General features: G+C 37.3%; 4 pseudogenes; all 4 read right to left on the bottom strand.

Annotated features, from left to right (window-relative positions):
- Nucleotides 1-10242: 10242 nt before the first annotated feature.
- Nucleotides 10243-16429, bottom strand: LOC143437166 (Ig heavy chain V region 23 pseudogene; annotated as a pseudogene).
- A 27587-nt stretch (nt 16430-44016) lies between these two features.
- On the bottom strand, nt 44017-49294 carry LOC143437165 (immunoglobulin heavy variable 1-84 pseudogene; annotated as a pseudogene).
- Nucleotides 49295-52391: 3097 nt separating this feature from the next.
- Nucleotides 52392-52853, bottom strand: LOC143437164 (Ig heavy chain V region 1-72 pseudogene; annotated as a pseudogene).
- A 12717-nt stretch (nt 52854-65570) lies between these two features.
- LOC143437163 (Ig heavy chain V region 108A pseudogene) lies at nt 65571-66028 on the bottom strand (annotated as a pseudogene).
- Between the last annotated feature and the right edge of the window lie 6061 nt (nt 66029-72089).

The following is a 72089-nucleotide window of genomic DNA, read 5'->3' as shown; positions in this document are numbered from 1 at the left end:
TCTAGAGAAAGAATTTGATGTCATTCAACCCCATTCTTTGTATCTTACTTTCTTTCTTTTCCCTGTTTTATAACGGTCTTTGATTTTGGTGTGAGAGGTTGGTATCATTAACTCATATGTAATTGATTACTTGGTCATTCTTCAGCAATCTGACCACTCATGAATGTCTGCATCAGTCTTTACACACAACACATGGGAGCCTCTGTGATCAAGGCTCAGACAGTCCACTGGGTATAAAAATAAAGATTTATAAGACAGTTAGACAAAATGACCTTTATCAATACAACTGAGGTCTACTGGAGCCTGTATCATCTCTAAACATGGGATTTAACCACACTTACCCAGGATGAAGTCTTTCCTATGAAAATTATTTCTTTTGCTTTTTTGCGGGGGGGTGAGTGAAAATTCACCAAAAGTAATAAATTAAATTATGTTTATCCCAGCAATAACCTCCCAAACATGTAGTCAAATGACTACACATCTTATTATAGAAACACTCGCACACTCATGTTTATTCACAGTATGGTATTCATGCTCTATCCAAAGTTTATACAGAAAGAACTCATCCCAGATTTCCAAAAATACCATAAATAAAAGTGACAAAGTTGTGCATATAGAAAAAGAAATATAAGTCAGTGGTTAAACCTGAAATATATAATCTATAAGTGTATGCATGAAACTGGAGGGAAAAATATACTTAATGATCATTCATGTCCTTAAGGCAAGTGCTTCATGTTCTTACTTATATATGTTACAAGATTTGGTTACTTTGTTTCTTGTACTTAACTGTAGAAGCTGAGAGACTAGTATTTGGCTACTAAGGTATGAGGATTTTTCAAAGATGATATAATGAAATAGACATAAAAATAGAGAGTAAAAGATTTTTAAAGTTGAGCAGATTATAAGAGCCATGATGGTTCATGACCCCAAGGAATGAGTGTCTTCCAGATACAATTAGACTGATGCACATATGAAGTCACAGAGACTGTGGCTGTAGGCACAGAGCCTGAACCAAGTCAGCTCACATTAAATTCCCATCCTGAGAGAAGAAAATGAACACAGGACCTCACCCTTAACCAAGATGTTCTGCAATTGACACTCACATGAAAAAATAGTTTTCTTCAGTAGAGTCTCACAGGTGATATTAAGCAAACTTAATCATTGAAGACATGCTTATCACTTGATAACCAACAAAAAATGAAGTCAATGTCATTTGTGCAGATAGTTTTTCCAATATCAACTTCTTGAGATCATTGTCTCACTTAAATTTGCCTATCTATCTGGACTGAAATTGGGTTTCACTGGTTTGTGTGTGTGTGTGTGTGTGTGTTTTATGTGTGTGAAAGACTGTGTTTGTGTGTATTTTGGTATTTATGTGTGAATGTGTGCATATATGTGTATATGTATGTGTGTATCTGTATGTGAATGACTGTGTATGTATATGTGTATATGTGTGTGTGCATGTCTGTGTGTGTGTCCTTTTTTTGTTTGGGGTTTTGTTTTTGTTGTTGTTTGCTTTTAATCCACCTTCAAAGTTCTTTCTTTTTTAGTTTTTCTTCTTTTTTTTTCTTTTTTCTTTTTCAGAAAGAAAAAAGTGTGTAGTTGGGTGAGTTGGAAGGTAGGAAGGATCTAATATAAGTTGTGGGTGGGGAAATCAATTATTAGAAAACATTGTATGATTTTATTCAAAAATAAAACGCACATAGAGACAAGTAAACAGACATCTGTGAAGTGTTTCACAAAGAATCTTTACACAGTTTGAACATGGAGATATCACATGTCATTCACAGCAGGGGCAGATCAGTTAATACCCTTAATAAAGGAAACCACAAAGGATACAACAAAGTGTCAACTCCACACTTACTTCATCTCTTTATGGGGATTCCTGGCTTCATTGTGCCCCCTGCTGGTCATGAGCTCCTATGCAGGTAGGTTTGTCATGGCTTACAATGAAGTTACACAGTCTAACTTTAGAAAGACTTATGTCTGTAATGTTATGTTACGTCTGTAACTTCACTGTTCAGAGCTCAGCAGAAGGGAGAAGTGAATGTAATTTAAATGGGGAAATCACACACACACACACACACACACACACACACACATACACTTTAAGTTGTGCCAGTATTACTGTAACATCCCTCTCACAGCCAGGTTCCTCCTTGGTGGCAGTTGGATCCAGCTCTTGAAGTTCCCGTTTCTCAAAAGATGATGACAGGAAATAACAGCATCTTTTCTGTCTTCATCATGTTATACCCGGGGCAGAGAATCTGTTTTCAGAGTGTAAATCACTTACCCTACATTGTATAATAGACAAAGTAAAAACATTTACACAATGATGGTCCACAAGACTGAGACTGTTGACATAAATAACTGAAATGCTGCAGCAGCTCAGGACCTGGCTGAACCTTAGAAGCTGAAATAGTTTTAAACTCAGTGCTTAAATAGGACTGCAGCTACAAGAGTGTATAATTAGCGACAATTCTGCTTAGAGAAAGTAAAAAGGACCAATCAGTTGAAAGGTCTGAATCTCAGAGATCTGCTATGAGAATCACTCCATAATTGCAGGGACTATCAGAGATTGAGCCAAAAACCAAAGAGCATACATGGGCTGAACCAAAGCCCCCAGGACATATGTAGCAGATGTGCAGCTCAGTCTTCATGTGGGTTCCCCAACAACTGGAGTGGGAGCTCTCCCTAGATCTCATGCCTGTTTGTGGAATGCATTCCCTTAACTGGACTCCCTTGCCTGGCATAATGGGAGAGGATGGCCCTAACCCTGCAGATACTTGATGTGCAGGGTTCAGTGATATCCAGTGTGGCCCACACTAGCTCAGTGGTGAAGGAGAAGTGAGGGAATGACTGTGTTTAGGGGGAACAATAGAGGGGATGAACTACGGGATATTAAGTGAATAAATAAACTGGTGGCTGAAAAGCACCCTTTGAATCTCCTAATTGTCATGTCCAATTAAAAATAAATCCTTCATTCTAACACAGGGTATCCCATATTACCTTTATAAACAGCCATTTTCCTATGTGCTGCATCTGTCTCCTCCCTATCCAGTTCCAATTCCAATTCCAGGACAAATCCTTCCTCTCTCTTGTTCCTTTCCACTTTTCCTTCATCCTTTATCTTCTGTCTTTGCCTCTTACTTCATGCCCTCTTTCCTCTGGGGAAATCAAGACTTCTTTGTCCTGAGAACTTGGGTTTGGACGTCCAGGAACCTTATAGACATAGCTTTATCATCACCAGTGTTGTCCTGTAACTGTCAGAGCAAATCCTGAGAATATTGAAGTGGCAAAGAATATCAGATACATATGGTTGTTGTTAACCCAAATCCATCACATCAGGAATCATGGCATTCATCCCCCTTTCTCAGAGAAACATGAATACAGGATCTATAACTGTCTGACAGACCAGAAACACAGATAATTTACCTCCAACACTGATTTCAGCTCTTCTGTACTCAGCTCTGGGGTTATGTTGAGAAGATTCCAGAATTGTGCCCATTCTTGTACCAGTGGTCATGCTGTCCTTCCAATACTGCAGTATCATAGCCACTGGTGTCTGCCTGCCATAAGATTTAGGGGTTTGCAAATCAAAAATGGGGAACCATGTTCTTGAACCTCAAGGAGGGGAGATAACTTATCACGTTTTTTGAAAACATGCCTAGCAATAAAACTTGAGTTCTATATTGTTCTAGAACACAGGGCACAAGCATCACAAATGGCAAGGGTTATAGATATGGTGTCTGCAGTAACAGTATTCACATAAGATATTCTCTGAAAAGTTTAATTAGAAAACTTTAAAATGAACAAGAACATCTCAGCTTAGCATCTAGTCCTTGTTGTGTGTTCTATGTTAAGTGTTGATCATTGAGTGATGGGACCAAGGAATTCAGGACTGTGCCCTCTGTCAGAGCTACAGGATCAGCTCTGGACTCATTTTTATGAGCAATTGATTATTTGCATGTCCTCTTCCTGTATGGTGTGCTCTTTGTTAGAAGCCTAGGAGATCTAAATACCTAGAGAAGATAAAAGAAAAACAACAGAGAAAAATGGGAAAGAATTATATCACTATTTATACTTTAATTTGCATATGGCATCTTTTATAACAGTTTCTTTTTGTTATTTTTTCATTTTCTTTTTAATTAAAAATAGATTGTTTGCTCATTTAATATACACTCTGATTATATTTTTCCTCCCCCTACTTTCTGCTCTTCGTCCTCACCTCTTCTCTTATCTGGATCCATATCCTTCCTGTCTTTCATAAGAATGGGTTCCTAGGAGGTAAAAATAAAACTGAGCAAAATAAATTTCAATTAGTTAAAATAAAAGCTATTACACTGAAGTTGGACAAGGTAAATCAATGAAGGGAAAAAAGTCCCAAGAGAAGGCCCAAGACATAGAGGCCCACTTGCTCAAATACTCAGGAGTCCCATAAAAGTTCTAAACTGGAAAGTATAATATGTACACAAAAGATTCTTGCTAAAGAAAACGTGAATCTTTTACTGAAGCGGACACAGGTTAAATGATGTTTTTATATAGCAAATACATGAAAGAATCTTTGATGAAGGAGTATCAATATACTATTATATATATACATAACCCACAGACAGTGGGAGACTAGCACTGAGCCTTGGTTTGGTTTGCTCCACCTCATTATTCTTAGCTGACAACAAGCATATATTGTTTCATTTGGAATAACAAAAAACCAGGATAGTGAGAACTATACTCAACAATAAAAGAACTTCAGGGGAATCACCATTCATGAACTCAAGCCGTATTACAGAGCAATAGTGATCAAAACAGCATGGTAGTAGTACAGAGACCGGCAGGAAGATCAATCTAATAGAATTGAAGACCCAGAAATGAACCCACACACCTGTGGTCAGTTGATCTTTGACAAAGGAGCTAAAACCATCCAGTAGAAAAAGGACAGCATTTTCAACAAATGGTGCTGGTTTGACTGGATGTCAGCATGTAGAAGAATGCAAATCAATCCATTCTTATCCCCTTGTACAAAGCCCAAGGCAACAAAGATCAAGAAGCTTGATATGAAACCAGACACATAGAAGCTAATAGAAGAAAAGGTGGGGAAGACACTCGAATACCTGGGAACAGGGGAAAAGTTCCTGAACAGATCACCAATGGCTTATGCTCTAAGATCAAGAATTGACAAATGGGACCTCATCAAATTGCAAAGCTTCAGTAAGGCAAAAGACATTGTCAATAGGACAAAATGGCAACAAACAGAATGGGAAAAGATCTTTACCAATCCTACATCTGATAGAGGGCTAATATCCAATATATACAAAGAACTCAAGATATTAGACTCCAGACAATCAAACTAACCCTATTAAAAATGGGTTACAGAGCTAAACAAAGTATTCTTAAGTGAGGAAACTTGAATGACCAATAAGCACCTAAAGAAATGCTCAACATCCTTAGTCATCAGGGAAATGCAAATCAAAACAACTCTGAGATACCACCTCACACCAGTCAGAATGGCTAAGATCAAAAACTAAGGTGATAGTAGATGCTGTCGAGGATGTGGAGAAAGAGGAACATTCTTCTATTGTTAGTGGAATTGAAAGCTGTTAGAGCCATTCTGGGAATCAGTCTGGCAGTTCCTCAGAGAATTGGACATAGCATTACCTGAGGATTGAGTTATACCACTCCTGGGCATATACCCAGGAGATGCTCCTACATATAACAAGGACATATGCTCCACTATGTTCATAGTAGCCTTTATAATAGCCAGGAGCTGAAAAGAACCCAGATGTCCTTCAACAGAAAAATGGATACATAAAATGTGATACATTTACAAAATGGAATATTACTCAGTTATTAAAAACAATGAATTTGAGAATTTTTTAGGTAAATGGATGGAACTAGAAATTATCATCCTGAGCGAGGTAACACAATCACAAAAGAACACACATGGTATGCACTCATTGAAAACTGGATGTTAGCCCAAAAGCTCACAATCCACAAGATACAACTCACAGACCACATGAAGATCAAGAAGAAAGACCAAAGTATGAGTGCTTCAGTTCTTCTTAGAAGTAAAAAAATACTCATGGGAGCAAATATGGAGACAAAGTGTAGGACAGAAACCAAAGAAGGGGTCATCTGGAGACTGTTCCACCAGGGTATCCATGCCATGTTCAGTCATCAAAGGTAGAATCTGATGTGGATGCCAGAAAGTGCATGCTGACAGGAGCCTGATATAGCTGTCTCCTTAGAGGTCTGCCAGAGCCTGAAATATACAGAGGCAGATGTTCACAGCTAACCATTGAACTGATCATGTGATTCCCAATGGAGGAGTAAGAGAGAAGACTATAGGAACTGAAAGTTTTGAGGCCCCATGGGGAAAGCAAAAATATCCAATAAAAAAAGAAAGATTCTCATACCTGCTGGTCATGTGATGTTCACTGAGATTGGCAACATAGTGTATGGTGGCTCATTCTCTATGGGAATATTCAAGTGAAGAGGAAATTGTAGTTGGACTGAGTCTGTCTTTGGCCCCTGCTGTTTTCTGGAGACATTGCTAAGTGGCAGGCAGTCTTGTACTAGCAGAGAGAGTACACCTGCCATTGTTTTTTTCCTACCAGAGCCTGTAGGGCACTTGGTGAGCAAACCAGGTGCAACAGCTAGAAACTGAGGTTAAGGCTACCAGGCAGGAAGTGTTCTTGGTGAGCCCAGGTAGGTTCCAGTGTTGAAAGCTTCAGGAGATTGCACTCTTCCCATTGAAGTACTACTTCTCTTATGAAGGAAGCTCTCTGACAATCCATGATAAGTTTATTTCTTCTGTATATGATCTTATATACATGTTGGGGTGGGTGGGTCTGACAGAAGATGCTTTTTATTGACTTTGTCTGAGATGTTAGGGATGCCTCATCTGCATATGGAGGTGTTTGGGGCACTGCCCTGTGTGGTTGACTGTTACAATCCTCTACTTGGGGTGCTGTGGTCATGAAACAGCAGCCTGGTCAAAAGGACATGATGGATTTCCTACCATTCTCTGGTGTATATGAAGTTCTGGGGCTTGCAAATCACTCACCCTTACAAAGTTTTCTGGCATGGTCTATGGCCCCACATCTACTACTTGTGTCTTTTATAAAGAAAAAGTGTCATCAATATAACTGTCTCCTATGTTGGGAACAGTTTGAAATTAAACCAAGATCTGAATAGTAGTGATATTTGCAATGCTACTAATCTGCTGATTTAGAAAATAAGATGAGATATGGTACAAAAAAAAAAAAAAAAAAAAACCAAACAAACACACAAAAAAAAAAAAAAAAAAAAAAAACAAGGCTTCAATGGCTAGTATGTGGCCAAGGAGTAGAAGAAGTCAAGCTACTGACGTGTTAGAGTACCAAGGGATAGTGGTGTTGGGAGTATAGCCTGCCCAGATGTTCTCCAGGAGCTCTTTGGGCATTTGTACATCATGTTCTACCAGGCCAGATTCATTGACATAGAAGCAACATTCCTGCCCCAGTAAAACACAATTGGCTCCAAATTCATCAGTTACTAAGTCCAGTGTCCTTTTGGATTTGTAGACCAACTCCTGCTAAGTAGGTTATCTGGCAACAAAAGGACTCAAGGCCGTCTACAGTGAAAGCCATTAACTGATCATGCTTGCTCTGAAAGTCTATGGCCACATGTTATTTTGGGGATTTCAAGGGGAGTCCTTCAAGGCAAAAAGGTGGGGAGGGCAAGTTGAGAGGAATGAATAAATTCCAGGTGAGGTCCAGAAATTGGGAATAGTTAATAGCAGCCATTGAATCCAGAAAATTATGCTAAATTTGCCTAAATTCATATGTAAGGGGCAGTGGTATGGTATTGGTGTGAGGACATCATTTCTTCACTTTCTTCAGTATTCTTGACATTGACAAGATCAATTTAATTATGTTACTCTCTTCTTACCTCTTATCCAAGTCACAAATATCACACTGTAGTTTTATATTAAAAATTTGATATAAAACTTTTACAATGCCCAGGGAAAGAATGATAAAAAAAAAAAAAAATGGAATGAAGGTCAGACAGTGCAAAATGCTCAGCTTCTCTTTCTCTTCATTACCTAAACTGGGGACTTCACATGAAACTACAGGACACCATGGGACCAGGTCACCAATACTTGCCCTGCATAGGTTCAGCCCTATAAATAGAACATCAAAAACTGTCCTTCCAAGTCAAAATCAGATGTTCCAGCTGAAGAATCCCTCCTGTCAATGGAAGAATTTACAGATAGATTTACATATGCTATTTATGGTAATGATTATAAGTGGCTGTTTGATACTGCATGTTTAAAACTTTATAACATTCTTTTAAATGAATATGCAATTAATGTTTCAATAATGTTCATAGGTTATGAATAGAATATGTATGTGTAATATTAATTAAAATAGAATAGTTACCTATAATAGTAATTATAATATAAATGTGTGCTTCAGAGTGACTATAAATGTATGTACTTGTACCACTAACTTGAGCATATTATCACCAGGATTCTTTGTCACTGGCGTTTTGATCTTAGCCATTCTGACATCTGTAAGATGAAATCTCAGAATCATTTTGATTTGCATTTTATTGTTGGGTAAGGAGGTTGAACATTGCTTTAAGTGCTTCTCTGCCATTAATGAATTCTTTCTTAAAAATTCTGTTTATACCTAAAAACCATTTTATATTATATTATTTGGTTTGTTGACATTTAGTTTGATGTATATTTATGTTTGAGTATGTATTTTGTATATCATCCTTCTGTCAAAAGAGGAGTTGGGGAGAATCCTTGACCATTCTCTAAGCTACTGTTTTCTTCTATAGATGGTGTACTTTGCCTTAGAGAACATTCTTAATTTCATTAAGTTCAATTCATTGATTGTGGCTCTTAGCACCTGTCCTATTGGTGTTCTCTTAGGGATGTTGTCTACTGTGCCCATGCATTCTCAGATATTCCCCATATTCTCTCTTGTAGGCTCAAGGTATCCAGATTCATATTGAGGTCTGTGATCTAGATAATCTTGAAAATTGTTCATGGGAACAGATGTGAATCAATTTACATTGTTCTATATATAAAGATTTAGTTAGACCAGCACAGTTTGTTGATGCTTTTGTTCTTCCATTGTGTATTTCTGACTTTTTTTTTAATCAAAAACTTGGTGTCCTTAAATATGTGAATTTGTGTCTGTATTTTTATTTGATTCTGTTTATTAACCTTTCTTGTTTTAGTCTACTACACTGATGGTTTTATTACTATAGCTCTGTAGGACACTTTGAAATAAGAGCTGCTGATACCTCCAGTTGTACCTTTCTTGTACAGGACAGTTTTAGCTGTCCAGCATTTTAAAGATTTTCTATACGAGGTTAAGTATTATCTTTTAAGTATTTGTAAAGAACTGTATTGATATTTTGATGTGTGTTACATTGACTCTGTTGATTGCTTTTGGGAGGATGTTCATCTATACTAAGTTAACCCTTCCAATCTAAGAGCATGGCAGATAAACAAATAATTCTGGTAACATATTTGTTGTGTAAATATCCCATATGCACTAGTGCTCATTTTTAAGTCTATTTTTTTTTAAAAAAAATTGTTCTAAGTATATCAGAAGCCAGGTCTGACTTGTTGATATCTTCTTAATTTGGAATGATATGGAACTGACTGCTGCCTGGAGACCATTTTCCAACTTCAATTGTGTTGAGATATTCCTATAATAAACTGCCTGGCTCAGACTCCTCAATGTCTGATCCAAGTTGACAAAGTCACTTTGTACCATGTTCACATTCTTATTTATTCCTATGCTTTGTTTACCGGTAGGACACCTGCAGGGACACCCTGAAGAAAAAAAATATTCTAGTAGAAACTGCTCTGTGCACTTTGAGATAAATATTGGAAAAGTTCATTCCTAAAAGTACACACACATACTCACACATAAACACACACACACACAGAGAGAGAGAGAGAGAGAGAGAGAGAGAGAGAGAGAGAATGAGAATGAGAGAGGCTAAAATCCAGATATTTTACTAATGTATTTTAATACAACTTAGAATTATGCATCCTAAACCAGTACTACTTTACTCATAGATGTTCTTTTATAAAATTGACAAAGGCACAATAGTTCTGTGACGAGGAGGCAATTAGTGGACATTCAAAACTACTACTTCTGAGCTAATTTAAAGGATAGTCTTTCTGTCATCTCAGTCTCAGGGTAACTATCTTCTCCTCCAGGATTTCTGACACACTCAGGATGTGGTTAAAACACTGTGTCTTGCACAATAATAGACCGCAGAGTCCTCAGATGTCAGGCTGCTGAGCTGCATGTAGGCTGTGCTGGAGGATTTGTCTGCAGTCAAGGTGGCCTTGCCTTTGAATTTATCATTGTAGCCAGTATTACCATTTCCAGGATAAATCGATCCAATCCATTCCAGGCCCTGTCGAGGACTCTGCTTTACCCAGCTTATAACATAGCTGGTGAAGTCATAGCCAGAAGCCTCGCAGGACAACTTCACTGAAGTCCCAGGCTTCACTAGCTCAGTTCCAGACTGCTGCAGCTGAACCTGGGATTGGACACCTGTGGAGACAAAGGCAGAATGGATGTCATTGTCACCTCACATCCTGTCTCCACTTCAGATTTAGAAATGTTGAGCACCTTACCAGCAGTTACTGACAGGAGAAAGAAAAACACACAACTCCATCCCATGGTTAGAGTCAGTGTGTTCAGAAAGAGGACACTAATCATATTTTGTTTCAGGACAGCCCTGTATTTACTGCCATAGACTCAGGCTATTTGCATATTCATGGGTAGCCAACATTTTACATAAGAACCTAGTCCAGCTGGAGAAGAACTGGAGGAGAAGGAATGAAAAGGCACATGGTCAGGCAGCAGGAGGCTCAGGTCCAAGTCATAATTCTCTCTGAGGAAATGCATTCCATATACTTTCCCTGAACTCTGAGCAGATGCTGTGGATGTAACACAAGGGACTAAGCTCTCAAAAGATTTTTGGCCTGAGTCTGTTGCTCCTCTTTGACACAATGTCATCAGATTGTCCTATGATCAGATTGTTGTTATGATGATGATTAAAATCATAGAAAATTCCAAAAATTTTTGAGAATTTACTACCTACTTTCAGATATATGAAATTAATATTTGCCTTTCCAACATCTTATATACTTCAAAATTCACTACAATGAATAAAGCAAATCTCCTGTCTGTATTCACAGAGTCATCACTAGTAAATATTTAATCTCCTGAAATATTTCCCGCCAAAAGTGAATATATTTTGCCCATCATTCATCCAAGGTGAAAGGCTTTCTGCTTGGTGTTGGCCCTCTAGGGCTCCTCTCCACCCATGCTTTAATTTTATTTTTAATATGTCATATTTTTAGGGAGGGTACACATGCAGAAAAGTGTATATATCAATCTCAGATTATGACTTACATAATTCAATTCCAAGAGATTTACCTAATATTTCTAAGCTTACTAGGAGACAGACATCTTTACCTGCTAAGACATCTTGAGGTCTCTGATGTTGTAGTTTTTACTGGTTTGATTTGTGTGTGTTGTGCTGGTGAATATAGCTACTGAGAGTTCATGTGTACAGTAAGAACAGGGTAATCTCTAGAGATAGAATTTGATGTCATTCAATTTCATCTCTGTATTTTACATCCTTTCTTTTCCCTGTTTTATACTGGTCTTTGATTTTGGAATGAGAGGTTGGTATCATTAACTCATATGTAATTGATTACTAGGTCAGTCATTCTCAGCAATCTGACCACTCATGAATGTCTGCATCAGTCTTTACACACAACACATGTGAGCCTCTGTGATCAAGGCTCAGATGGTCTACTGGGTATAAACATAAATATTTATAAGGCAGTTCGACAAAATGCCCTTTATCAATACAACTGAGATTTACTAGAGCCTGTATCTTCTCTAAATATGGGCTTTAACCACACTTACCCAGGATGAAGTCTTTGCTATGAAAATTCCCCAAAAATAATAAATAAAATTATTGTGTATCCCAGCCTATCCCTCCCAAACATGGAATCTAATGACTCTGCATCTTATTATAGCGACACTTGCACATCAATGTTTATTCACAGAAAGGTAGCATGTTTTATTCACAGCATATACAGGAAGAAATCATCCCAGATTTCCAAAAAAATAAATAAATAGTGACAAAGTTGTGCATATAAAAAACGAAATATAAGTCAGTGGTAAAACAGGAAATATGTAATATATAAGTGTATGCATGGAATTGAAGAAAATATACTAAATGGTCATCCATGTCCTTAAGGCAAGTACTTCATGTGCTTATTTATATATGCTGTAAGATTTGGTTACTTTGTTCATTGTATTTAATTGTAGAAACAGAGAGACTAGAATTGGGCCACTAAGGTATGAGGATTTTACAAAAAAATGATATAATGAAATCGACATAAAATAGAGAGTAAAAATTTTTAAATTGAGCAGAATATAAGAGCCAAGGTGGTTCCTGACCCCAAGGAATGAGTGTCTTTCAGACACAATTGGACTGATGCACATATGAATGCACAGAAACTGTGGCTGCTCACACAGAGCCTGAAACAAGTCAACCGACAGTAAATTCCAACATTGAGAGAGCAAAATGGACACAGTCCCTCACCCCTAACCAAGATGTTCTGCAATTGACACTCACATACAAAGGAAAAATTAGTTTTCTTCAGTGGAGTCTCACAGGAGATATTAAGCACAATTAATCGAGGAAGACCTGCTTAGCAGTTGATAGCCAACAGAGAAATGAAGTCAATGTTATTTTTGCAGATAATTTCTCCAATACCACCTTCTTGAGATCTTTATCTCTCTTAAATTTGCCTATCATAGAATTGTGGTTCTACTTCTCTCTCTCTCTCTCTCTCACTATCTCTCTCTCTCTCTCTCTCTCTCTCTCTTTCTCTCTCTGTGTGTGTGTGTGTGTGTGTGTATGTATGTGTATATGTGTGTGTACATTTGTGTGAGTGTGTGTGTGTATGTTTGGATGTATATGTATGTGTGTGTGTATGTGTGTGTGCATATGTGTGAATGTGTGTGTGTGTGTATGGATGGATGTATATGTATGTGTGTGTGTATGTGTGTGTGCATATGTGTGAATGTGTGTGTGTTTGTGTATGTGTCATTTTTTGTTTGGGGTTTTGTTTTTGTTGTTCACTTTTAATCCCCCTTCAAATTTCTTTCTTTTTTATTTATTTATTTTATTTTAATTTTTTTGCTTTTTTAGAAAAAAAAGTATGTATTTGGGTGAGGTAAAAGGTAGGAAGGATCTAATATAAGTTGTGACTAGGGAAATCAGTTATTATAATAATGTGTATGATTTTATTCAAAAATTTTAAAAACCACATAGAAACAAGTAAACAGACATCTGTGAAGTGTTTCACAAAGAATCTTTACACTGTTTGAGCATGGTGACATCACATGTCATTTACAGAAAGGGCAGATCAGTTAATACCCTTAAAAAAGGAAACCACAAAGGATACAGAGTCCCCTCCACACCTACTTCATATCTTTATGGGGATTCCTGGCCTCATTGTGCCCCCTGCTGGTCATTAGCTTCCATGCAGGTAGGTTTGTCATTGCTTACACTGAAGTGGCACAGTATGACTTTAGAAACACTTTATGAGTGATCTCCAAAAATTGCAAAGAACTTTATTGGACTTGATTTACTCTTTTACAATAGAAAAGACTGTGTACAGCTCTAGACTGGGTACAGCTCTTAAAGAAGAATGTTACTTTTACATAGACAAAATAGGGATGATTAAAGAGATCATGAAAAAGGTCAGAGAAGGTCTTGAGAAAAGACAGAGAGAGAAAGACAAAGATGAGAGCTGGTACAAGAATTGGTTTTCAACCTGTCCATGGTTGTCAATCTTACTTCCTTCCACCATGGGACCATTAATTGGGTTATTTTTGCTTATTTTTTGGGGGTCTCTGGGCCTTAAATAGCCTGACTAACTTTATGAAACAACAGATAATCTGATAACAAAATCTATTTAGATATATTATCATAAGTTAGCTATGGAGGACCACGAGACACAAGATGAGGTTGTTAATCTATCCAGGGTGTTCCCAAATACCACCTCCACCCAACCTAAAAGAAGGGACTTTCTTCCCTAAACCAAGCAGAGAGGGACCACCCAGAACCCCCTCTGAATTCTTGCTTAAGCTTTGAGGCTAAACACTGCAAGGGAATATAAATAAAAGTTAAAAATATGTTTCTGGGTTCCCTGAGAGACAAGCCTGACTGCATAGGGATTGATATCAAAAGTATCTCCTCTCCAAGAAAAAAGACATCAGGATGGGTATGGCCCTCATTCCTCATTAGACAATGACAGGAGGACTGGAGCCATTACACTTAAACGGTCCCCTTTAATTACTGGAGGTCAGGCCTCTATCCCCACCTTGGCAAGATTAGAATTGCCATGGCCCTTCTATACTTGGAGAAGGGAGGAGGTGTCAGGGGCAGCCCTGCTTATACACTGAAGGCCTGAAATCAGCCATAAGCCTAAAATCAGCAATATGCCTGACATACATGATTGCTAACACAAAGTCTTGTGTCTCTGTGGAAAAACACTGAACAAATGGCTATAAGATATTTTAAACAAGGAGCTTCTGTGGAAATTTACCAGCCTGTGTAGTCATAGTCCTTGTAAATAGGCAGCCTTGGTGGATAGTACCAACATAAGGACAAGAAAATCATAGGCAGAGTCAGAGTGACCTGTCCCCTGAACTTTTACCCAGCTGATACCCTGTTTGCAAAGATATCTGCACTCTCCCTGAACACCTATGCTCCTGTGTCATCTCCTTCCCCACATCCTGCATTTTTGTATTTATAACCCCTGTGTTAAAAAGTAAAAATTATGATTTGATAATAAAAAAGAAACACTTTATGACTGTAACTTTAGTGTTCACGAAGCTCAGCTGAAGAGAGCAGTGAATCTAGTTTAAATGAGGATAATGACATCAGAGGTTTTAACTTGTGCCAGTATTACTGTAACATCTCTCTCAAAGCCAGGTTCCTCCTTGGTGGCAGTTGGATCCAGCTCTTGCAGTTCCTATTTCTCAAAAGATAATGACAGGAGATAACAGGTTTTTTTCTGTCTTCATCAGGTTATACCCGGGGCAGAGAATCTGTTTTCAGGGTGTAAATCACTCACCCTACATTGTATAATAGGCAAAATAAAAAAGACTTACACAATGATGGTCCACACGACTGAGACTGCTGACATAAATAACTGAAATGCTGCAGCAGCTCAGAACCTGGCTGAGTCTTAGAAGCTGAAATAGTTTTGAACTCAGTGCTTAAATAGAACTGCAGTTACAAGAATGCATAATTAGTGACAATTCTGCTTAGAGAAAGTAAAAAGAACCAACCAGTTGAAAGGTCTAAATCTCAGAGATCTGTCCTGAGAATTATGCCATAATTGCAGGGACTGTCAGAGATTGAGCCCAAAACCAAAGAACATACATGGGCTGAATCAAACCCCAGGACATATGCAGCAGATGTGCAGCTCAGTCAAAATGTGGGTTGCCCAATAACTTTAGTGAGTGCTGTCCCTAGATATCTTGCCTATTTGTGGAATGTATTACCTTAACTGGACTCCCTTGTCTGGCCTAATGGGAGAGGATGGACCTAATTCTGCAGATACTTGATGTGCAGGGTTCAGTGATATCCAGTGTGACTCTCACCATCTCAGAGGTGAAGGAGAAGGGAGAGAGTGACTGTGATTAGGGTGAACAATAGAGGGGATGAAGCTATGGGATATTAAATGAATAAATAAATTAGGGGCTGAAAAGCCCCCTTTGAATCTCCTAATTGTCATGTCCAATTAAAAATAAATCCTTCATTCTAACACAGGATATTCAATATCACCTTTATAAAAAGCCATTTTCCTATGTGATGCATCTGTCTGCTCCCTATCCAGAAATGGACTTCCTTTGTCCAATTCCAGAGAAAATCCTTCCTCTCTCTTGTTCCCTCCCACTTTTCCTCATCCTTTATCTTCTGTCTTTGCCTCTTACTTCATGCCCTCTTTCCTCTGGGGAAATCAAGACTTCTTTGTCCTGAGAACTTGGGTTTGGATGTCCAGGGGCCCTAGAGGTATAGCTTTATAATCACCAGTGTTGTCCTGTAACTGTCAGAGCAAATTCTGAGAATATTGAAGTGGCAAAGAATATCAGATACATATGGTTGTTGTTAATCCAAATCCATCACATCAGGAATAATGGCATTCATCCCCTTTTCAGGGACACATGAATACAGAATCTATAACTATCTGAGAGACTTGAAACACAGATAATTTACCTCCAACACGGATTGCATCTCTTCTGTATTCAGCTCTGGGGTTATGTTGAGAAGATTCCTGAATTGTGCCCATTTTTGTATGAGTGGCCATGATGCTCTTCCAATGCTACAGTATTGTAGCCACAGGTGTCACCTGTCATAAGATTCAGGTGGCTGTGGATCAAAAAGAGGGAACCCTGCTTTTGAACCTCAAGGAGGGAAGGCAACTTATCATAGTTTTGATAACTCGCCTAGCAATAAAACTTAGTTCTATATTACTGTTCTAGGACACAGGGCACAAATGTCAGAAATGGCAAGGGTTATAGATATGGGATCTACAGTAACTGTACTCACATAAGATATTCTCTAAAAAGTTTAATTAGAAAACTTAAAGTAAACAATAAAATTTCACCTTAATGTCTAGTTCTTGTTATGTGTTCTACGTTAAGTGTTGATCATTGAGTAGTGGGAACAAAGAATTCAGGGATGAGCTCCTCTGTAAGAGCTACAGGATCAGCTCTAGACTCATTTTGATAAGCAATTGATTAGTTGCATGTCCTCCTCTTGCATGATGTTCTCTTTCTTGGAAGCATAGGAGATTTAACTGCCTAGAGAAGATAAAAGAAACAAAACAGAGAAAATGAGAAAGAATTATTTCACTATCTATACTTTAATGTGCATATGGCATCTTTTATAACAGATTCTTTTTGTTATTGTTTCATTTCCTTTTTAATTAAAAATAGATTGTTTGCTCATTTAATACATACTCTGATTATATTTACCCTCCCTCTACTTCCTCTTCCTCCCCACCTCTTCTCTTATCTGGATACACGACCTTCCTGTCTTTCATAAGAATGGGTTCCTAGGAGGTAAAAATAAAACTGAGCAAAATAAAATGCAATTAGTTAAAATAAAAGCCATTACACTGAAGTTGGACAAGGTAAATCAATAAAAGGAAAAGGGTTCCAAGAGAAGACCCATGAGTTAGAGGCCCACTTGCTCAAATACTCAGGAGTCCCATAAAAGTTCTAAACTGGAAAGTATAATACATACACAAAGGATTCTTGCTAAAGCAAACATGTGAAAGAATCTGTTTCTGAAGCAGACACAGGTGAAATGACGTTTTGATATAGCAAACACATGAAAGAACCTTTGATAAAGGAGTATCAATATAACTCCACAGACAATGGAAGACTAGCACTGAGCCTTGATTTGGTTTGTTCCACCTCATTATTCTTAGCTAACAACAAGCATATATTGTTTCACTTTACATAGTGTTGTTGAACTCAAGTTGTATTAATGCTGACATTGAGTGAAACTTGTCCAAGAACTGCTGGTTATGATCCTGCATCTAACTGCTTCAGCACCCTCAGGCTAGTTGTTGAGTATTCTGGTTTCTTTACATTTGACCTACAGTTGCCTGGTGTCTGCTGACTACAGGACTGGTCTGCAACTGCTGAGTTGTGTTTGGTGTTTGATATGGGACTGAACTTCTGCCAAAGACGATCAAGCTCGCCCCTAAAGAACTATTGCTGAACAGGTCCACTTCCCCCACATCCTAATAACTTTTCTCTACCATTACCTTTGTTGGGTGGTGGTCTAGTGGATAGGTTGGATATTTATTAAAAGTAGGTTGCAAAAAAATGTATTGAGGCTCTGTGCTCACAATTTCAGTCTTAGTGTGTTCATATAACCTTGGCTCAGTTGTGTTAAAGGGCTTCAAATCTTGGTGTTAGCCATGCCTTCCAGATCTTATACTCTTTCTGCTCCCTCTTTCTCAGGGTTCCCTGAGCTCTAAACAGTAGGATTTGATGAAGATAACCCATTGTGAACTGTATGTTCCTAAATTTATTTTTTGCTTTAATGTCTAGGTGTTTGTCTCCCCTCTTTTTTACATCCAAGTCAAGAAGGTTTTCTGATGATGCCTGAATCAATCAATAATCTACAGCTGTAGTAAAATATCATTAATATCATTATGACTCACTTTTTACTTACATTGTTTTCTTTACCAATAGTACTTGCTTTTGTCCTAAGTCTCTGAGCAAGGCCCCATTGCAGAAGACAAGACTCATACAACTCATTGAACATGAATTCAATTGTCTTTGGATACACCACAGGCTACCAAAAAAGAAACATAAACAGCAACCCACCATGAATTATTTAGAGATCTAGAATCTGTCCTGCCTGAAATATGTGGTAGGGTGATGGTCCCATAAAGCTTGCAGCAGTAACCAAAAAATATCTCATTTGACTTAAAACTTACTTACTCAGTGAGATGAAACCCATACCCAACACTCTTTATTATGTAATTATAATATAATATAAATGGTCTTATGTCACTTTGCTTTTGACCATATATATCCATCTGACTTATAAAAGCATTTAAATAAAACTTTAATAAGTTTAGAAGGATTAACAATCTTTTACAAATGTTGAATACAGATATTAAATTGAAGATATTGAAAAAGATGACACAACAATGCATTGATTATTACAGTATAACCGGTGCATGATATACAAGACTACAAAAATGTGCTCAAGGAATGTAAATTATTTGCAGCATTTTTATTCTGAAAATAAGTTCTAAAACGCTTGAAGATGTCTGTTTACAGTATTTTGAGTTTCTGGTAACATCTGTGTTTTATATAGAATTTTTATCCTCAAGCATGTTAGTACTTTTAAGTATTTTCAAATTTATATTTTATTATTCCAATATTTCTTGGTATTTCAAAGTAACATGTCTATTGGTACAAAACAGCAAAGAAATCTAGAGCCTCCACGAGTTAAACTCTGGTCATGAACAGATGTGATATTTATATAGCAAAGATATTGCCAAAATTCTTTTTATCACCCTATGTCTCAGCTCTCTCTCTCAGCTCTCTCTCTCTCTCTCTCTCTCTCTCTCTCTCTCTCTCTCTCTCTCTCTCTTTCTCTCTCTCTCTCTCTCTCTCTCTCTCTCCCTTCTCTTTCTTCCTCTCTGTCTCTCTCACTCTCAGAAAGAGTCACATAAAAATAATAATAAAATGAAAATGATGAAGAAAACAACTGGAATGGGTAGAAACAGAAAGAAAAAGCACCAAAGAGAAAACGCAAGAAACACAGTGCCAGGGGCCTTTCAGGGATGATTGGCTTCCCCAGTATGGAGAGAGAGAAGGAGTCTGTGGTGACTGAGTGGCCAGCAGTGGTGATAAGAAGTCAGGGAGGGGAGAGAGAGATCCAGTCACTATGATCAGGGGAATTTGTCACCTACTTACTACCTATCATGCCACGTTTGTGGCTTTGACTAGCAATCAGTCCATTTCTGCTGATTGGACTTATTAGAAACCAGCTTCTTAATTCATTCAAGTTTCATAGAACTAAGAAAGACTGATGATTATCCAACTGGTACACAATATATTTTGGATTTGTTATTGTTTATTCATTCAGGGATAAAATTTCAGTCACAATTAGAAAATACACACAGAAGAGAATATTATTAATGTTATTAGTACTATAACTCAAAATGTCACCGCCAAATGTAACATATTTAATATATGATAGCCTTCATTTACATTGGAAATGTTTGTTGTTTGAGGGCACACCAGACAAACAAAAAAATGTCTGAAGCACTCTTTTTAAGAATAGCAAATACTAATACCAAATTGATTTCAATATGTGTTTCAGCATCTACACTATTAAGTAGGAAAAGTTTATTTTAGCTAGTTTATCTTATTTAATGAGGTTTATTCTTTCAATGGTGTGCCCCATATGAACCTCTATTTTTAAAGTACATTCTCAGAGAACTCTCAGCCTATAACAAAAAAAGAGACCTTGAGTCTGTAACCTATTCTCCTGGCCAGTGGGAGATTGTCAATTGTCTCTGTTCACCCTGCACCAATTGAGTTAGCTCAATTGCACCAATATTGTTTGAGTTAGCTCAGGGGCAGATACCCCAAGACGTTTCCTAGATAAATAACCTCATCTAACTATGTGTTTATTTTTGAATTACCTAAAGCCATCTAGGAGAAGCTAATATCTAGCAGGTGATCTTTCTGATATGATTACCCCATGAACTGTAAATCATGTGGATTTGCACCTTTAGATAATGTCACATAGAATATATTTGAGAAAAGACTCATGATATTAATATGCTTTTCCTGTTATTACTGAATATTTATATAATCACTTGTTATTCTTCCACACTTTTTAGATTTTGAAAAACAAGCACATACAGTCTTGTAGTCATGCTATATTGACAGAGAATTTTTTTTTAAAATTCTTATTGATGTACCTATCAGAATTCCTATGTTAATATTATTAATTTTTAAGATGTTTTATAATAGGACTGCTATTAGGTATAGAGTTTCTTGACAATCTGCTGACCTGTTGCAACCTGTATGAACAGACCTAACCTTATTTTCCCAGAGTGATTATCTCAGACTTCTCCCTCCACAAAACATTGGGAAACCTTAGAGGAGATACCACATACACTTTATGGCCTGCTGTGCTTTATGTAAGAAGCCACATTAGATTCTAGGCATTTTAGATCTAGAAACTACCCTCATAGTCACAAGAACTTTGGAAAAATAGTTCCTACATTTCCAGGTTGGAAATGTCAATCCATACCCAGGTCTCAGTCTCACCCCATTTTTTCTGACTGACAACTTCAGGGACCCCCTTCAAGAGGACAACACCTAAAGAACTCATGAACATGAAAACTGGTTCCACCTAGAGTCTTGACAACTGTGGAGTATTGTTTATGATACTGGAAGGCACTCAACATGCTATCAATCGGAGAAAAATAAATGGGAAAGGAGCTTTAAAATAATCCTTGGTCTAAGTAGTGTCATGCCACCTGTCTGCAAGTTATACTATTACAAAAATAGAAGAATGCTTTAGGGAGTAATCAACCAAGATCTGATTTGATTAGGGGATCATTTCATGAAATGGAACTCATACCTTAAAATGGTTCTTTGGGCCGGGCGGTGGTGGCTCACGCTTTTAATCCCAGCACTTGGGAAGCAGAGGCAGGTGGATTTCTGAGTTCGAGGCCAGCCTGGTCTTCAGAGTGAGTTCCAGAACAGCCAGGACTACATAGAGAAACCCTGTCTTGAAAAACCAAAAAAAAAAAAAAAGGTTCTTTGGCCAAGAACCTGTGATTAGATAGTTTAGGGACATAGGGTCATTGTTCTCTTAAAGGTTTTAGCAAAAAAAAGAAATGTCTCATGAATGAAAAAATAAGTCTTCCAGAAGAAATGACTCTATGCACTTAAAGATTAATAATGGAAAATTCATTACCAAAAATATGAATACACACATACACACACACAACCACATAAACCCACAAACACACAAACTATTTAAAACCCCAACATTTTATTGCATGTTTCAGTACAACTTGGCATGATGCATTTTATATATGCTGCATTCTTCAGTCTATTGATTCCTGGCCTCTGAAAACCCTTTAAACAATTTAAACAAAGACAGGAGTATTAAAGTATGGGCTCTTAGACATTTGATGTATTTACACAACAATAAAGATTTAATTATTCTTTTTTATTAATTTTCTTAGATTTTTTTCAATTTTTACTAAAAATAAATGTTTCTTGCAATATATTGTAATTACTGATTTCTCTTCTTCAACTCCTTCCAGATAATATGAAAATCGATGCTCTTTCTTTATCTAATTAGAAAAACAAACAACACCTAAAATATTAAAGAAGAAAATCAAAATAAAAGAAAAGCAATCAAACTGGAATAAGACGACACAACAAGCAATCAGAAGAAAAGCACCAAAAACCAATCACAAGAGAAACATGGAGATGCAGAACAAACATGTTCACAAGTACACTACAGGACAAAGATGGGTACAAGCTATACAACAAACTGTGAAATTAATATTTTTCAGAATAGGTCCATGGTCTCTAAAGACTATTTACTGTAGAAATGTTTATTGAGACTGGGACCACTTATGTTGGGCCAGATATTAACATATAACCTCAGAATCTATCTCAGTTAACACATACATATATTGAGTTGATAAATGAGTTCTGTGAAAAGTGAGTTAATATTATATTTGTCTGTCATATGGAAATTACATTTATGTGGCATTGTGTCAGGAACAATTTTGTCTACTCCTGTGAAAGGTGGTCTGTCAGGCAGAATAAAGGCAGGAGGGTTCAATGTTCTGTTAATCTTGGCTGAAGCAAAAGAGAGGTTTTAGATGGGAATAGATATACAATGTATGTCAACAATTGTCTCTGCCAGATCGTGATTCTTTGCCACAATACCTTAAGTATATTTTGATGGTTTGTATGTGCTCAGCCTATGGAGTGGCATGATTAGAAGGTGCAGCCCTGTTAGAGTAGCTGTGTCACTGTGGGCATGGCCTAAAAGACTTTCATCCTAGCTTACTGGCAGCCATTATTCTGTTATCAACCTTCAGATGACTATATAGAACTCTCAGCTCCTGCTGCACCATGCCTGCATGGATGCTGTCATGCTCTCTCACCTGGATAATACTGGACTGAACCTCTAACCCATCAAGCCTGTCCCAACTAAATGTCCTTCATAAAATTTGGCTTGGTCATCATGTCTCTTCATAGCAGTAAAACCCTAAGACAGAAGTTGATACCAGGGACTGAGGTTTTGCTGTGATAAGCCTGACTGCTTTTGTTTGGAAGAATGTGGATTTTTGAATTTGTATTTGGAAACCATTGGAAGGCTTTAAGTGGGATTTAATGGTCTATCCTATGAGGAATATGGAAGACTTTGTTGCTGTGTGTGATTTGAACTGTGCTGACCTGGCCCAAGAGATTTCAATGAGAATAATTTTAGCATGTGGCCTACAGATTGTTTTGTGGTATTTTGGTGAAAAAAATTGACTAATTTTTGTCCTTATCTGAAGAGTCTAAGGTGAAGAGACTCATTAATTGCACTGACAAGGAAGTCTCAAAAACACCCATCATAGACTTTGTTCTCTGGTTAAGTCTCATGAAGAGAATTTTAAACAACCATAGCAAACTAAAAAGGAGGAATTATAAAATATATGGTTCAAGCATTAAAAGGGCACCAGAAAATGAAATGGGGAGCAATCCTATGGTCCAGAATATCAGATTATATTAAGGGACTAGTGATCTTGGAACACCATCACACTCAGCTAAGTTTAGCTACTACGAGCCTAATCACAAGACAAAGACAGGAAAATCTCTGAATGCAAAGCCAACCTAGAGCACATTCTATGTGGAAAAAAAAAAACTTAATTCCAGGCTTAGTAGGAGACCTTTATTTCAGAGTTTATGGGAGCAGCATGCAAATCTCTGAGTTCACAGTCAGTCTTCAGATAAAGTTGAAGAACAGCTAAGTTTAGGTGGTGAAGAAATTTGAAAACAGAAATCTGGTAATTATATAATAGAACAAGGGTGGGGCCATATTCCAGCCTCAGGAAGCAACAGAACTCAGAAGCTTCAGCCATGTGACTCTGACTTTTGAGTCCAGAATAGAAGGGATTACTGGAACAACTGATACCGGTTAGCTGGTGCTAAGAAATCAGAGTTGATTACAAAGAAACCAGCATCACTGAGGTGAAATCTTCTGTAAAGTGCTCACTGAGAACACACAAAGTTGTGTTTCAGAGATATCCAAAGTTGTAAGTTGTTATAGCTATACTTGGTAATGTGTATGAGGCACCCAGGTGGTACTGGTTTTGATGAAGGGATCATAAAAAGTAGCTGAGGCTTGGCACAATTAGAGCCTCTAGAAGGCAATTGGTGAAGGTACAGCTTCAGCTGTACTTGATGGCCCAGGACTGAATGGGTCATGCAAAGTATTTGAGGCTTGACACAATGAAGAAAGTCTATAAGAGGCTATTGGTGAAGCCTAGTTGCTACAGATGTACCCAGTACATTACAAAGAAATGATCACCAAGAATAGTAGTGACAGTGTAGTGGATCAACATGAGCTAGTGTTACTGGTGGTACTGGAGAAGTGACATCAGCCCTTTGGAGGAGCACAGAAGATCATGTGTGGGTCACAACAAGTTGTGACATTTAAGTTGCCTTGGAAACCCCAGAATGTTAGATATGCCAGAGCCATTGACTATCTGCCGAGAAAAGCTGGTTAATGGAGAGTTGAGCCAGCCTAGAAGAAAGAAGTTTGTTGCAGTCAACAAAGATGAAAAAGGAGCTGGAGATCTGAGGATTGATTTGACATCAGCCATGGAGATTTAGAGTTTGGAGTGTGCCAAGCTTGATTCCTGTCTTACATTGGGATTTACAGTTAAGTGATTGGATGAATCATAGAAGAAACTTTGAACTATGGACTTTTAACATTGTTGAGACTGCTATGGACTATGGGGACTTTGGAAGTTGGACTACATGTATTTTGTGTTGTGCTATGGTTAGGCATGGCCCTCATAGAGTCAAATTTTTGAACAAATCTATGGGGGACAGGGAGGCGAATGTAACATTTTGTGTATGCTCAACCTAGAGAATTGCATTATTAGAAGTTGTGGCACTGTTGGAGAAGCTGTGTCACTCTGGGTGTGGGCTATAAGACTTTCACCTGCCTGGAAGCCAGTACCCTGTTAGCACATTTGAGCTAAAGATTTAGAACTCTCAGCTCTGACTGCACCATGCCTGCCTGGATGATACTAGATTGTCTCAATTAAATGTTGGTCATGCTGTCTGTTCACAGTAGTAACACTCTAAGACATATATAAAGCATAAAAAGAACTAAATTCAGGATTGCTGTAGTATTCACTGGACAGCTCTCAGATTTCTCAGCTTTGCCTCAGAGTCTTCATTTCCATCTCTCCTATAAACATCTTCACTACAACCTCAGAAGACTGTTCAACTTGGCACCTGCAGGAGAGATGCAGCTATGCCTTCTGATATAAATTCCTCTTATATTCTAAGAGCCTGTAATTTCTACCAGACCACACAAGCACAAGTAGCAAAACATGTAGAAGTCACTTAAGACCTTAAAATTCAGAAAGGGCTTCTTGTTTGCTCAGAAGTTGGTGGGATTTTACAGATCAAATTCATATTATACTTTATTTCCAGCTATTCCAAAGGAAGTTCTAGTCTTTTCCAAAACCCTGAGATATTTTTATTATGAATAATCAAATGTTCCCTTTTTGTTTTGTTTTTTTATTAAAGAAGAAATATATCAATGGAGGTAGTGTCTGATGACAACATGACAAGATATGGGGTACTCTAGGAGTATCCTAAATCAACATCATATAATTAATACATGTCCTTTTGCAAAGTTGACCAAAGCACAATGGGTCTGTAAGGAACAGACACAAAAATGGTCATTCTAATTGACTGCATCTGAGCAAGTCTTCAAACTAATCTCCTTTGAGTCTTCTCCATCCCAGGGCAGCTTGCTGCTCTTCCTCAAAAATTTCTGACACACTCAGAATGTGGTTGTCACACTGTGTCTTGCACAGAAATAGACTGCAGAGACCTCTGATGTCAATCTGGTGAGTTCCATGTAGGCTGTGCTGGTGGATTTGTCTACAGTCAACATGGCCTTGCCTTTGAACTTTTCATTGTAGTTAGTTTCACCATCTCCAGGATCAATATTCCCAATCCACTCAAGGCTCTTTCCATGACTCTGCTTCACCCAGTTCATATACCTGCTGGTGAATGTGTAGCCAGAAGCCTTGCAGGACATCCTCACTGAAGCCCCAGGGTGCACCAGCTGAGCTCCAGATTGCTGCAGCTGAGTCTCAGAGTAGACACCGGTGGAGAGAAAGGCAGAATGAATCTCATTGTCAGCTCAGTCCTTCTCTTCTTTTCAGTTTTAAAACTGGTGAGCCTCTTACCTGCAGTTACTGACAGGAGAAAGAAAATTCCAGCTCCATCCCATGGTTAGAGTCAGTGTGTTCAGAAACTGGGGGAGAACACAGATCATAGATGGTATTCAGGGTGTGGACATCCCTGTATTTACTGCTGTGGACTCAGGTAATTTGCATATTCATGAGTAGCTATTTATATAAGAACCTAGTCCAGCTGGAGAACAACTGGAGGGGAAGGACTGAAACGGCACATGGGTCAGGTAGCAGGATGCTCAGGTTCCAGTCCTAATCCTCTCTGAGGAAATGCATCCCATACATTTGCTGTGAACACTAGACTGATGTTGTAGTTGTAAGTACAGTAACAAATCTCTCAATAGAGTCTTGGCCTGAGTCTAATGCTCTACTCAGGGATATGTTAACATGTTGATTTACAGATGGTGGAATGTGACAATGATGATGATGATGATGATGATGGTGGTGGTGGTGGGTGGGGGTGGGGGTGGGGTTGGTGATATGGAAATTTCTAAAAACACCTAATTTTTTTTTACTTTTTAGAGTTTAGAGACTTCTTTCACATATATGTAGTTAATATTTTCCTTTCCAACTGGGTATATACTACTTAAAGCTCACTAAAATGATTAAAACTAAATGTGCTTCAAAAACATTTACCTATTAATGATTATTGTAGAAGAATAATCAATAACTAAATTATAGCAGTAGATATAGATGTGTCAAAAATGTTTTTATCATGAAGGAAGGCATGGTTTTATATATTTAATCACTCGTGAATGTCTGTATCAGTCTTATCACACAGCACATATGAGCCTCTGTCATCAAGGCTCAGACATTATACTGGGCATATACATAAAAATTTATTATACAGTTTAACAACATAATCCACATATATATACACATACACACATATATACATATGTATGTGTCTGTGTTTGTGAGTGTGTGTGTCTTTGTGAGTGTCTGTGTGTATGGATGTGTGTGTTTGCATATAAAATAACAAGTTTTTGAAGAGAAATAAATTAGAAATTTACATTACTTTTGAAAAGTGGATGTAATTAGATGTAACTGTATTGATTAATACAATCTCAAAACCACAGACATTAAATGAGGCACTCATTAAAAGCTCCTATATTTTTCATAGTTATAAACAACTATTTATGCAAATACATGATATTGCATCAGTGAAATTCTCTACTTGAATAAAGAGAAAATAGGGACAGAATATTACAGGAGAAATATGCACAGTATACAAAATAAAAGTATGAAAAAAATCTGTAGATATGTAGTTATTTCTATATTTCATAAGAATTTTTGTCTTTGAATTTCTCAATCATATATGAAATATGCTATGATCTACAACTACTGTCAGGTCTTAAATCACAATCTACCACTACATGGTCCTTGTGGTTCCCTTAGGGACCTTCCAAAGGTCTCTATCCCAGCATCCTACTTTCTCTGTTTCATTACCTAATAACACAGTGAGTTTAATAACTGCTCTCTATGTACACATTGATAGGATTATCACTAGTAAAGAGTGAATCTCAGAAATCTTCCCCCCCCAAAAAAAGTGAATATATTTTGCTTATCAGTCATCAAATACCAAAAGATCTTCACCTTGTTGTGGGCCCTCAAGTGTTTCTCCCTATAAATGTTGTAATGTTTTTCTTTTTAGTATGCTATATTATTTTGTGGTGAGGAGAGAGTACATATACAACAAAGTGGATATATTAACCTCAGAAGACTATTTGCATAATTCAATTTTAAGAGATTTACTTGATATTGCTAAGATTGTGCATAGATATCTTTACCTGCTCAGTCATTTAGAGGTCTGTCATGTGGTAATTTTCACTAGATTTATTTCTGGATCTTATATTTAGATTTTGTATCTATAACTTCTAAGAGTTCATGTGTGCAATGAAACCAGATAATTCTATGGAGCTAGAATTTGATATCTTTTGACTCCATTTTCTGTATCCTTTTCCTGATTTATGATGGTCCTTGATTTTTGTGTGAGGTTTGCATCATTACTGTTCTGTGGCTGAGTACTCTGTCAATCAGTCTCAGCACTCTGACCACTCATGAATGTCTGCATTAGTCTCTACATGCAGCACATATGAGCCTCTGTGATCAAGGCTCAGACAATATACTGGGTATGAACATAAATATTTATGACACAGTTTGACAACATGATCCTTAGCAATAAAACTAGGATCTATATCATCTCTAAACATGGGCTTTAACCACACTTACCTGGGGTAAAACTTTCCTATGAAAATTCACCAAAAAATATTAAATAAAATTATGTTGTGTTTTTTCTAATATCAGTTTTTCCAATATCATTTTTTTCTAATATCACTTTCTTTGATTTGGTTTGCCTCACGTTTTGCATATATATCACATCTAAAGTCTTGTCTTGCTGGTTAGTGTGTGTGTGTGTGTGTGTGTGTGTGTGTGTGTGTGTTGTAGTTGTTGTTGTTAGATTGTTTTGTTTAATTTTTTTTTTTTTTTTGGTTTTTTGAGACAGGGTTTCTCTGTGTAGCCCTGGCTGTCCTGGAACTCACTATGTAGACCAGGCTGGCCTCGAACTCAGAAATCCGCCTGCCTCTGCCTCCCAAGTGGTCAGATTTAAGGCATGTATCACCACCCCCCGGCTGTTTTGTTTAATTTTTGTTTGCTTTCAATCACTTTTAATTTTCTATCTTTTTTTTGGTATTTCAGAAAGAAAAAAAAAAAAGGTGTGTAGTTGGATGAGTTGGTAGGTAGGAAGTATCCAAAAGAAGTTGACCATCAGGGAATGGGTTATTTGAATACATAGTATGATTTTTTTCAAAATATTTAAAATAAAGAAAAACAAGTAAACATAAGTCTGTGAAGTGTTTAACACAGAATTTTTATGGTGTTTGAGCATGGAGACATCACATGTCAATTACAGCTCAACAGATCAGTTAATACAATTTAAAAACAAAAAGAAAAGTTAAGGAAGGAAACCACAGATGACATAGAATTCTTTCCAAAACAACTCTTTTCTCTATGGGGATTATTGGTCTCATTGTGCCTGGTGATGGTGACGAGCTCCCATGCAGGTGGTTTTGTCATGGCTCACGGGTAAGTAATGACTTATCCTATAACTCCAGTGTTCACAGAACTCAGCCTATGAGATAAATGGCTCTAGTTCACCTGGGGATAATGATTTATGCTTCAGCAGTTTTAAGTTGTGCCAATATTACTATAATAACCCTCTCAAAGTCAGATTACTCCTTGGTGGTAGTTCAATCCAGCTCTACCATTCCCATTCTAAAAAGGTGATGACAGGAGATAACAGGCTCTTTCCTGCCTTCATCAGGTGATACTTGGGGCATGGCACCTGTGGTCAGAAGGTAAATCACACACCCTACATTGTTTAATAGACAGAGTGAACAGACTTTCACAATAATTATACACAGGGGGAAAATGTTGATTTCATTAACTAAAATGTTGAAGCAAATCAAGACCTTCCTGAGGCTCCAGCCATTTTGAACTTAATTCTGAAATAGGCCTACATTAAAAAGGACAGATAATTTGTAAAATCTCTGCTTAGAAAAGATGAAAAGGATCTACCAGATAAAAGTTCTTAATCTTAGAGATTGCCAATGAGAATCACTCCATAATTGCAGGGCCTCTCAGGGACTAAGAAACCAATCAAAGTGTATACATGGATTGGAACAAGGTCCCCAGCACATATATAGCAGATGGTTAGCTCAATCTTCATGTGGGCTCCCCAATAACAGGAATTGGAATGCCCCTAAAGGTGCTTCCTATCTTGGAATCAATTCCCTTAACTGAAATCCCTTGTCTAGCCTCAGTGGGAGATGATCCTCCTAAACCAGCAGAGACGTGTGGGGCCAATGTTGGGTATATCCAGTGGTGGTCCTATCCTCTCATAGAAGAAGGGAAGAGACTAGAAGGAGGGACTTGTTTATTAAGGACCAGTGGAGAGGGCAGTAATTGCAATGTTAATCAATCAATTAATCACTCAATCTCCCCTTTGGATCTCCTAATTAACATGTCCAATTAAAAATAAACCCCTCATCTTCACATAGGTTTTCCCATTTTACCTTATAAACAGCGATTTTCCTTTGTGCTGCAACTGTCTCCTCCCTATGAAGACTAAGTTCTTCCTTTGTCCCACTCAGGGAAAAATTCTCCCCCTCCCTTGTTCCCTTTTTTCTACCTTATTCTCTCTGTTGACCCTTATTCCCTGCCCTCCGACCCTTAGGGTAACACAAGACCTCCTTGTGCTGAGAACTTTGGCTTGAGTGTCCTGGGACCATACAGGCATGGCTTTACCATCACCAGGGTTGTCCTGCAGCTGTCAGAGCAGGTTTCTGAAAATGTTGATGTGGTGAGGAATTAAAAAGCACATGGTTGTTGTTAGTCCAAAACAGTCATTTTCGGAATCATGACATTCATCTTCTTTCTCAGAGACACAAGAATATGCCATCTCTAACTGTCTTAGAGATCTAGAATACAGATAATTTACCTCCAACTCTCAGATTTGTTGCATTCAGCTGTGTGGTTATATTGGGAAGATTCCTGAATTATGCCCACTCCTGTACAAGCAGTCTGATTATTCTTCCACTACCACAGATTAAGAATCTTTAATGAATGTTGAATGCATATGCTAAATTTCTGAAATTGGATTAAAAGGCATAACATTCTATGGATTATTGAATTATGAATACTGCATGATACACAATCCTGAAAAATAGGCTAAAGGAATATAAATAATGTGTACCATCATTCTTCAGTAAGTAACTTTGTACTGTGTCCCCTCCTAGAAAAGATCTTCTATCACTTCCCTGTGAAAATTGGTACCATTGCCCATAGGTAGGACTAACCTTGTGTTAGGGCCTTAATTCTAAGACATAACCCAGTAGAACTGGATAGTCCAATTGACCCCCACATCTACAAACACAGAACTAATATTCACTCAAGTCCAGTGGTTCATACATGTTTTCTTGGCTTCACTCTCTGATGTATAGCAAGCACTTCTTCTCACACTCTAGCTTAATCTATGTAGTAACACATGCTAATCCACCAGAGTATAGTAGCTTCCTGAACAACTGTTTACTTCCCATAATATATTATTCAATAATGGTAGCAGAAGTAATCTCCTTATTTTATTTATTATAATATTTTTCCTAATTTTGTGAATTTTATTTCTTGTTCTCTGATATATTGTTTCCTGACCACAATGCCCCCTCCCTGCTCTCCTCCCATTCCTCCATCCTCACTTCACCTCCCCATCAATACGCCCCTCTTACTTTTTTTTTTTTTTAGAAAAAAAGCAAGCCACTAAGGGATATCAACTAAATATAAATGTCAAGTTGCTGTAAGACTAGGCACCTCCCTCATATTAAGATTGGACCAAGGTAGTCACTATGAAGAAAGGGGTCCCAAAAGCAGGTAAAAACATCAGAGACAGACCCCACTCCCACTGTGAGAAGTCCTAAAACTATACAACCACAACATATATGTACAGAGCCTATGTCAGACACTGAAGACTGCCTGGTTGTCAGATCTATCTCTGTTAGCCACTGTGAGCCTAGGTTAGCTTTCTTGTAATGTTCTTGACCTCTGTAGGTTCTACAAACTATCATCTCCACCATCTGTAGAATTCCTCAAACTCTGCCTAATGCTTGGCTGTGCATCTCTAAATCTGTTTTCATCAGTTCCTGGATGAAATTTCTGATGGATATTATGGAAGGCTCCTGTATTCAAGTACAGTAGAATATAATTAGAAACTAGTTCGTTATATTATTTTTATTCTTATCTTGTTTTCATTATAGTCATTTTAACAGCCTTAAGATGGAGACTTTTTGACTTGGATTTTCCTAATGTCTAAGGATGTTAGACATCTCTTGAAGTTATACATCTCTAATACTCAAGATTCCTCGTTGAGCATTTTTTGAGATCTATGCCCCATTTTTAATGGAATTACTTGATTTGTTGGTGTCTAGTATCTTTTCTTCCTTATATATTCTGGAAATCGTGCCCCTCTCTCATGTAAAATTGATGAAAAACTTTTTCCATTCTGTATACTTCTGCTTTGTCCTTTTGACAATGTCCTTTTCTTACAGATGCATTTAATTTCATGATGTCCCATTTTCTAATCATTGATCTTTGCACCTGTGCAATGGTGGTCTGTTTAGGAAGTTGTCTCCTATGCCAATGAGTTCTAGGCTTTTCCCGCATTCTCTCCTATTAGACACTTAGTGTATATGGTATTATGTTAAGTTCCTTGATCTACTCAGACTTAAGTTTGGTGCAGGATGAGAGATATGGATCTATTTGCCTTCTTCTTCATGCTAACATCATGAATGCCCAGCATCAATTGTCAAACATGCTGTTGTCATTCCACTGTATATTTCTGGTTTCTTTATCAAAAAGCACAAGTCTATAGGTATGTGGATATACTTCTGGGTCTTTGACTCAATTCTACTGATCATCCTGCCTGTCTTTATGCCAATATTATGCTAGGTGTTTTATAGTAGCTCTGTAATACAGATTGAAATCAGGGACTGTGATGTACAAAATTGTTTTAGCTGTCCTTGGATTTTGTTTTGTTATAATTATTTTGTTTTGTTTGTTCTTTATGAAGTTAATGTGATCCTTTGAAGTTCTGCTCTGAATTGTGTTTTAAATTTTAATGGGTATTGCATTCAATCTTTAGACTGATTTCCGTAGGCCTTCCTTTTTTCTGTGTGAATCCTACTAATCCATCAGCATGGAAGATCTTTCGATCTTCTGAAGTCTTTTTTAACTTCTTTCTTTAAAGACTTAGTTTTTTCATACAAGTCTTCCTCTTGCTTGGTTTCACTTATACCAGGTTCTACTATACCAGTTAAATTCATGCTACAAAGAGAGATACAGTCTTCATGATAGCAGAGAGAGCCTTGAAATTGTGTCATTTCAGTTTTTGCAGCAGGTCCAGAAGGATGACAGATTTTAAGAACGAACTGCAGTGATGTCAGTCAGATCTTTTGTTTTTCGTGACAAGCATTAACTGACATTGGAAATGGTGTCCTGGGTTTAAATATAGTCAACTGAGAAAATAAAACTGCACAGAGTCAGGAAACAACCGTCTCTGCACCTGCACCTCTGGCTCTGCACATAGCCAGAATTTTCTCCTTTACTAAATCCCGATAACAAATATTTAGCAATATTACTGATGATAATGACAAGGATCGTGAACTCACAAAGAAATCCAGGAATTTTAAACACACAAGTATATCTCCTCAATAAAGAATATAAAATCAAATACCTGCAAAATCTTCTGAAAGCTGAGAGTCGAGAGGTTCTTAAGAACCTGTTGTCATTTCTGTGGTCTCTAGGGACAGACCTCACCCTAATTCCTCAAAATGATTATCCTAGTCTTCTTTCTCCCTACACCATTACTCACCATTAGAGCAGATGTCACATGTACTTTATGGCCTGATCACCTCCATGCTGTTGGTTAGAGACCATATTGGACTCTAGACCTTTGAGTTGTTGAACCCACCCTCATGGTCATCAGAATTTCATAAAATGATATCTAAATAGTCAAACTTTAGATTCATTATGCACTTGGATTAGGAATGATTATGAAAATCAGTGTTGCCTGTAGAATCTTTTCTGAGTTCTATTCTGTTTAAATATACCTACAATAAACTCCCTGTGCTTAGATTCCCTGTGTCTGATCAAAGTTGACAAATTCAATCTGCACAATGTTCCATTCTCATTTCTTCACATGGATTGTTTCCCTTTAGGAAACCTGCATGAATGCTTCCAAGAAATAATAACTTTTCCTAGAACAAATTCCTATATGCACTTAAAACTTAATAACAGAAAATTAACTACTGAAAATACACAATTCTTGGTCTCATTATGCTCCATGCTGGTCATGAGCTCCCATCCAGGTATGTTTTTCATGATTTATACTGAAGTTGCACAGTCTGGCTTAAGAAATATCTTATTCATGTAACTTCATTGCTCACAGAGTTCAGCTTAAGGGAGAAATAATTCTAGCTTACATAGGGATGATGATTTATTCATCACAGATTTTAAGTTGTGCTGTAAGGCCCCCATGAAGGGAGGACCTCACCCACGCCTCAGGAATTCACAGCCACCCATTAACTAACAAGACACCAAACTTGATGCAATCAGCAAGAGGTATGTTATGATCAACATATTGATGTCAAGACCCATGACCCAAGCAGGGTTAATGGGGTCTGACCCCTGGGCTTGGAGACAGAGAGAATTCAAAGCCAAAAACTATTACTCAGGGGGGAAACCACAACCCAGGGGGAGTAAAGGAGGGCTATTGGAGAGTACCTGTGGAAAGTCCCAGTCCATTAATCAGTTTGTGACAGGGTCCAAGGAACAGTCATGGGGAACATTTTGTATAGACTATTCTCAAAGAGTCTATTTGTAATCAACTATCTATCTTGTCGTCAGCCAATTTCCTGAAACACAGAGCTCATGACCAAGATGACCTGCACTCTTGGTTCTGCTCTGTCTGTTAGGAGTTTTTGAATTCTTTTTAACACTTTCAGTGCCAATATTACTATAATATCCCTCTCAAAGCCTGGTTTCACTTTAGTGACAGTTGGTTTGAGCTCTTGCAGTTCTCATTACAAAAAGGTAATGATGGGAGATAACAGGCTCTGTCCTTTCATCATCAGACTACACCTGGGGTAGAGTACCTGTGTTCAGAGTGTGAATCACTCACTCTACACTGTTGTAAGTCACTGGTAAAAATTGGTATAATTATGCTCTAATTGTATTTTGAGAGAAAAATTTTATTTTAAAATGAAGGGTGATATATAGGAGGAGCTAATCTGGGAGGAGTACTGAGAGGAAGAGAAGGAATACAGAGAGGAGAAAAAGGAGAAGATAAGCTAGGTGAGGAGAGAGAGAAAAAGAGAGAAAGGGGTCACATGGAAGCAGATGTTCACGTGTCTATACCAGTCAAAGATAGTTGATATATCTATCAACCAAAGATAGTTGGGTATTGGGTTACATTTCTGATTGAGCATTACCAAACTTATAAACCCTTTGATTAACATTTTTTAAAAATGTATAAAAACAAAAAAGCAAAAGGGGCATGGGATAGGGATTTTCTGGGGAAGGGAATTGGGGAAAGGGGATGGCAACTGACATGTAAATAAAATATCCAATAAAAAAAATAAAAAAGAACCATGACAAAAAATAAATAAAAACATAAATCTAACTAAAAAAAAGGAAAAGAAAAAACTTACAAAATAATTGTACACAGGAGTGAGACTGTTGATATAAATAACTAAAATGTTGAAGCAGCTCAAGTAATGGTTGGACTCATGGATGCTAAAATTTGAACTACTGCGGGGATAGGCCTGTCTTAACAATATGGATAATTAGTGACAACTCTTACAGATTTTTAAAAGAACCAGCCAGATGAAAGGTCTGAATCTCAGAGATCTGCAATGAAAATTACTCCATGGTGTCTTGGGACTGCACATGGTCATTGCACACATGAACTCAGCAGCTATAGTTGCCACCACAACCATAAATAAATCAAGCCAGCCAAAGTTAAAGCATGGAAATATGTGAAACTCCTGAGCAGCAAATGTGTTTACTTGTAAGTTTAAGCATGTAATTTTGATTGTTTGGATCATCATGGTAGAACATGAGAGTTGAATTTGATCAATTTTCCTCTCAAGTTAACATACCTACCTTGGTGCATGTGTGCTCTGCATTTACCACCAAACAATGTATAACCACATTTTCAAAAACTACAATAGAATGGTGAGGGACTACCATGGATCAGTACCAATTGGATCAATTGACATTTGATAAATGATAAGGAAAATATACTCACTCTTTCTTTAGAATGATTCTAGGTGTTCCTTACATACTAGTGAATGACACACATGTGTAAATATACATAGGACTGAGTGGATTCCCTACCTTATAGTTAATGAAATAGTCAGGAAGGTGGAAGAAACTTATTAAAAGATGTCAAATGGAAGCCAGAAGGATACAGTGGGATAAATAAGATACTAGTATATTTCACACATGAATAAAAATTTCAAAGAATAAGCAAACTCATTCTGAAAAATGAAAATAAAAATTTTACACATTTTCATTTAAATTAATATTTTATACTGTGTATATTTTTCTTATAGTTTCTACTCCTTAATTTTTTGACTATCCAATTTTCTTTGTTATGCTAGACACATTTGGTTATTCACTACAATGTATTAGCATACTTAATTGTGTATAACAATGCAATATCTATGTACTACTAATGAGAAACTCATATGGTGTCTGCATATCTTCATTAACATGGTTAGTCTATTGGAAAGTTGATATTACTAATACATTTGTGGCTGAGGACTCCATAATAATTCTCTCCACGTTGACCCATAATGAATGTCTGTATCAATCATCAAACACTGCACACAGCAGTTCTTGATCAAGACTGAGAGCCACACTAATCTATGTATAATCCTAAATATTTATAAGGTAGATTGACATGTTGAACTAGCAATACAACTAGGGTTAACTAGGCACTTTCTCATTTCTAGCCATGGGCTTTTGACTATGTTTATTAGGGAAGATGTCATTCCTATGCAATAGATCACAAATCCAAACAGAAAACAGTCAGTCATTCCATAACAGTCCAAGTTTATTCACAGAATATTATTCATCATCTATTCTCAGCAAATAGAGGAAGAAATAACTCTAGATTCCCAACAAAGCATAAATAAAAATGACAAAAGGGTACATTTTTAAAAAGGAAAAGCTACTTGGTAGTAAAATGTGAATTTTATCATAAGTCTCTCCATGGGACTGAAAATAAGACAAATGCTTCATGTCCTCACTCATTTGTGTTCCATGATTTTAATATTTTGTTCAGTGTATTTAATCATAGGGGCTGAGAGACAAGAATTGGGACATTAGGGTATTAGAAATTTAGGTTGATACTATAGTAAAATGCAGTTTTATTGGTTTTCTTTTATATTTGTGTGCACATAAGTGTGTTTTTCTTGTTTATTTAAGTGATTTTAACCAATCTTTAATTTTTCTCCTACTTTTTCTTTTCTACAGAAATAGTGAAAGACTATGTTGTTGAATAAGTGAGAAAGAATCTGGCATATCTTTAGGGATGTGCAGCGTGATCCAAATACATTGTATAATTTTTTTCAAAAATATATAAATAAGTAAATAAAAAAGAAAATATAAATCTTTGAAGAGTTTAACAAAGAAATTACACTGTGTATGAATATGAAATTGTTACATAAAAAACACCACAGATGCACATCAGTCAAAAGACTTAAAAAATTGAACCATGGTGAACACAGAGTCCCCTCCACATGCACCTTATGTCTACCAGGGATTCTTAGCCACATTTTGCCTCCTGCTTCCTTAACTTTCCTACAGGTAGCTTTCTTAGGGTAGGTCTTACACTGAAGTTATTCAGTCTGGCTTCAACAGTAACATATCCCTACAACTCCAGTGCCGACAGGGCTTAGTTTCAGGGAGAAATGGAGCTTGTTTATCTGGAGAAGATGACTGATGTCTCAGCTTCAGAATTTAAGTTGTTTCTACATTGTCATCAATGAAGCTCTCAAAGTAACCTCCTTTTTAGTGGCGAGTGGATCCAGCTCTAGCCATTCTCACTTATACAAAGGTGTAAATTAAAGACATCAGGGTCTTTGTTGCCTTCCTCAGGCTGTACCTGGGCCAGAGCATCTGAGGACAGGATGACCCTGAGTCTGGGCATCACCACATGTATCTATTTATGAATTCCTGAGTCACTCATATACAGGAGTTACAGAAAAAGGAAGACCACTGTGGTACTCACATAAAAGTTAATGGTTGAAAAAATTCATATTGAAAAGAAAGTAAAAATCAAGCCAATGTATTCCGCAAAACAATCTCTTTTTAAACCTGCATGCACATGCATTTAATGAGATGAAGGGAGAGAGAAAATCTCATTGACCAGGATCCTAATGGGTAGAAATATGTGTGCTTATCTCTGTTTGTTTAAATGTCCAATCCAGCGACCTCTTATTCCTGTGCAAAGATTGGGTAGGTTAAGCTTTACAGGAGTTGATATTTCTGACAATGAGGGGGCAGATTTGGAATATTGTCCCAGAATGAGAGAAACCAATAACCCTATGTAGGAATATGTGATCATACTTAAAAAATCTTAGGAATAGCTGCTCACCGAAAATTCTTACTACATGAATCAAGAATATTTATGTATATTGTACTCTAACTTTGAGTTGAAAATTGTGTGCCCTTAATATAGCAGAAGAGAAGGAAGAGGACCAATTGAATGAATATCCTCATGTCCATAAGCAGTAAGAATCCGTGTGATGTCCTGGGAATTGTCAGTTCACAGGGCAGCATCCTCAGGGCATCCGTGACTTCTGATAGAAGAGAAACAATTATCCCCAAAATCCAGAAGCTTAGAGTGTTTATGTTGGCATATTAGAACCCCTGATATGATGGATAATGTTTATAATATTGTTTTTCATACTCGAAAATATGGAATGCTGATGGCTCTCATAGGGTTCAATGCACAGGACTGTATGCCTACTTGAATAATATGGATTTATATAGACATCCTCCTCTTACAGTGTAGTCAATTCACAAATATCTGCCCTCTGACTACCTCTAAGATTGATACAACATGGTATCCTAAATTGTCAGACATATAAGATGCAGAAATATCCACTTTAGAGATATTTCAGATAATTTCTTAAATATTCACTCAGTAACTTATATCTGAAGTCACTTACTAACAAATTGGGCAGCTCATCCATCAGAGATAATGTCCTGAATCACCATCTAGAATTATTAAACATTGAGAATCATTGTCACAAACATTATCCCAAAGACTGTAAAAGATGATCTTGTATCTCTGTGGTTAATGTAATGTGATTACAGTGCAGGATATTAGAAATGAGGGAGATGATGAATTGGAACCAGTGATCAATGCATATCACTGCATCTCCACCTGCCCCAAATCTCAGGAAAAACCTGGGATGACTAAAAATATTTGTTGAAAGTATTTCTTTTTCATTATATTTTTAATCTACACTTTTATGTTTAATTTGTTATGCAGCAGTAGATAACAAATACTGTGTCCAAATCAATTAACTAAGTATTACTTGATTGCATTTTTCCCACTTTCCTGGTTTTTCCTCCACAAGCCCCATCCCATCCATCATCCCCCTTCTTCTATGAGGGTGCTCCACCCACCCACCCACCCACTCACTCCTGCCTCACCACCTTAGCATTCCCCAACACCTGAACATCAAGAATTCACAGGACCAAGTGCCTGCCCTCCCGTTGATACCAGATAAGGCTATCATCTGCTACATATGAAGCTGGAGCAATGGGCCCCTCCAGGTGTACTTTTAGTTGCTGGTTTAGACTTTGGGAGTGCTGGAGGGGATCTGCTTTGCTGGAATTTCAACATACCAAATTAGTGGTTGCAAATACCTTTAATCCTAGAATTCAGGAAGTAAGAATCCATGTATCTTTAAGTTTGACATTAAATTTACCCTCAGAGAGAGTTTCAGAACAACCAGGGTATACAGAGAAATCATTCCTTGAAAATGAAAACAAAACAAAAAAAGAACTTTAACAGCAATTTTGGTCATACCGTAGGAATTACACATTGATTAAGTGTGTGATCAAATACTTCTGCTCCAAAGTGATTACCCAACATATGCCCACATTAACATCAACATGGATGTGAATACAAGAATACAGTTTTACTATGCATACCCTAACACTGAATAAAAACACCAAGACTCATGTTTATTGATTATATATTTAAACCACATCTTACTCTTGTTTCTAACTAGCTCTAATAACTTAATTCACATATATAAATCTATGTTCTGCCAAAGGCTTGATAGTAACCCCTCCTTCAGTTTGGCCTGCTTCTTTCTCTGCATTTGGCTAGCCAAATATGCTCTGACACTTGCCCAAAGTTGCTTTCTTTTCCCAGAAGTCTTGCCTAGTCTCTCCCCCTTTGCTATAGACAATCAGATTTTTATTAAACTAGTCAAGGTCTGAGAGAGGGAGTGTTAAAAAATATGATTAGAGCTATGAAAAACAATACAAGAATTTGGTATGTATTCAACTTTCTGTTGCACAGAAATTAGTATATGAATATTACAAAGATAATCTTTATACAGTGCAAAAATATCACCCCAACACAGGAATAAATAAAACAAGTTGACTAATTTAATATTCTTTCTCTCTAAACCTTACATGGAAGGTTACTATAAAATTTCCTTATGAAATAAGAATTAATTTTTCATCCTCTTGTTCCCTTCTTCAATACTTAACATGAATTTTGATCAAGTCTACAGGCTACACTTCCCTGTCTTCTCAGCTCCATGATAGTTTGTTACTCCTTCAGCTATTATGGCCTACCTTAGAGGCAGGCTGTGACACTGTGCATGACATCTTAATTGATTTCAGAGTATTTGGATGTCAGGCTACTAAGCTCCATTAAGCTGTGTTGACCATTGTGGTTGCATACAGTATGATCTCTCTCTCTCTCTCTCTCTCTCTCTCTCTCTCTCTCTCTCTCTCTCTCTCTCTCTCTCTGTCTCTCTCCCTCTCCCTCTTTCTCTCTTTCTCATCTGTATGTCCAATCTTCTATTTCCTGTTTCAGTTCAGGGGTCTGAGAAAGTTTCAGGAGCAGACTTTGCCAGCCAATTGCAGAGGAAGAAGCAGACAAGGACTAAGGATTTAAATAACAAGCCATGATGAGACATGATGATGACATCATGATAAGACAGATCACTTCTGATCATAGTCAATTATTCATTCTACATTGTTTTATAGACACATTAAGAGGACAGAGAGAATGACTGTCCAGAGCAGTAGGATTGTTGATGCAAATGATTAAGATATTGGGGCAGCACAGAACACATGACTGGTAGAAGCTGAAACAATTTTGATATCAGTGCTGAAACAAGCCTATATTTTCAACAGTAACTAATCAGGGACAACTCTACTTATAGGAACTGAACATGAACTAACTGTAGGAAGACTGAATATTAGAGATCTTCCAAAAAAATGTCATTGGATTTACAATAGAAAATTGGGGTTTAAAGATTGTCTTGATGATGTCATGAAGTGCAAAGAGCAATAAGGTTATGGAAACTGAAATATCATCTTTGTTTACAGTAACAGAGATTTATCTGCTGTGTCTATAGTTAATTATGAATGGAAAGGAGTGTTGCTGTAAGAAGGCTCTGTTCATGTTCTGAGCACTGCACATGTAATGATCTCCATATATTCTCACCTAATTATTGTCACTACAGGAAAACAAGAAAAGATGGATCAATAGAGCAATAGGCAGTTTCCCAGAAATTGGTAAAAACTAAAACCAGGTTGTACATGAACATGCCAGAAATAAACAAATCTGTTTGTCTCAAGGATGTCCTAATTTATTGAATACTAATGAATACACAAGATTTATGGTCCCTTTCTCCAGGTTTTTTCATTTAAATGTCCATTATTTATTAAGAAATTTGTTACAAATAATAAGTTCAGATCACAATTTTCCTATCTCTGAACTCCCCCAGTCTTCATTCTCTCACTACCCACACAATAAGACTTATTAAATTATTATCTACCTGTTTCTTCTTTCATCATCCTTCTCCTTCTTCTTCCTCTTCCTCCTCCTCCTCCTCATCCTCCTCCTTCTCCTTCTCCTCCTTCCTTCTCTGTCTATCTAACTCTCTCTCTCACAAACACACACAAATCTGAAACCAAATATTCAAAGAAAGACTAATAGAAAAGAGCCTTTAAAAAGTCGCATAAAACAAATACTCTACAAATAAGCCATTGTGTTGGTTTTGCTTGTCCAACTCCTGTACATAAGTCCTAACATCAAGTATTGTTAGTATAGCAAGTAAGCCTCCACTGAAGAAGACTAAAAGTTTTTGCAAGTGAATACAAGTTGCAGATATATTAATTGCTAATGATGAGAACACATATCCACTCACCCTTCTTTGTAGAGACTCCCACTGACTTGAATCTATATAACCCCTGTTCTTGTTCCCATAGTCCATGTGAGTTCATATGTGCATCAGTTATATTGTTTCTTGATAAAACTTGTTTTTTGAACTCATACATTTTCTCAGAGTCTTACAAAACTTGAACATCCTCCTTGGCAATGGTTCCTCATTCCTAAAGAGAAGGCTTGATGAGGACAAACCAAATGTTCCAATAAATCACACTCTATACAAATTGCTCATATTTTTGTTTTCTATTGTTTCTCATCTTATGCAAAAAAAATCTCCAAAGATGATAGATTGACATAAATATTTAAGTGTATATATGTTATGTAATTTAAAATTATCATCTTATTATATTGATTTATTAGAACAATAGCCTTTGGTTTTCCACTAGGACTATATATAGTCTATCCAATTTCAGGTTCCTGGCAACCTTAACAGTGTCAGCCATGACTTCCATCTCACAAGTTTACATTTCACCAAAGAATCAATGATTAACCATTTGTGACATGACTTTCATCTCACAAGTTTACATTTCACCAAAGAATCAATGATTAACCATTTGTGACATGACTTTCATCTCACAGGCTTAAATTTCATCAAAGAATCAATGATTAACACCACAACATTTGTGTCACTATTGCACCAACATAACCCATAGGAAATGAAGTATGGAGATGTAGAGACAAACATATTCACAAATCCTCTATAGGACAAATATGGACACCAGGTATACAACAAGCTGTGAGAACTGAGGCTGGTTAAGAATAGGTACACGTTTTCTAAAGACTTATGACTGTAGGACTGAGTATTAAGACTGGAAACCTTTTATGGGGCCAGACACTAGCATACAACCTCAGAATCTACCTCAGTTAGAATGTAAATACATTGAATTGAAAAATGACCTCTGGGAAAAGTGATTTAATATTATTATGTCCATCATATATGAATTACACTTACGTGGCCTTGTGTCAGGAGCCATTTTACCTGCTTCTGTGAAAGCTTGTCAGGCAGAGTCAAGGCAGGACTGAATGTTCTGTTAATCTTGAGCAAGGGAACAGGGAAGCTTCCAGTTGAACATAGATATCCAGTGTATGTCAACCACTGTCTTTGCTAGCTTGTCAGTTTGTTTTCTACTATACTGTAAAGTACATAAAGCCTATGAGAATTAAACTTGGGGCTGCCATAGCATTCACTGGACAACTCTTTGCTTTCTAACCTTTGTCTCAGTATCTTCTTTTCCATCTTTCCTATAATCATCTTCATTCCCTCCTCAGAAGACTTTCGAATTTGCACCAGCAAGAATGATGCAGCTATGCATTCTGATATAAATACTTTGTATATTCTAAGATCCTAGAACTTCTGCTTGACTACATAAGCAGAATTAGCAAATATAAAGAAGTCACTTAAGATTTAAAACTATGAAAAAGCTTTATGATTGTGCAAAAGTTGTTTGGATTTTACAGGTCAAATTCATATTATACTTTATTCCCAGCTATTCCAATGAAAGTTCAAGGCTTTCCCAGAATTCAGAGATACTTTTATTGTGCATAATCACAGTATCCTTTTTTGTTGTTTTATTAAAAAAGAAAGATGTTAGTAGAGGTGGTCACTGTTGAATAGAATAACAAGGTATGGATTACTCTAGGAGCATCCTAACTTAGCATCACAAAATTCATAGATGTCTTTTTACAATGGTACCAATAAGCATTATAGGTCCCTAAGAAAGAGACACAAAAAAGGGACTAATAAAATGATCACATCTCAGCAAGTCTTCAGGTTAATCTTCTCTGAATAATATCAGTCACAGGGCAGCTTTCTGTTCCTCCGGGGTTTTTGACATATTCAAGATGTGGTTGTCACATTGTGTCTTTTACAGTAATAAACCGCAGAGTCCTCAGATGTCAGGCTGCTGAGCTGCATGTAGGCTGTGTTGGAGGATGTGTCTACAGTCAAGGTGGCCTTGTCCTTGAACTTCTCATTGTACTTAGTACCACCATCTCCAGGATAAATCCATCCAATCCACTCAAGGCCATTCCCAGGCCTCTGTTTCACCCAGTGCATAAAGTATCTGGTGAAAGTATAGCCAGGGGCCTTGCAGGACATCTTCACTGGGGACCCAGGCTTCACCAGCTCAGACCCAGACTGCTGAAGCTGAACCTGGGAGAGAACACCTGTGGAGGAAAAAACATATTAGATATTTTTATCATGTTGTGTGGCCCATCAGCAAGTCTGGAATTGGGAGCACCTTACCTGTAGTTGTTGTCCCTAGAAAGAGAATGATCTGGCTCCATCCCTTGGTGAGATCCTGTGTTCTCAGTCACTTGAGAGAGGTCAGTGATTATGTATTGTTGTGGACTGTGAAAGTTCCTGTATTTACAACCACAGGGTCACATGATTTACATATTCATGAGTAGGGTACTTTTTATATAAGAAACTAGCTCTGCTGGAGAAGATGGAGATAGAGAAAACCAGGGTGAGGCAGCGGGATGCTGAGGTCTAAGTCCTTATCCTGTCTGAGAAAATTCATCCAATACCCCTTTCAGGAGCAGTGTGCAGGTAATGTAGATGTAACATAACTACCTATGACTAATTAGATTTCCAGCCTGAGACAGTTGCTCCACTCCTGAAAAGGTTTTCAGATGGATTTGCAGATAGATATAAGACAATGATAATGATGGTAAATTTCAAAAATAGCTAAGTTTACAGAATTTACATCATCCATACAATACATACAATTAACATTTGCCTTTCAAAAATGCTATATAGTAAAAAACTCACTCAAATGACTAACAGTAAATATACTTCACAAATACTTGTATGTAAATGATTACTGCAGCACCATCAAAATTACGTAAATAAAGTTTATTCTATCTATAGATGTTTGCCTCCAGAAGACATGTTTATATGTATAACAAAACAGTATTTTTCTTCAAAAAAGAATAGAAAACTTAAGTCAACTTTAAGAAAATGGATGTAACTATAGATAACTCTATTAATTAAGACCATATTAGAAACATAGACATTGAGTCTGTGGAATTAAAGAAGATGATATAGTAAAATAGAAGTAAAATGAAAGCAGAGAAGTTGATAGATGAGCCATGATGTTTCAAACATGAAATGGTGGTGAGAAATGGAGAATAAGACATTGGTGCAGCATAAACCAAATTAAAGGATGATAGGAGATGTAAGATTAAATCTAGAATCTTTAATGTAAGTAAAAATAAAAAATATAGAGGATATAGAATGTATGTAGCACAACAAAACATATTAAGGATACTGGGAGTAAAAAAAAGTGGATTTTGTAGTAAAAAGCAACAAAACCCAAAGATTGATTTCTAAACTAATAGTCAAAAAAGTCAACACATCATAGTTGCCTAGTACACATTTCAGAATGGCTTTATGTTGATGGGTTGATTTTATGTTGAGGATTGTGGTGTGGATTTATGGAACTGCTGATACAATATTTTTACATTTGAGGAAAATATGTGAAAAATTGGTGATATGTAGAATTGAAGTTTAGTTATTAGTATTATTTCAGTGGTCTGGTTCTTGTCATGCTTTACTTGTATGTGAGTTATACACGTGCAGAAAGCTAAATAAAGCATGGTACATTTACACAATGGAGTACTACATCACTATCAAAACAATGAAATCATGAAATTCTTAGTTAAATGGATGACACTAGAAAATATCATCCTGAGTGAAGTAACACAATCATATTGTATGCACTCACTGATAAGTGGATATTGACCCAAAAGCTTGAAATACACAAGATGCAACTTATAAACCACATGAAGCTCATGAAGAACGAAGACCAAAGTGTGGGTGCTTTAGTTCTTCTTAGAAGTAATAGCAAAATACTCATGGCAACAAATATGGAGACAAAGTATGGGACAGAAACTCAAGGAGGGACCATCCACTGTCCAGAGACTGCTCCACCTGGGTATCCATTCTTTGTGCAGTCACCAAAGGCAGACACTGATGTGGATGGCAAGAAGTACATGCTGACAGGAGCCTGATAAAGCTGTCTCCTTAGAGGTCTGCCAGAGTCTGACATATTCAGACGCAGATGCTCACAGCAAACCATTGAACTTATTATGGGATTCCCAAAGGAGAAGATAGAGGGAAAACAGTAGGAGCTGAGGGGTTTGCAACCCCATGAGGAGAGAAACAATAATAACCAACCAGAACTTCCAGGGTCTAAACCACCAGCCTGGGAGCACATAGGGAAATACCCATGGCTCCAGCTGTATATGTAGGAGAGGATGACCTTTCAGGCATAGTTGGGAGAGAAATTCCTTGGTTCTGTGAATGCTGGATGCTCAAGTGTGGAAAAATTCCAGGGTGGGGAGGTAGGAATGGGTGAGTGGGGCACATCCTTATAAAAGCAGGAGGAGGGGGTATGGGTAGGGGGTTTTTGTGTGGAAGGAATGGGGAAAGGGGATAACATCTGAAATGTAAATAAAATATCAAATACAAATTAATTTAAAAATGAAAGCACAGTGCTGAGCTTTGTGTTTTGTTTTAATATAGAAGATCTTGAACAGATGTACCTTCATGGGACAATGGTGCATCTCCCAAGGAAACTGACTTCCAGACATAAGAGTACTCAAGCAGATGAGAACCTACACAGACTGTGACAGAATGCACAGGGTATGCACAAACTCAATTCAAATGGAGACCAAGTGTTGACAGACGAAAATTGCCACAGGTTCTCACCTTAACCAAAAAGATTTAAAAATTGACCTTCATTGTCCAAGGGAAAATTAGCTTTCTCCAATGTATCATTATTGGTCTTATTAACCACATTTTATGCTGGATGCATGTCTAACAGTAGAAGACCAACACAGAATAAATTCACCCCTGTTTTTGGAGATATCTAATCTCATTGTTTTCTGCATTAATTTTATTGCACATGTCTTTGAATACATATATCATGTTTACAGAGTTGCATTTTTATGTGTCTATGTATATGTGTGTGTGTATGTTTTATCTTTTTTTAACTTTTATCCACTTTTTATGTGTTTTATCTTTCTATAGAAAAAAATTAAAAGGTGAGTAATTGGATGGTTGATGAAGGTTCTGGCAGAAGTTTGAAAAGAATATCAGTGATTAGAACACATTGTAAATTTTAATATTTATTCTTTATTACTTTTATTTTGTATAGTCTACTCGTTGCCACCCTCTGGGTCCAACTTTCCACAGTTCCTCATCCCATATCTCCTCCCCACTATCTTCAAGAGGATGCCTCCCCCACACCAGGCCTCCTGGCTCCAAGGGGCTTTAAGTATCTTGAGGGTTAGTTGAGTCTTCTCTCATTGGGGCCAGACCAGGAACAGCTCTACCATATATGTGTCAGGGGTCTCACATCAGCACATATATGCTGCCTGGCTGGGAGCCCAGTGTCAAAGAGATCTCAGGACTCTGGATGTATATTTATATATTCTGTGTATTAACATTTCTTGTTTTATTCTATTACACTGATGTTTGTATTACTATAACTCTATAGGACACTTTGAAATAAAGGATGTGATAACTCCAGATGCTCCTTTCTTGTACAGGACACTTAGAGCTCCTCAGGATTTCAAAGATTTCAATATGAAGTTGAGTATTATCTTTTCAGTATCTGTAAAGAACTGTATTGAAATTATGATGTGTTTTCATTGACTCTGTTGATTGCTTTTTGGAGGATGTTCATTTATACTATGTTAACCCTACCAATCCAGAAGCATGGCAGATATTTCTATATTTTGATATCTTCTTAATTTTTTGTTCAAAGGCTTGAAGTTTGAGTCATAAAGGTTTTTTACTTGCTTGGCTAGTGTTTAAAAAAAGTTCTAATTTTCTGATTGATGGGTTCATTTGATGATAAGATAATCTGTTTTCATGATGACTGAGAGTATGTTGAGTGATCCAAGGATAGGAAAGGAAATGCTGGGAAAACTTATGGAAACTGTGCCTGCCGTAGGTCGGAACAAAGACCCCAGCCTCACTTAAGATGGTGGCGCCTCCTAGAGTTATGGGCAAGGGTCTTGAAGTATTCTCTTACCCGTCATTGACTATCCGGCTTAGCACGTAAGTTAGGGGTTAATCCTCATCAGTCTTGATGGCAGAGGTTTCAGAGTCCCCTACTTCCAGCCTGTAATATTGGACCTGTATGGATTTCATTTGAATAGCATCTATCTGTTGTCGTATAAAAGCCATCAGTTTGTTAAACAGCATGAACCCAAGAAACAAGAGACTGAATGCCTGAATGGTTGGTATAAAAGCAACACTCTTCTTTAAGGGTAGCACACAACTCCCCTGTTGGAGAAGTAAAAGGTCTAAATCTTGTACCCACAAATTTTGAATAAAAGAAATTATAACAATGAAATCCTTGAATTTGCATCAGCTTAGTAACAATTATACAGATTTCTACCAATGGATTATGGCTGTGTAATCAATTTTAGCTCTTCCTCCCTGTTCCAACAAAACCATTACTTTTCCTTAGAAAGACAGTCTAATATTAACCACCTCAGTCCCCAAGTCCAGGGAATTTGGGCGCTGACTCTTCATTAATTTCTTTAAGCTGAATATGGGCATTGAGATGTTAGAAGAGGGATGAGGTGAAAGGTAAATTGATAAGCCTCTGATGTCTGTGTTAACTGCATCCAGCTGGAAGTCCAGGGCATCAGTGAACATGCAGGTAATAAGAAGATTCATTCACCAAGGCTGTGTATTATGTAATATACAAATCTCAAAACAAATTTTAGCATCAAGATAATTATTTTGTTTGATTCTCTGGAATCTAGTCTTCTGGAGGCCTACCTCTGTCATGTCTGAGCCATATAATTTTGGAAGATATAACTACTACCTTAATGACCTCATCAGAAAACTCATAGAAAAACATTTTTTCCCAAATCTGTCTATCCTTTGGCCAGTAACCAGAAAAGCCTTCAGAATCACACACATTTTAAAAGTTAAATCAATCAACATTATCATTCTGCTCAGCTCTCTACCTAGAGCAACCTTCTATTTATCTATTTATGTGTTTGGCTCTCTTGACTCAGAAAAGTCTGCAATTTACTCACTTCTTTAAAGCCTTTTTCATCTGTTTCTGCTTACTTATTTCTTGCCCCATTTCCGTTACTGTGTAATCACCTTTGTTTCACTTTCGAATTCAGCCAGCACCATCAGTTGACTGGTTCGCCAGTGCAGGATCGAGGACTTCTGCTTTCAATTCCCACAGTGTCCTTCACTGTATCCCACGTACTGGAGCCCCATGTTGGGTGCCAAAATGTTGGGGACTGCATTGCCCCACGCTTTGGGGCTACTATGTCCCTGACTGCTCTGCTGCTCTGGTCAAGAGAGAGAGAGTGGGGATGGAGGGGCAAGAGATGAGAAGAATGGAGACATGACTGAGGTTCTGATCAAGTCTCTCTCTCCTTTATTGTCTCTCTTGTTTTTTAATTGTCTCTCCTACTGAAGGGAAATCTGGGGTATTTATAGGCTTTTGCCACATGCCTTGTAGGCGTGTGGTTACCACATGCCTTGCAGGTGTGGATATGATGTAAGCCTTACAGGCGTGTATAGCATGGATAGCATGTGCATGGTGTACCTTGCAGGCTTGGATACCATGTGTGCCTTACAGGCATGTGTGGTGTATGTATGGATAGCATGTGGATAGCACATGCACCTCATGCCTTGCAGGCATGGATAGCACGTGCCCTTGCAGCTGTGGGCACTAAACAGCAAAACAAGATATGTGGGATAAACAAGATATTTATCAGAGTGTGCTTCAGCTGTTGCAGGCTGTTGAAAAACAAGTCTCAGGTCAGGGTATATGGCTCAAGATGGCTGCAAAGCTGATAGCCGCTTTCTGCTTAAAGTTAGCTCCCAACAAGAGTACTTTCAATTTTTGTCATTCATGTCTCTGTAGCATACATAGGAGAACAACATAAATTTTAGGACCTAACACAAGTAATCTACCTCAAATTTTGCACCTTTTCAGACAAGGCATAACTAACATAGGAGATGGTTTCTTAGATTTTAAGGAGGTAACTAAGAAAACTGCATACTTCAGAGAGCCAAGAAACACAGCTCTCTAAACTGTCTCTCAGCTTCTGCACAACTACTTTATTTTAATGTTTTTCTTTCACTGACATAGGGCAACAAACATTTATCAATATTATTGGTGATGTTGACACAAAGATTCTAGAGGGCATAAGAGCCTTTTATTCACAAAGAAGCACTAAGAGAAGCAGTAATTTTAGTCACACAGGGATGTCACCTAATGAAAGGAGAAAAAATCAAACACCTGTACTCCATTCAGAAAGCTGAGAGTGGGGTTCATAAAAACCTCTTGATCCTTTTGCTATCTGTTGGGACAGAACACACCCTAATTACCCAGAATGATTATCCCAGACTCTTCCATTATTAGACTATTAGCCATCCTTAGGGGAGGTCTCACATATATCTAAGGCCTCCTGATCTCTTTGTTGTTAATCAGTGAGCACACTAGGCTCTAGACTTTAGCAAAAGAACCTCCCCTCATGGTTACCATAACTTCTTAAAATAGGGTCTATACAGAAACCTTAAGCTTTATTGTTCTATGGGATTTGAAATGATATGAAACTGATTGCTGCCTGGAGACCCTTTTCCAACTTCAAGTTTGTTAAAATATACCTATAATAAACTGCCTAGCTTAGACTCCTCAATGTCTGATACAGATTGACAAAGTGATTTTCTACCATGTTCACATTCTCATTTCTTCCCATGTGTTGTATATCGCAGGGACACCCTCAAGAAATAGAAAATATTGTAGGTAGAAACTGCTCTGTGCAAGTAGAGATAAATATTGGAAATTTCATTCCAAAAAATACACAAACACACACACAGAGGGAGAGAAAGAGAGAGAGAGAGGGAATGAAAGAGGCTAAAACCCAGATATTTTATTAATATATTTCAGTACAACTTAAAATTCTTCATTTTACATATGCTTTACTCTTATATCTTTTCAAAACTGGCTTTTGATATACTTTGAACAATTTAAAAGGAAATGAGACCTAAAAAATGAGTACTTCTGCCTATGGGAAATTTACACAACAAATATGTTGTCAGAATTATTATTTAATTAATTTTTAACGTTTTTTGTATTTTTATTGAAAATACATTTCCTCCTTCAGTATATTCTGAATACTGACTTCTTCTCCTTAACCCCTCACCAATTTTCTCCCAGCTTGATTATGTTTCTTTATCTAATTAGAAAGTAAACAGAACCTAAACATAATGAAAAAGAAAAAAGTGAAATGAAGGAAAAGCAAACAAACAGGAATACAATACAAACAGAAGAACAGTCACCAAAACCAAAGCACAAGAAACACATGTAGATGCAGAAACACACGTTCAAACATACTCTATGGAACAAAGAACAACAGTATAGAACATCTCTATAGAACAACAGGTATTCATTGGACTATGTGAGTTAAAGCTGTATCAGTATAAGTCCATGTTATAAAAAGGCTACTGACTGTAGGGATGATTACAGAGATGGGGAAGGAAGTAAATATGGGATCAAACACTTATGTGTAATCTTAGAACCTACCTCAGTTAACAAGTACGTACCTTCTGTTAGTAAATAAAATTCTTGAAAAGTGATTTAATAATATTTGCACCAACCTACAGGAATTATATTTTCATGACTCTGCATTCTCATATAAAGATTTTTCAAATCTTATAAGACTAGAACTTCTGCTGGAAAACATAGCCAGATTTAATAACACACCTGAGAACACTTATTATTTAAGATTGTGAAGGAGTTTTTGCAGAGATGTTGGTAATTTGGATTTTACAGGTCAAATTCTTAATATTTTCTTCCCAACATTTTCAAAAGTTCTGGTCTCTCAGGATCCAGTGATATGTTTATTATGTATCATCACACTGTTCCCTTTTATTATTTTATAGAGTGAGAAACATATCAATGGAGGTGGTCACTGGTGAAGAGATTGATAAGTTAAGGTGCACCTTAGGTTTATTCTAAACCAGCACCACTTTATTCATAGATGTTCTTTTACAAAGTTGACAAAGGCAAAATAGGTTTGTGAGGAGGAGGCAATTAGTGGACATTCAAAATTCAAGACTTGTGAGCTAGTCTAAAGAATAGTCTTTCTGTCATCTCAGTCTCAAGACAGCTTTCCTGTCTTTTCCTCCAAGGTTTTCCTCCAGGTTTACTGACACACTCAGGATGTGGTTACACCACTGTGTCTTGCACAGTAATAGACCGCAGAGTCCTCAGATGTCAGGCTGCTGAGCTGCATGTAGGCTGTGCTGGAGGATTTGTCTGCAGTCAAGGTGGCCTTGCTTTTGAATTTATCATTGTAGTAAGTACCACCACTTCCAGGATAAATCGATCCAATCCATTCCAAGCCCTGTCCAGGATTCTGCTTTACCCAGCTCATATAGTAGCTGGTGAAGTCATAGCCAGAAGCCTTGCAGGACAACTTTACTGAAGTTCCAGGCTTCACTAGCTCAGCACCAGACTGCTGCAGCTGAACCTGGGATTGGACACCTGTGGAGACAAAGGCAGAGTGGATTTCATTGTCAGTCACCTTATATCCTGTCTCCACTTCAGATTTAGAAATTGTGAGCAGCTTACCAGCAGTTACTGACAGGAGAAAGAGAAATGCCAAACTCCATTCCATGGTTAGAGTCAGTGTGATCATATTTTGTTTTCAGAACAGCCCTGTATTTACTGCTATAGACTCAGGTAATTTGCATATTCATGATTAGCTAACTTTTTATATAAGAACCTCGTCCAGCTGGAGAAGAACTAGAGAGGAAGGACTGAGAAGGCACATGGGTCAGGCAGCAGGATGCTCAAGTCCAAGTCTTAATTCTCTCTGAGGAAATGCATTCCATATACTTTCCCTGAGCTCTGAGCAGATGTTGTGGATGTAACACAAGGGAATAAGCTCTCAAAAGAGTTTTGGCCTGAGTCTGTTGGTCCTCTTAGACACAATGTCATCAGATTATTCTTATGATGATTATTAAAGTGATGGAAAATTCCAAAAAATATTAAGAATTTACTAACTACTTTCAGATATATAAAATTAATATTTGCCTTTCCAACATGTTATATATTTCAAAACTCACTACAATGACTAAAAGTAAATGTCCTGTCTCTATACACAGAGTCATCACTAGTAACTATTTAATCACCTGAAATATTTCCCCCAAAAAGTGAATATATTTTGCCCATCACTCATCAAATGTCAAAGACATTCTGCTTGGTGTTGGTCCTCAAGGGCTCCTACCCATCCATGTTGCAATGCTTTTTCTAACATGTCATATTATTTTTTTAGGAAGAAGAGGACACATATGTAGAAAAGTGTATATATCAATCTCAGAGGATGACTTACATAATTCAATTCCCAGAGATTTACCTATTATTGCTAAGCTTACCAGGAGACAGACATCTTTACCTGCTAAGCCATCTTAAGGTCTCCAATATTGTAATTTTTACTGGTTTGATTTGTGTGTGTTGTGCTGGTAAAGATAGCTACTGAGAGTTCATGTGTACAGTAAGAACAGGGTAATCTCTAGAGATAGAATTTGATGTCATTCAATTCCATTCTCTGTATCTTACTTTCTTTCTTTTCCCTGTTTTATACTGGTCTTTGATTTTGGAGTGAGAGGTTGGTATTATTAACTCATATGTAATTGATGACTCAGTCAATCATTCTCAGCATGACATTCTCATGAATGTCTGCATCAGTCTTTACACACAACACATGTGAGCCTCTGTGATCAAGGCTCAGACAGTCTACTGGGTATAAATATAAAGATTTATGAGGCAGTTCGACAAAATGCCATTTATCTATACAACTGAGGTCTACTAGAGCCTGTATCATCTCTAAACATGGGCTTTAACTAACACTTACCCAGGATGAAGCCTTTCCTATAAAAACTCTTTCTTTTTCTTTTTTCAGGGGGAGGTGAGTGAAAATTCACCAAAAGTAATAAATTAAATTATGTTGTATGCGAGCAATAACCCTCCCAAATATGTACTCAAATGACTATACATCTTATTATAGAAACACTTTCACACTCATGTTTATTCACAGTATGGTATTCATGCTCTATCCAAAGTTTATACAGGAAGGACTCATCCCAGATTTCCAAAAATATCATAAATTAAAAAGTGACGAAGTTGTTCATATAGAAAAAGAAATATGATTCAGTGGGTAAACATGAAATATGTAATCTATAAGTGTATGCATGGAACTGGAGAAAATATACTGAGTGGTCATCCATGTCCTTATGGCAAGTGTTTCATGTTCTTATATATGTTGCAAGATTTGGTTACTTTGTTGTATTTAATTGTAAAAGCAGAGAGACTAGTATTTGGCTACTAAGGTATGAGGATTTTCCAAAGATGATACAATGAAATAGACATAAAAATAGAGAGTAAAAGATTTTAAAATTGAACAGATCATACGAGCTAATATGGTTCATGACCCCAAGGAATGAGTGTCTTCCAGACACAATTGGACTGATGCACATATGAAGTTACAGAGACTATGGCTGTCAGCACAGAGCCTGAACCAAGTCAGCCCACATTAAATTCCCACATCGAGAGAAGAAATTGGACACAGGTCCTCATCCCTAACCAAGATGTTCTGCAATTGACACTCACATACAAAAAAATTAGTTTTATTCAGTGGAGTCTCACAGGAGATATTAAGCACAATTGATCATTGAAGACATGCTTAGCAGTTGATAGCCAACAAAAAATGAAGTCAATGTTATTTCTGCAGATAATTTTTCCAATATCAACTTATTGAGATCTTTGTCTCACTTAAATTTTCCTACCTATCTGGGCTGCAAAATTGGGTTTAACTGGTTTCTGTTACTCTCTCTCTCTGTGTGTCTCTCTCTCTCTGTCTCTCTCTCTCTGTCTCTCTCTCTCTCTCTCTTTCTCTCTCTCTTTCTCTCTCTCTCTCTCTCTCTCTCTCTCTCTCTCTCTCTCTCTCTCTCTCTCTCTGTGTGTGTGTGTGTGACTGTGTATGTGTGTATTTTGGTATATATGTGTGAATGTGTGTATGTATATGTGTGTGTGTATGTGTGTGTGTGTTTCTGTGCATGTCTGTGTGTGTGTCCTTTTTAGTGTTTGGGTTTTGTTTTTGTTGTTGTTTGCTTTTAATCCAACTTCAAAGTTCTTTCTTTTTTTTGTTTTTCCTCTTTTTTTTTCTTTTTTCTGTTTCAGAAAGAAAAAAGAGTGTAGTTGGGTGAGTTGGAAGGTAGGAAGGATCTAATATAAGTTGTGGGTGGGTAAATCAGTTATTAGAAAACATTGTATGATTTTATTCAAAAATTGTAAAATGCACATAGAGACAAGTAAACAGACATCTGTGAAGTGTTTCACAAAGAATCTTTACACAGTTTGAACATGGAGATATCACATGTCATTCACAGCAGGGGCAGATCAGTTAATTCCCTTAATAAAGGAAACCACAAAGGATACAGAGTGCCCTCCACACCTACTTCATCTCTTTATGGGGATTCCTGGACTCATTGTGCCCCCTGCTGGTCATGAGCTCCCATGCAGGTAGGTTTGTTATGGCTTACACTGAAGCTGCACAGTCTGACTTTAGATAAACTTTATGCCTGTAACTTCAGTGTCCATGGAGCTCAGTTGACAGGAGAAGTGAATCTAGTTTAAATGGGAATAATCACACACACACAGAAACACACACACACACACACACACACACACACACACACACACACACACACACACACACATTTTAAGTTGCGCCAGTATTACTGCAGCTTGGGCCAGGATACAGTGGCCGCCCAAAACGTGGGGCAGTCCGGGCCTCAACATTTTGCTTGGGTCTCGACATGCTCCCTTGAGTATTTTTGTTACTCCTTCTAAGTAGGACCGAGGCATCCACACTTGGTCTTTCTTCTTCATGAGCTTCACATGGTCTGTGTTGAGTCTTGGCTATTCCAAACTTTTGGGCTAACATACGCTTGTCAGTGAGTAAATACCATGTGTGTTCTTTTGTGATTGGGTTAATTCACTCAAGATGATAATTTCTAGTTCCATCTATTTACCTAAGAATTTCTCGAATTCATTATTTCTAATAGCCGAGTAACATTTCATTGTGTAAATATACCAAATTAGAAAACTTGAAAATAAACAAGAAAATCTCACCTTAGTCTCTAGTCCTTGTTGTGTGTTCTATGTTAAGTGTTGATCATTGAGTGATGGCACCTAGGAATTCAGGGATGAGCTCCTCTGTCAGAGTTAAAGGATCAGCTCTGGACTCATTTTGATGAGCCATTGTTTATTTGCATGTCCTCTACCTGTATGGTGTGCTCTTTGTTGGAATCCTAGGAGATCTAAATGCCTAGAGAAGATAAAAGAAACAAAACAGAGAAAAGGGAAAGAATTATTTCACTATCTATACTTTAATGTGCATATGGGGTCATTTATAACAATTTCTTTTTGTTATTGTTTCATTTCCTTTTTAATTAGAAATAGATTGTTTGCTCATTTAATATATACTCTGATTATATTTGCCCTCCCTCTACTTCCTCTTCCTCCCCACCTCTTCTCTGATCTGGATTCATGTCCTTCCTGTCTTTCATAAGAATGGGTTCCTAGGAGGTAAAAATAAAACTGAGCAAAATAAAATGCAATTAGTTAAAACAAAAGCCATTACACTGAAGTTGGACAAGGTAAATCAATCAAAGGAAAAGGGTTCCAAGAGAAGCCCCAAGAGTTAGATGCCCACTTGCTCAAATACTCAGGAGTCCCATAAAAGTTCTAAACTGGAAAGTATAATATGTACACAAAGGATTCTTGCTAAAGCAAACATGTGAAAGTATATGTTTCTGAAGCAGACACAGGGGAAATGATGTTTTGATATAGCAAACACATGAAAGAACCTTTGATGAAGGAGTATCAATATGAACCCCAGATAGTAGGAAACTAGCAATGAGCCTTGATTTGGTTTGTTCCACCTCATTATTCTTAGCTAACAACAAGCATATATTGTCTCACTTTACATAGTGTTGTTGAACTCAACTTGTATTAATTAACTGAGTGAAACTTGTCCAAGAACTGCTGGTTATGATCCTGCATCTAACTGCTTCAGCACCCTCAGGATAGTTGTTGAGTATTCTGGTTTCTTTACATTTGACCTACAGTTGCCTGGTGTCTGCTGCCTACAGGACTGGTCTGCAACTGCTGAGTTGTGTTTGGTGTTTGATATGTGACTGAACTTCTGCCAAAGATGATCAACCTCTCCCCCAAAGAACTATTGCTGAACAGGTCCACTTCCCCCACATCCTAATAACTTTTCTCTACCATTACCTTTGTTGGGTTGTGGTCTAGTGCACATATTGAACTTTTATTAATACTAGGTTGCAAAAAATGTATTGAGGCTCTGTGCTCACAAATTCAGTCTTATTGTGCTCATGTGACCTTGGCTCAGTTGTTTTAAAGGCCTTCAAATCCTGGCGTTAGCCATGCCTTCCAGGTCTTATATTATTTCTGCTTCACCTTTCTCAGGGTTCCCTGAGCTCTGAAGAGTAGGATTTGATAAAGATAACCCATTTGAACTGTATGTTTCTGAAATTTTTTTTTGCTTTAATATCTAGGTTTTGTCTCTGCTCTTTTTTTACATCCACTTCAAGAAGGTTTTCTTCTGATGCTTGAATCAGTCAATAATCTACAACTGTAGTAAAATATCATTAATATCATTAGGAGTCACTTTTTACTTACACTGTTTTCTTTACTAGTAGTATTTGCTTTTGTCCTAGGACTCTGAGCAAGGGCCCATTGCAGAAGACAACACTCATACAACTCATTGAACATAAATTCTAATGCCTTTGGGTACACCACGGGCTACCATAAAAGAAGTGTAAACAGCATCCCGCCATGAATTATTTACAGATCTAAAATCTGTCCTGCCTGAAATATGTGGTAGGGTGATGGTCCCACAAAGCTTGCAGCAGTAACCAAAAAATGTCTCATTTGACTTAAAACTTACTCAGTGAGATGAAACCCATAACCAACAGTCTTTATTATGTAATTATAATATAATACAAATGGTCTTATGTCACTTTGCTTTTGACCATATATATCCATCTGACTTATAAAAGCATTTAAATAACATTTTGATAAGTTTAGAAGGATTAACAATCTTTTACAAATGTTGAATACAGATATTAAATTGAAGATACTGGAAAAGAGGACACAACAATGCATTGATTATTGCAGTATAACCTGTGCATGATATACAAGACTACAAAAATGTGCTCAAGGAATGTAAATTATTTGCAGCATTTTTATTCTGAAAAATATGTTCTAAAACACTTGAAAGTATGTTTACATTATTTTGAATTTCTGGTAAGATCTGTGTTTTATATAGCATTTTTATCCTGCAAACATGTTAGTACTTTTAAGTATTTTAAAAATTATATTATTCAAATATTATTTGATATTACAAAGTAACATGTCTATTGGTACAAAACAACAAAGAAATCTAGAGCCTCCACTCTAGCATCCAGGAGTTAAAGTCTGGTCACATGATCAGATGTGATATTTATACTGCAAAGATACTGCCAAACTTCATCTTATGTCTCCTCTGTCTCTCTGTCTCTCTGTCTCTCTCCCTCTCTCTCTATCTTTTCCTCTCTTTGTCTCTCTGTCTTCTCTCTCTCTCTCTCTCTCTCTCTCTCTCTCTCTCTCTCTCTCTCAGAAACAGTCACATAAAATAGTAATAAAATTTAAAAAAAAAGATGAAGAAAAAAACTGGAATGTGTGGAAACTGAGAGAAGAAGCACCAAAGAGAAAACACAAGAAACACACTACCAGGGACCTTTCAAGGATGATTGCCTTTCCCAGTATGGAGAGAGAGAACAAGTCTGTGGTGACAGACTGGACAGCAGTGGTGATAAAAATCAGGGATGGGAGAGAGAGAGCCAGTCACGATGATCAGGGGAATCTGTCACCTCCTTGCTAGCTATCATGCCACTTCTGTGGCTTTGACTAGCAATCAGTCCATTTCTGTTGATTGGACTTACTAGAAACCAGCTTCTTAATTCATTCAAGTTTCATAAAACTAAGAAAGACTGATGATTATGCAAGTGGTACAGAATATATGTTGGATTTGTTATTGTTCATTCGGGGATAAAACTCCAGTCACAATTAGAAAACACACAGAATATTATTAATGTTATTACTCCTATAACTCAAAATATCACCTCCAAATCTAACACATTTAATATGATAGCCTTCATTTAGGTTGGCAATGTTTGTTTGAGAGCACACTGGCAGACAAAAAGTATCTGAAGCAGTTCTTTTAAGAATAACAGATACTAATAACAAATTGCTTTCAATATGTGTTTCAGCATCTACACTATTAAGTAGGAAAAGCTTATTTTAGCTAATCTATCTTATTTAATGAGGATTATTCTTTCAATGGTGTACCCCATATGAACCCCTATTTTTAAAGTACATTTTCATAGAATTCTCAGCCTATAATAAAAAGAGACCTTGAGTCTGTAACCTATTCTCCTGGCCAGTGTGAGATTATCAATTGTCTCTGTTCACCCTTCACCAGTTATACTGTTTCAGTTAGCTCAGGGGCAGACACCCCAAGAAGTTTCCTAGATCAATGGCCTCATCTAACTATGTTCTTATCTATGCATTGCAAAGAGACATCTAGGAGATGCTAATATTTAGCAGGTTATTTTTCTGATATGATTATCCATGAACTGTAAATCATGTAGATTTGCACCTTTAGATAAACTCAGGTAGATTATATTTGAGAAAAGATTCATGATATTAATATGATTTTTCTGTTGTTACCGAATATTTATACAATCACTTGTTATTCTCCCACACTTTTCAGATTTCAAAAAACAAAAATAAACAGTCTTCTAGTCATGGTATATAGACAAATAAAATGTTTTTTAATTTTTAATGATGTTCCTATCAGAATTCCTATGTAATATTATTATTTTTAAAGGTATTTTATAATAGGACTGTTATTAAATATAAACAGAGTTTCTTGACAAACTGATGACCTGTTGCAACCTGTATGGACAGACCTAACCTGATTTTCCTAGACTTCTCCCTCAACAGACCATTGGGAAATCTTACAGAAGACAACACATGCACTTTTTGGCCTGCTGTCCTTTATGTAAGAGGCCACATTATATTCTAGGCCTTTTAGATCTAGAAACCACACTCATAGTCACAAGAACTTCGGAAAAATAATTCCTACATTTCCATGTTGGAAATGTCAATCCACACCCAGGTCTCAGTCTCACCCCATCTCTTCTGACTGACAACTTCAGGGATCTCCTTCAAGAGGACAACACATAAACAAATCTATGAGCATGAAAACTGGTTCCCACCTAGAGTCTTGACAACTGTGGAGTTATGTTTATGATACTGAAAGATAAACAGAAAAAGAGCTTTAAAAATTGTTGGTCTAAATAATGTCCTGCCACCTGGCTGCAAGTTACACTATTATAAAAATAGTAGAAATCTTTTGGGAGTAATCAACCAAGATCTGATTTGATTAGGAGATCATTCCATGAAATGGAACTCAAACACTAAAATGGCTCTTTGGCCAAGAACCTGTGATTAAATAGGTTAGGGACATATGAACATTGTTTTGTTAAAAGTTGTAGCAAAATATAAATGACTCCTGTATGAAAAAATAAGTTCTTCCAGAAGAAATGATTCTATGCACTTAAAAATTAATAATGGAAAATTCATTACCAAAAATATGAGCACACACATACACACACAAACAGACAAACACACAAACACACAAACAAACTAGTTAAAACCTCAACATTTTATTGCATATTTCAGTACAACTTGGCGTGATGCATTTTATATATGCTGAATTCTTAAGGCTTGATTCCTGGTCTCTGAAAACCCTGTAAACAATTTAAACAGAGACAGGAGTATTAAAGTATGGGCTCTTAGACACATGAGGTATTACACAACAATAAAGGTTTAATTATTCTTTATTTATTATTTTTCTTAGATTCTTTCAATTTTTATTGAAAATAAATATTTTTTGCAATATATTCTAATTACTGATTTCTCTTCTTAAACTCCTTCCAGATAATATGAAAATCAATGCTCTTCCTTTATCTAATTAGAAAAACAAACAACACCTAAAATATTAAAGAAGAAAAGCAAAATAATAGAAAAGCAAACAAACTGGAATAAGAGAAAACAACAAGCAATCAGAAGAACAGCACCAAAAATCATTCAGAAGAAGAACATGGAGATGCAGAGACAAACATGTTCACAAGTACATTATAGGACAAAGATGGGTAACAGCTATACAACAAACTGAAAATTGATAGTTTTTCATAACATGTCCATGGTCCCTAAAGACTATTTTTACTGTAGAACTGGTTATTGAGAATGGGACCACTTATATTGGACCAGATATTAACATAGAACCTCAAAATCTACCTCAGTTAGCACATATATACATTGAGTTGATAAATGAGTTCTGTGAAAAGTGAGTTAAAATTATGTTTGTCCATCATATGGAAATTACACTTATGTGGCTTTGTGTCAGGAGCAATTTTGCCTACTCCTGTGAAAGGTGGTCTGTCAGGCAGAGTAAAGGCAGGAGGGTTGAGTGTTCTGTTAATCTTGAAGGAAGCAACTGGGAGGTCTTTAGATGGGAATAGATATACAACGTATGTCAGCAATTGTCTCTGCCAGATCGTGACTCTTTGCCACGATACCATAAGTATATTTTGATGGTTTGTATATGCTCAGCCTATGGAGTGGCATGATTAAAAGTTACAGCCTTGTTGGAGTAGGTGTGTCACTGTGGGTGTGGCCTAAAAGACTTTCATCCTAGCTTACTGGCAGCCATTATTCTGTTACCAACTTTCAGATGATGATGTAGAACTCTCAGCTCCAGCTGCACCATGCCTGCCTTGATGCTGTCATGCTCTCCCACCTGGATGATACTGAACTGAACCTCTAACCCTGAAAGCCAGTCCCAACTAAAGGTCCTTCCTAAAATTTGCTTTGGTTATCCTGTCTCTTCATAGCAGTAAAAGCCTAAGACAGAAGTTGATACCAGGTACTGGGGTTTTGCTGTGAAATCCTGACTGTGCTTTTGTTTGAAAGAGTGTGTATTTTTGGATTTGGATTTGTAAAACATTGGAAGGCTTTAAGTGGGACTTAATGCTCTATCCTATGAGGAATGTGGAAGACTTTGTTGCTGTGTGTGATTTGAACTGTGCTGACCTGGCCCAAGAGATTTCAATGAGAATAATTTTAGCATGTGGCCTACAGATTGTTTTGTGGTATTTTGGTGAAAAAAAAAATGTGACTAATTTTTGTCCTAATCTGAAGAGTCTGCCTGAGTCTAAGGTGAAGAGACTCATTAACTGCACCGACAAAGGAAGTCTCAAAAACACCCATCATAGACTTTCGTCTCTGGTTAAGTCTCATGTAGAGAATTTTAAACAAGCATAGCAAACTGAAAAGGGGGAAATATAAAATATATGGTTCAAGCATTAAAATGGCACCAGAAAATGAAATGGGGAGCAATTCTATGTTCCAGAATATTAGATTGAATTAATGTACTAGTGATCTTGGAAGAAGATCACACCCAGCTAAGTTTAGGTACTACATGCCTAATCACAAGAGACAAAGACATGAAAATCTCTGAATTTAAGGTGAACCTAGAGCACATTCTAGGTGAAGAAAAACTTAATTCCAGGCTTAGTAGGAGACCTTTATTTCCAGTGATTAGGAGACAGGCATGCAGATCTCTGAGTTCACAGTCAGTCTTCAGAGAAAGTTGAAGAACAGCTAAGCTTAGGTGGTGATGAATTTTGAAAACAGAAATCTGGTGATTATATAATAGAACAAGGGTGGGGCCATATTCCAGCCCCAGGAAGCAGCAGAACTCAGCAGCTTCAGACATGTGACTCTGACTTTAGAGTCCAGAATAGAAGGGATTACTGGAACAACTGATGCTGGTTAGCTGGTGCTCAGAAATTAATTGATTACAAAGAGACCAGCATCACTGAGGTGAAATCTTCTGTAAAGTGTTCACTGAGAGCGCAAAAAAAGTGGTATTTCAGAGATATCCAAGGTTGTAACTTGCTATAGCTGTACCTGGTAATGTGTGAGACACCCAGATGGTACTGGTTTTGATGAAGATTTTGATCATGAAGACCAGCTGAAGCTTGGCACAATGAGAGCCCCTAGAAGGAAATTGGTGAAGGTACAGATTCAACTGTAGTTTATGGCCCAGGACTGATGGGTTCATGAGAAGTATCTGAGGCTTGGCACAATGAAGGGAGTCTATAAGAGGCTATTGGTGAAACCTAGTTGCTACAGATGTACCCAATGCATTAGAGATGCCATTACAAATAAATGATCACCAAGAACAGTAGTGGCAGTGGAGTGGATCAACATGAGCTTAGTGTTACAGAAGGCAGAACTGGAGAAGTGACATCAGCCCTTTGGAGGAGCACAGAAGATCATGTGTGGGTCACAACAAGTTGTGACATTTAAGTTTCTTTGGAAACCCCAAAATGTTCGAGATGCCAGAGCCATTGACTATCTGCTGAGGAAAGCTGGTTAATGGAGAATGGAACCAGCCTAGGAGAAAGAAGTTTGTTGCAGTCAACAAATGTGAAAAAGGAGCTGGAGATCTGAGGACTGATTTGACATCAGCCATGGAGATTCGGAGTTTGGAGTGTGCCAAGCTTGATTCCTGTCTTACATTGGGATTTACAGTTAAGTGATTCGATGAATCATAGAAGACACTTTGAACTTTGGACTTTTGATATTGTTGAGACTGCTATAGACTATGGGGACTTTGTATGTTGGACTACATGTATTTTGCATTATGCTATGGTTACGCATGACCCTCATAAAGTCAAATGTTTGAACAAACCTATGGGGTACAGGGAGTCAAATGTAATATTTTGTGTATGCTCAACCTAGACAATTGCATTATTAGAAGTTGTGGCACTGTTGAAGAAGCTCTGTCACTCTGGGTGTGGGCTATAAGACTTTCACCTGCCTGGAAGCCAGTACCCTGTTAGCACATTTCAGCTAATAATTAAGAACTCTCAGGTCTGACTGCACCATGCTGTGGGGAAAAAACCCTCGAGGGGGTGGTCCTGCCGTGGGGTCCCATGGCAGTCCAGCAGAGGCTCTGGGGCATGGTTCTCACACCACCGGTAGAGGGTCCCACATTCATACAGGTGCCATGGGCTGGCAGCTGCAGTTCAAGATTCCAAAGGCTGGGAACCTGGTGGCAAGACCAGGAGACACCTGGAGTCCAGTTTTCCAAAGCTTTTATTGTTCTTGGTGTGGTGAATGGATGTAGATAGCCATGTGTTCCCCCTCAAAAGCCAGGATCCCCTGGCTTTATAGGGAGGGGGAAAAGGGAAGGGAATAACTTAATTAGCTACACCACTGGCCTGTAGATAACTCATTAATATTTTAATCTCTGGAGGTGGAGACTTGCTAATCACGCCCTCTAACTGTGTGTTACTTGACTGAAGGTCTCAGGTTAAATGAAGTTACCTCGTAAAAGGCCCGACACCATGCCTGCCTGGATGATACTAGACTGCCCCAATTAAATGTTGGTCATGCTGTCTGTTCACAGTAGAAACACTCTAAGACATGTATAAAGCATATGAGAAATAAATTCAGGATTTCTGTAGTATTCACTGGACAGCTCTCTGATTTCTAAATTTTGTCTCTGAGACTTCATTTTCATCTCTCCTATAAACATCTTCACTACAACTTCAGAAGACTGTTCAACTTGGCACCTGCAGAAGAGATGCAGCTATGTTTTCTGATATAAATTCCTCTTATATTCTAAGATCCAGGAACTAGTGCGAGACCACAAAACCACAGTTAGCAAAACATCTAGAAGTCACTTAAGACCTTAAGACTGAGAATTGGATTCCTGTTTACTCAGAAGTTGGTGGGATTTTACAGATCAAATTCATATTATACTTTATTTCCAACTATTCCAAAGGAAGTTCTAGTCTTTTTCAAAACCCTGAGATAATTTTATCATGAATAATCAAATGTTCCCTTTTTGTTTTTATATTAAAGAAGAAATATGTCAATGGAGGTAGTCACTGATGACGACATGGACAAGATATGGGGTATTTAGGAGTATCCTAAATCAACATCATATAATTCATAGATGTCCTTTTGCAAAGTTGACCAAAGCACAATGGTTCTGTAAGGAACAGAAACAAAAATAGTCATTCTAAATGACTGCATCTGAGCAAGTCTTCAAACTAATCTTCTCTGAGTCTTCTCCATTCCAGAACAGCTTGATGTTCCTCCTCCAAGGTTTCTAACCTGCTCAGGATGTGGTTGTCACACTGTGTCTTGCACAGTAATAGACTGCAGAGTCCTCAGATGTCAGTCTTTTAAGCTCCATATAGGCTGTGCTGGAGGATCTGTCTACAGTCAATGTGGCCTTGCCCTTGAACTTTTCATTGTATTTAGTATCACCATTGTCAGGATCAATCCTTCCAATCCACTCAAGGCTCGTTCCATGACTCTGCTTCACCCAGTGCATATACCCACTGGTGAAGTCATAGCCAGAAGCCTTGCAGTTCAGCTTCACTGAAGCCCCAGGCCTCACCAGCTCAGCTCCAGACTGCTGCAGTTGAACCTCAGAGTAGACACCTGTGGAGAGTAAGGCAGAATGAATTTCATTGTTACCTCAGTTTCTATCTTCTCTTCAGTTTTGGATCTGGTGAGCCCCTTACCTGCAGTTACTGAAAGGAGGAAGAGAAAATTCCAGTTCCATCCCATGGTTAGAGTCAGTGTGTTCAGAAACTGGAGAGAAGACAGCGATCATAGATGGTTTTCAGGATGTGGACATCCCTGTATTTACTGTCATAGACTTAAGTAATTTGCATATTCATGAGCAGGGTATTTGTTAGATAAGATCCCAGTCCATTTGTAGAAGAACTGGAGGGGAAGGACTGAAAAGGCACATGGGTCGGGCAGCAGGATGCTCAAATTCAAGTCCTAATCCTCTCTGAGGAAATGTATCCCATACACTTTCTGTGAACACTAGACTGATGCTGTGGATGTAACTACAGTGACAAATCTCTCAGAAGAATTTTGCCCTGAGTCTAATGCCCTACTCAGGGATATGTCAACATGTTGATTTACAGACGGTGGAATGTGATGATGATGATGATGATGATGATGATGATGATGATTAGGAAATTTCTAAAAGTAGCTAAGTTTTATTTTTTAGTTTCAGAGATTTCTTTTACATATATGTAATTAATATTTTCCTTTCAAACTGGGTATATACTGCTTAAAGTTCACTAGAATGACTAAAAGTAAATATGCCTCAAAGACATTTGCCTATTAATGATTATTGTAGATGAATAATCAATAGCTAAATTATAGCAGGAGATATAGATGTGTCAAGAAATGATTTTATCACTAAGGCATGGTTTTATATATTTAATGACTCATGAATGTCTGCATCAGTCTTTTCACACAGCACATATGAGTCTCTGTGATCAAGGCTCAGACAATATACTGGGTGTAAACATAAATATTTACAAGACAGTTTAACAACATGATCCAGATATGTGTGTGTGTGTATGTGTGTGTGTGTTTGTGTGTGTGTGTTTGTGATCCTGTGTATGCGTGCATTTGTAAATAAAATAACAGAAAGTTTTGAAGAGAAATAATTAGAAATTTACATAAGTTTTGGAAAAATGGATGTAATTAGATGTAACTGTATTAATTAATACAATCTCAAAATCACAGACATTAAATGAGACTCTCATTAGCAGCTCTTATGTCTCATAGTTATAAACAATTATGCAAATACATGATATTGCATCAGTAAAATTCTCTAGTTGAATAAAGAGAAAATAGGGACAGGATATTACAGGAGAAATATGCACAGTGGACAAAATAAAGGTATGAAAAAATCTGTACATATATAAAGTTATTTCTATATTTCATAGAAATTTTTGTCTTTGAAATTTTCAATCATATATGGAATATGCTATGATCTACAACTACTCTCAGGTCTTTAACCACAATCTACCACTACATGGTCCCTGTGGTTCCCTTAGGGACCTTCTGAAAGTCTCTTTCCCAGAATTCTACTTTCTCTGTTTCATTACCTAATAACACAGTGAGTTTAATAAAAGTTCCCTATGTACACATTGATGGGATTATCACTAGTAAAGGGTGAATCTCCAGAAATCTTCCCCCCAAAAAGTGAATATAGTTTTCTTATCAGTCATCAAATGCCAAAATATATTCACCTTGATGTGAGCCCTCAAGTGTTTCTCCCCATAAATGTAGTAATATTTTTCTTTTTGGTATGTTATATTATTTTGTGGTGAGGAGAGGGTTCATATGCACCAAAGTGGATATATTAACCTCAGAGGACTACTTAAATAATTCAATTCCAAGAGATTTACCTGATATTGTTAAGAATGTGGGTAAACAGCTTTACCTGCTCAGCCATTTAGAGGTCTGTCATGTGGTAATTTTCACTAGATTGATTTCTGGATCTTGTAGTTAGATTTGTGTTGAAAGCAGATGGTTCTCTGGAGATAGAATTTGATATCCTTTGACTCCATTTTCTGTATCCTTTTCCCTGATTTATGATGGTCCTTGATTTTTGAGTAAGGTTTGTGTCATTACTAGTCTGTGGCTGAGTACTCTGTCCATCATTCTCAGCACTCTGACCACTCATGAATGTTTGCATTAGTCTCTACATGCAGCACATATGAGCCTGTGTGATCAAGGCTCAGACAGTCTACTGGGTATGAACATAAATATTTATAAGACAGTTTGACAACATGATCCTTAGCAATACAACTAGGATCTATGTCATCTCTAAACATGGGCTTTAACCTTTGAAAGACTTTCCTATGAAAATTCACCAAAAATGATAAATAAAATTATGTTGTGTTTTTTCTAATATCAGTTTTTTCCCAATATAATTTTTTCTAATATTACTTTCTTTGATTATGTTTGCCTCGCGTTTTGGATATATATCATGGCTAACATGTTGTCTTACTGGTTTGTGTGTGTTGTTGTTGTTATTTTTAGATTGTTTTGTGTAAGTTTTGTTTGCTTTCAATCATTTTTAATTTTTTTCTTTTTTTAGTTTTTCAGAAAGAAAATAAATGTGTGTAGTTGGATGAGTTGGTACGTAGGAAGTGTCCAAAAGATGTTGGCCAGGAGAGAATGAGTTATTAGAATACATAGTATAATTTTTTCATAATATTAAAAACAAAGAAAAACAAGTAATCATAAGTCTGTGAAGTGTTTAACACAGAATTTTTATGGTGTTTGAGCATGGAGACATCACATGTCAATTACAGCTGGACAGATCAGTTAATACACACACACACACACACACACACACACACACACACACACACACACAAAAGTAAAGTAAAGGAAGGAAACCACAGATGACTTAGAATTCTCTCCAAAACAGCTCATCTCTCTATGTGGGTTATTGGTCTCATTGTGCCCCCTGCTGGTGAAGAGCTCCCATGCAGGTGGTTTTGTCATGGCTCACAGGTAAGTAACAACTTACCCTGGAACTCCAGTGTTCACAGAGCTCAGCCTATGAGATAAATGGCTCTAGTTCACCTGGGGATAATGATTTATGCTTCAGCAGTTCTAAGTTGTGCTACTATAACTATAATAACCCTCTCAATGTTGGATTACTCCTTGGTGGTAGTTCAATCCAGCTCTACTGTTCCCATTTCTAAAAAGGTGATGACAGGAGATAACAGGCTCTTTCCTGTCTTCATCAGGTGATACTTGGAGCATAGCACCTGTGTTCAGAGGGTAAATCACAAACCCTACATTGTTTAATAAACAGAGTGAACAGACTGGTACAATAATTGTACACATGGGGAGACTGTTGATATCAATAACTAAAATGTTGAAGCAGATCAGGACCTTTCTAACCCTTAGAGGCTCAAGCCATTTTGAACTTAATGCTGAAATAGGCCTGCATTAACAAGAATGGATAATTAGTAAAAACTCTGCTTAGAAAAGATGAAAATGATCTACCAGATAAACGTTCTTAATCTTAGAGATCACATTGAGAATCACTCCATAATTTCAGGGGCTCTCAGGGACTAAGACAACAATCAAAGTGGATACATGGATTGGAGCAAGGCCCCCAGCATATGTATAGCAGATGGTTAGCTCAATCTTCATGTGGGTCCCCCAATAACAGGAATGAGGACTGTCCCTATTCAATTCCCTTAACTGAAATCCCTTGTCTAGCCTCAGTGGGAGATGATGCCCCTAAACCAGCAGAGATGTGTTGGGCCAAGGTTGGGTGATATCTAGTGGTGCACCTATCCTGTCATAAGTGAAGGGATGGGACTAGAATGAGAGGCTTGTTTATGGGGGACCAGTAGAGAAGGCAGTAATTGGAATGGTAATCAATCAATCAATCAATCAATCAATCTTCCCTTTGGATCTCCTAATTAACATGTCCAATTAAAAATGAACTCCTCATCCTCACATAGGTTGTCTCATTTTACCTTATAAACAGCAATTTTCCTTTGTGCTGCAACTGTCTCCTCCCTATGAAGACTAAGTTCTTCCTTTGTCCAACTCAGGGAAAAATTCTCCCTCTCCCATGTTCCCTTCCTTTTTTACCTTATTCTCTCTGACCTGTCTTTGTCCCTTGTTCCCTTTTCTCTGTCTCTCAAAGTAACACGAGACTTCTTTGTGATGAGATCTTTGGCTTGAGTGTCCTGGGACCCTACAGGCATGGCTTTACAATCATCAAAGTTGTCCTGCAGCTGTCATAACAGGTTTTTGAAAATGTTGAAATGGTGAGGAATTAAAAACCATATGGTTGTTGTTAGTCCAAAACAGTCATATCCGGAATCATGACATTCATCTTCTTTCTCAGAGACACAAGAATATGCCATATCTAGCTGTCTGGAAGATCTAGAATACAGATAATTTGCCACTAACTCTTAGATTTGTTGCATTCAGCTGTGTGGTTACATTGAGAGGATTCATGAATTATGCCCACTCCTGTACAAGCAGTCAGGTTATTCTTCCACTGCCACAGATTAGGAATCTTTAATGAATGTTGAATGCATATGCTAAATTCCAGAAATTGGATTAGAAGGCATAGAATTCTATGGATTATTGAATTATGAATACTGCATGATACACAATCTTGAAAAATAAGCTTAAGGAATGTAAATAATGTGTAGCATCATTCTTCAGTAAATAACTTTGTACTGTGTCCCCTCCAATAAAAGGTTTTCTATCACTTCCCTGTGAAAATTGGTACCATTGCCCATAGGTAGGACTAACCTTGTGTTAGGGCCTTAATTCTAAGACATAATGAAGTAGAACTGAATATTCCAGGTTATGACCCCATTTCTATGACACAGTTTTTAAATTGACCCCCACTTCTACAAACAGATAACTAATATTCACTCAAGTCCAGTGGTCTGCATTCATACATGTTCCCTTGGCTTAACTCTCTGATGAATAGCAAACACTTCTGCTGACATTCTAGCTCAATCTATGTAGTGACACATGCCAATCCACCAGAGTACAATAGCTTCCTGAACAACTGTTTACTTCCCATAACATATCATTCAATAATGGTAGCAGAAGTATTCTCCTTTATTTTATTTATAATATTTTGCTAATTCTTTGAGCATTTTATTTTTTGTTCTCTGATATATTGTATCCTGACCACAATGCGACCTCCCTGTTCTCTTCCAAGTCCTACACCCTCATTTCACCTTTCTATCAATCCACCCCTCTTACATTTTCCTTCAGAACCAAAAACAAGCCACTAAGGGATATCAACTAAACATAAATGTCAAGTTGCTGTAAGACTAGACACCTCCCTCATATTAAGATTAAACCCAGTTATTCATTATGAAGAAAGAGGTCCCAAAAGCAGGCAAAAAAAGTCAGAGACAGACTCCACACCCACTGTGAGAAGTCCCAAAACTATACAACCACAACATATATGTACAGAGCCTATGTCAGACACATGCAGACTGCCTGGTTGTCAGATCTATCTCTGTGAGCCACTAGGAGCCTAGGTAAGCTTTCTTGTAATGTTCTTGACCTCTTTAGGTTCTACAAAATCTCATCCCCATCATTTGTAGAATACCTCAAACTCTGCTTAATGTGTGGCTGTGCATCTCTGAATCTGTTTTCATCAGTTCCTGGATGAAATCTCTGATGAACATTATGGAAGGCTCCTGTATTTAAGTATAGTAGAATATCATTAGAAATTAGTTCATCATATTATTTTTATTGTTATTTTGTTTTCATCATCATTATCCTAACAGCTTTAAGATGGTGTCTTTTTGATTTGGATTTTCCTAATGTCTAAGGATGTTAGACATCTCTTGAAGTTAAACATCTCAAATACTCGAGATTCCTTGTTAAGCATTCTTTTGAGATCTATGCCTCATTTTTAATGGAATAACTTGATTTTTTGGTGTCTAGTATCTTTTCTTCCTTATGTATTCTGGAAATTGTGCCCCTGTCAAATGTAAAATTGATGAAAACCTTTTCCCTTTCTGTATACTTCTGCTTTGTCCTTTTGACAATGTCCTTTTGTTACAGATGCATTTAATTTTATGATGTTCCATTTTCTAATTGTTGATCTTTGCACCTGTGCAATGGTGGTCTGTTCAGGAAGTTGTCTCCTGTGACAATGCGTTCTAGGCTTTTCCCACATTCTCTCCTATTAGGCACTTAAGTATTAGTATTATTCTAATACTTACATGGTATTATGTTAAGTTCTTTGATCTACTTGGATGTAAATTTGGTGCAGGATGAGAGATATGGATCTATTGCATTT

Source organism: Arvicanthis niloticus, chromosome 23 (genome assembly GCF_011762505.2).
Source record: "Arvicanthis niloticus isolate mArvNil1 chromosome 23, mArvNil1.pat.X, whole genome shotgun sequence".
NCBI lineage: Eukaryota > Metazoa > Chordata > Mammalia > Rodentia > Muridae > Arvicanthis > Arvicanthis niloticus.
The sequence above is the reverse complement of the archived record's forward strand: the minus strand, read 5'-3'. Positions and strand labels throughout refer to the sequence as shown.